This window comes from Telopea speciosissima, chromosome 6 (assembly GCF_018873765.1).
Source record: "Telopea speciosissima isolate NSW1024214 ecotype Mountain lineage chromosome 6, Tspe_v1, whole genome shotgun sequence".
In the NCBI taxonomy this organism is placed as follows: Eukaryota; Viridiplantae; Streptophyta; class Magnoliopsida; order Proteales; family Proteaceae; genus Telopea; species Telopea speciosissima.
Window position 1 is genome coordinate 26,353,694 of NC_057921.1, and position 72,089 is coordinate 26,425,782.

General features: G+C 41.5%; 1 protein-coding gene and 1 pseudogene across 1 annotated transcript; both read right to left on the reverse strand.

Annotated features, from left to right (window-relative positions):
* Window positions 1-30,606: 30,606 nt before the first annotated feature.
* LOC122665563 lies at window positions 30,607-35,184 on the reverse strand (annotated as a pseudogene).
* A 10,973-nt stretch (window positions 35,185-46,157) lies between these two features.
* On the reverse strand, window positions 46,158-48,017 carry LOC122663966 (pentatricopeptide repeat-containing protein At5g08305-like). The gene has a single exon (XM_043859637.1). The coding sequence runs from the start codon at window positions 47,977-47,979 to the stop codon at window positions 46,429-46,431; it is 1,551 nt and encodes a 516-aa protein (XP_043715572.1). The 5' UTR covers window positions 47,980-48,017; the 3' UTR covers window positions 46,158-46,428.
* Between the last annotated feature and the right edge of the window lie 24,072 nt (window positions 48,018-72,089).

The window sequence follows — 72,089 nt, forward strand, 5'->3', positions numbered from 1 at the left end:
CAAGGTTGCTCAAATCTAATTTAGATTGAAGGTGTTATGTTCCGGTCAAACCGTATTCGATACAATGTCCAAGAACAATATACATTATCAAACTTGGATCAAAACCACAAGTATTATTTTTAGTGTTCTCTATGTGAAACTAATGCATGGATTGAATTTAAAATGTCAAAAATAGGTAGCACAAAAAAAATCAGGGCAAAAAAACAACTTTTGGGCCTTGAAACCAAGGTTCGAGTTAGCCTGGAGAAACTTCCAGCTTTCGATCGAAATATGGTCAAAACCGAGACGAACTCGGTTTATGGCTGGTCGAAACCTAGTCAAAACCCTAGTTTTAGAACCTTGGGTACAATGCAGAGTTGCACTGTGACAACATCATAATAAGTCTAGATCGCTAAAGGGAGAACTATCTTTTTATAGAACTATATTCATTGCTTCAGTTGAATAAGCAGGGGCTCAGATTTGAATCCTAAGAGCATGAAATTCCCTATCTTTCTTACACTTTAAGGGAGGAAGAGAGAGGGAGATAGGGATGGGGTGGTGAGGATGGTGGTGATGGTGGTGGCAGTGGTGATGGTGGTGGTGGTGATGGGGCATACAGGGGAGTGTATGAAAATCATTGGGTTTCTCATGAAACCCTAAACCAATTCCATACAGTAAACTAGAACATGATGTAACAAAATAAAGAGAAAAGAACCGATGTGTACCTTTCACCATGTATGTTGACAAATGTTGAGAATAATTTTCATCCTTAATTATCTCTCTACAAGTGTAGAGTTATATAGGTACATGGAATGTCAAGAGTTAAAACTTGTGAGATCTTTAAGGATCCACTTAGAAATAGAAACTATCCTAGGTTATCTTGGTTAAGATAGAAAGTTACATTATATCACATGTGATGATAACAGATTAGGAAATGGTTAAGGTATATCACATGTGATCATAACAAATTAGGAAATGATTAAGATAGGAAACTATAATGCAATCCTCAAGATCCTGTAGAAATCTGATATGGTAGAATTGATATGTAATCCTTCAAGATTCCATCTTGGTGCATGGCCAGCCCATGCTTGGGAGAAAAGATATTATCTTGATTGATACACCCCCTCAAGATGGGGATTTGGGCGTGCAAATCCGTAGCTTGTCTCTAAGAAAGAATATCAGCAATCTGATCTTTGGTTGAAATGAATTGAATTTGGAGCTCGCGAGAGGCCACCTTGTCACGCACAAAGTGAAAATTGATCTCTACATGCTTTGTGTGCACATGAAAGATGGGATTGGCAGATAGATATGTAGCACCAATGTTGTTACACCATAGGATCGGAGGTGTCTGAATAAGAATCCCAAGTTCACCAAATAGAGAACGAAGCCAGGTCAGTTCAGCACAGGCATCAGCAATAACCTTATACTCAGACTCGGTGGAGGATCTTGCAACAGTTTTTTGCTTTTTGGAGGCCCACGAGATAAGATTGGGACCCATGTAGATTGCATAGCCTCTAGTAGATTTGTAATCAAGACTGTCGCCAGCTCAATCTGCATCCGAAAAGGCCTGAAGTTGAAGAGAGTCAGATTTGGAGAAAAAAAAACCAAAAGTGCAAGTGGCTTTTAGATAACAGAGAATCCGTTTGACCATAGACCAGTGATCTTCTATTGGTGCGTGCATAAATTGGCAGGCACGGTTGATTAAGTAAGCAACATCAGGTCCGGTGAGAATAATGTATTGCAAGGCACCAACATTAGGCACGGTTGACTGGTTTGCAATCAATCATGCCAACCCGTTGTAGGAGATCTGATATATATCTGGACTATGAGAGAAGAATCCCACTTGGCTTATATATGGCCTCAATCCCAAGAAAGAAACTTAGGGGGCCAAGATCCTTTATAGAAAATTCGATTGCTAGCTGTTGAAGAAGAGTAGTAATGTGAGACCCTTGATTGCCTGTCACTAAAATATCATCAACATAGACTAGAACATAAGTAGTAATCAAGTCCCAAGCAAAAATAAATAATGATGGGTCGGTTTGGGAGGACCAAAAACCAGAGCGAACCAGAAACTCAGAGAGACAGTGGAACCAGGCCCGTGGGACCTGCTTGAGGCCATAGAGGAACTTGTGAAGCCGACAAACATGATTTGGATACTGTGGGTCAGTGAAACCCTGTAGTTGGGCCATATAAACCTCTTCATTAGGGATGCCATGGAGAAAGGCATTATGGACATCTTGTCTGATGGACCAACCATTTGAGATTGCCAGGGATAGTACTGTCCTGATTGTGGTTGGTTTAATGACTGGGTTGAAGGTTTCATTATGGTCCATGCCTTGTTGTTGAAGAAAACCTTTAGCAACAAGTCAAGCTTTGTACCGCTCTATAGAACCATCTGCCTTTCTCTTAATTCTGTACACCCATTTACAGCCAACAATGTTCATAGCATCATTGTGGGGAATACGGGACCAAGTCCCATTGTACAACAGGGCATTAAACTCATCGGCCATGGCAGAACGCCAAAGGACATTCTTATTTGCCTGAGAGAAGCAAGTGGGTTCATCGGGAAGTTGGGTGGGTAGGGAGGTTGGCTGAATGGTGTGGGCTTGGGGAAGGGATTTAGGATCAGCATAAATGGCGGTAATGGATTTGGTGCGAAGTGGTGGGAATGGTGGAGATGGTGGGGACGGCAAGGCCGAATGGGTGGCCGAAGCCGTGGGTAAGGGCAGTGGGGTTACCACAAGAGGTTGTGGTTGGGGCGTGGTTGGATCGACCAGGATTGGTGGAGGTAGCAGGTTTGGAGGTGGTAAAGGGGTTGGGAGCGCCACATTGGATTGAGCCCATGGGGTTGGACATAATGGAGGAGAGGGGGTAGGGACGGTAACCTATTGGAAGGGAAAAATAGATTCGTCGAAACAAACATGTCTAGATATGTAAATACGGTGAGTTATGAGATCCATACACCGATAACCAATATGAGTTGGACTGTATCCCAAGAAAACACAAGGTGAGGACCGGGAATCGATTTTATGGGAATTATAAGGACGAAGCCAAGGGAAACATAAACACCCAAAAACCTTGAGAAAAGAGTAGTCAGGGACTTGTTGTGTCACTAATTGGTGTGGGGAAATATTCCCAATAACAGGAGGCGACATCCTATTGATGACAAAAACTACCGTTTTAAAGGCATAGTCCCAATAAAATGAAAGAACAAAACTATGGGATAAAAGGGTGATTCCAGTTTCAGCAATATGTCTATTTCGGTGTTCAACCATCCCTTGCTACTCACGAGTGTGAGGGTAGGAGATACAGTGTTGAATCCCAATGTTTGCAAAAAAAAGAGGACAAGGAACAAAATTCACCCCCCAGTCAGTTTGCATAGATTTTATTTGATGGAAAAATTATCGTTCAACTAAGGACTGAAAGCGCTTAAATACCAAAAACACATCAGATTTTAATTTTAGGGGATAATACCAGATGTACTTACTAAAATCATCCACAAAAATTACAAAGTACCGACTGCCTTCTAAAGAGGCAGTGGGGTGGGGACCCCAAACATCACTAAAAATAAGGTCTAAAGGAAACGGACTTCTAGAAGATGTTTCATGAAGGGAAAGACGATGCACTTTGCCCATTTGACAGGTAGGGCAAAGATGAGATGACTGTGGAAACTGGTGCTCATGAAGTATGAGGCGAAGAACTCGATCATGCGGATGTCCTAGACGACTGTGCCAATGATCATAAGAAGTTTGAGCAGCAAGGTTGGCACTTATTAATGGCAATGATGGCAAGGAATGGAGGCCATTCTTACTCAGTCCGGAAAGTAGTATTTGCTTGGACACCGGATCCTTCACAAAAAATTGAGAAGAGTGAAATTCGAAATAAACATTATTTTCAGAACAAAATTTTTGAACAGACAATAGAGAGTTGGTAAGAGATGAAACATGTAAGACATTGGATAAATAAAATGAAAGGGAAGGAGAAGGGAGGGATACAGTGTCGATATTAGAGATAGAGAGTCCCATACCATTTCCAACTTGCAACTGGTTGTTACCTGAATATGGATCATAAGTGAAGAATGCCTGGAGATCTAGAGTGGCATGGTGCATGTCACCTGTGTCAGGGATCCAATGGGTGGCGGTGGTGGATGGGTGGTGAGATGAGGTGTAGGAAGTGGAAGGATTATAGAGTGGTGGTGGGTAGGATTGTTGAGTATAGGGTTGGGGATGGGTAGTGAAATACGCGGTGGGAGAGTTGGGAGGGCAATTGAATGGTTGAGGTGGTGGGGTCGGTAAAAGTGGCAGTTTAGGGTTGTTGGTGTTACCCAATGCTTGTGGGGGTAATAGCAAGAGTCTGCCTGATGATTTGTTCGACCACAAACAATACAAGGATGATGAGCAAAGGCATTCGAACGGCCAAGCCCACGGCCCCTTATAGTGCCATGGCCAGGGTTGGATGAGCCAAAACCCCGACCTTGGGTGAAGTTGGCAAGAGGAGTGGCAGAAGTGGCTATGGTGGCACGACGCGATTGCATAAGAGATTCATGGCTCATCAAAAGGCCATAGAGTTCGGTGTAAGAGAGAGACTCCTTGCGTCCCAGCATAGTGGAGACCATTGGTTGAAAATCTTCACAGAGTGACTTGAATATATGTATGTTAAAATCCTTAGGCGGGAGAGGTTTCCTGGCAACAGCAAGTTTGTCGGCAAGAGATTTTGCACGATGTAGGAACTAAGTAACGCTCTCATCATGGTTGTGAACAATGTTTTGAAGCGCAACATTAAGAGAGAGAATGTTCGTAGTGTTAGGAGAGCTATAAGCAGCATGAATAGCATCCCAAATCTCTTTGCTGGTTTCACTACCAACAGCGATTGGAAGAGCATCTTTGAAGAGGGAAGCAATCAATAAACTCATGATAAATGCATCATGTTCACGCTAACAAGCATATTCAGTTGGATCTTGAGGGCGAGGTTTGTCGCCGATGACGTAGTCATAAAGGCAATTACCAATGAGATATGGTTGAATCTGGGTTTTCCAGTACACAAAATTCTTGGAAGACAGTTTGAGGGAAAGGAAGTAGTGAGCTCCACTAGGGAGGGATGGGATGGTAGAGGTGGATCCCATGGCTGTTTGTGTCTCACTTATAGTAGAGGAGGGAGGCCTTCACGTTGGAGAGAAGAAGGAAAAGAGAAAAAAAGGAATGATGATGCTCATTGGAGCTATGGGCTCTGAGATACCATTTTGAGAATAATTTTCTTCCTTAATTATCTCTCTACAAGTGTAGAGTCATAGGTAAATAGAATGTGAAGAGTTACAACTTGTGAAATCTTTAAGGATCCACTTAGAAATGGAAACTATCCTTGGTTATCTTTGTTAAGATAGAAAGTTACATTATATCACATGTGATGATAACAGATTAGGAAATGGTTACGGTATATCACATGTGATCATAACAAATTAGGAAATTGTTAAGATAGGAAACTGCAATGCAATCCTCAAGATCCTGTAGAAGACTGATATGGTAGATTTGATATGTAATCCTTCAAGATTCCATCTTGGTGCACGGTCAGCTCATGCTTGGGAGAAATGATATTATCTTGGTTGATAACGAAGAATAAACAAGAAAACCCTTATGTGTTGATGAAGAACACGAAGAACAATGCAAGTTCGCGTAGAAACTTGGACAACCACAATGGGAATCTTCTACAGTCTCCTAGACTCTCATCCACCTCTCTTTCTTGTGGAGAAAAGAGAAAAGATAATAGTGACTACAGGGACTCCTCATCATTAGTATATATAATACTCCCCAAACTCTAGCCCACTTTCATAATGGGCCGGTCTAACCCGTCTCAAGAATAAGTAGCAAACCACGTCAGCCTATGTATTTCTTGATTCCCATCAATGATTGATCCGATAATTAAACAAGCTCACAAGATACAAATCGTCATTGGGAAAATTCTAACTGGGAGAAGGGTGAAGAAGAGGTGAAAGTGTGAAGTTAGAAATATAATCAGTTAGAGATTTAACCAAACTCACAAGGAACCCCAAACGTCACTTTTAAAATTTGAGGCACCTTAGATGTACTTTTATCAAACATTGGGTACCTCAAATGTAATTTACCCTTTTTTATGAACAGAATTACTGAATTAATATATTATCACTTTCATCTTTATTTTAATATCTTGTCACACGGTACTACTTTGTTGGGACATCTTGATTAGAGCTCTTCTCTGTCTTTTTTGTGTGAATACCTATCTCTATTCCATCAGAGTTATCATACCTGAGAAAGCATTCATTTCAGCTTAGAGAGAAACCCCTCTCTCTTCTTTCTGTGGAGTGGGGTACCTGCTGAAGCATCTCAGGTTAGAGAGAAACCCTTCTTTCTTCTTCCTGTGGAGTACCCTTCTCTTTATTTCGTTGGAACACAAATGAATAGTTATATTGTCAAACGTGTTTCTGGTTTTTGTATTACTACATAATAAAAGAACACTGGAAACACTCCAGAGGAGTGTAATGCAGTCCTATTTCTACTCTTCTTTTGCATTTTGTTACGTTGTATTCAATTTTTCAAAATAAAATGGCAATGCCCATGAAACTATGGAGGATTTGTAGAGGTGATGGCCAATGTCTAAGCAGCTCAATAACTCTAATTCCTTCCTTTTCTCAATAAACAGTTGAAGAATGTTGGAACTTGGAATCATAGTTGGAAAATCAGGATTTTCCATTCGGTTTGCCACTCAAATGGTAGGAATTTTGCCTATTCAGCATTTTTTTTTTTTTGTGTGTAAATTGGGTGCTGTCAATACTCGAACCTAGACACCTACTTTGATAGCCTGAACCATTACCTAGGGGGGCAAGTTTGGCCCTGTCGATTCGAACCGCCCGAACAGGGTATGGGCTGAGATACCTGGTCCTGAGGGCAGGTCAGGGTTAGAAATTTCTGGCCATGAATCAAGGTCGTGTTGGGCTAGGGTTGAGGTCTCGGGCTGAGCCCGACCTGGCCCAAGCCCGTTCCTATATTATTGTGTAGGATTTTTAGCATTGTTTAGTAGATTTTATGCAGTTTCATGAATCTAAGATCAACAAGTGAATCTAGTGTGCTCTAGATGTTAATTTCTTTTACTTCTTAAGCTAAGCTTCTCTTAGTTTTTTTCTTTTTTTTTTTTTTTTTTGTTGGGGGGGGGGGGGGGGAGGGGGGGCGGTTGTTATGGTTTAATTTTATTATTTTCTTATATCTTGCATTTCTTGCAAGTCTAGTGTGATATGTAGCATAGTTTGCAACTAGTATGTTTAAATATCCATAATCATATTTGTTTCAATTCTATGATTTTCTATTCCATTTGGATATCTTATGTAACACAGAAATTATGTTTATTTGTCAATAATCTACATTTCTTGTCAATATTCCTATATTCTTTATTGAGAATATATAAGACAATCCATTATACATATGTAGTGCTTATTTCAAGATCAGAGAAATTTCCTATTATCCTTTACTATTTTATTAACTTTGAATTTTGAATACCAAATCAGGGTTTAGAGTGACCATTAAAATTCACATAACACATAACAATAGGGTCATGACTATATGTCTATAACCATTTGATAAGGCTCCTTCAATTGTCCAATATCTAAGGCCAGCAAAATTTATTTTACAACAATGTTAATTTGGCTGCACCTATTATCAGTATTGTTATTCACAGTTTTCAAATTTCTAGAAATTTTTACATTAACAGCGTTGTTATTTATTTTGATCCATTGTACTTATTCCATGACCTATTAAGATTATTCTTTAATTCCCTTAAGGGCATTTTTTTTTTGTTTCCTCCTTCTTAGTGTTGCTTCTTGTTCCTCAATGGCTTACATATTTATATTCCTTAATTTGTACAGTTGTCAATGATGGATGAAAACAAGACTAACTCAAATCCAACTCAGTCAAACTTAAATTCAAGTCAATCAGACTCTAAGAATTCTCAGCCAAGCTCTACTAGTGACATTGAGGTATCATCTAATCCCCTAATAGTAGGGTCATCTAGTGTTTGAAATCATTTCATAAAGATTAAACCTTCTGATGGTTCTAAAGCTATCAAATGTAAGTGTAAATATTGCCATAAAAAGTTACATGTGCTAGTAAAAATGGTACTAGCTCAGTGAAACGCTATTTGAACAAATGTTGGCAATATCCCTACGGTGATAAAGATAAGAAACAGAAACTCTAAGTTTTTTGGTTGAGGGGAATGATGGTAAGACCACCAATAATATTTCCTCTTGGAAGTTTGACCTAGAAGTTTGTCGAAAGGAGCTTTCTCGTATAGTTATCATGGATGAGTTACATTTCATATTTGTAGAGCGAGACGGGTTTAGAAGGTTTTGTAAGATTTTCATAAGGTGGGCTAGCATAGTCCCACTTTTGTTTTTAATAAAATCAGTTTAGTTGTGTTGATGGGAGCTGCCTTAATGGTATGAGTCCAATTACTATGTGTGGACCTAAAGTGTTGTTTCCTTAATGGGAAGGAAACCCTAGTTTCTATGCAGGGTTGGTCCCTGCCCTCACCACTATAAATAGTTGTTACTGATCCATTAAGTGACTAACTAATGAGAAAATCTAAAGTTGAGTGAAAGAGGGCAGACCAGACCAACACAGTCCGTGTGCGATAGGGATCGTCAAGAGTTCGGCTTCCACAACCATGGATCCAGGTATGCTAAGAACACCTCTGGATTTATTTTGTATGCTCATTGATCTCCATGAATGTTCTGCATGAGTTTTATTCTATCAGGTTTTGCAATGCTTTACAACCTAAATTCAATTCTTTGTCATGTATCACTGTGGCAAAGGATTGCTTAGCATTGTATCTAGATGAAAAAAAGGAGCTTAAAGACTTCTTCAAGAGAACAACTCAACGGGTATCCCTTACTACAAACATGTGGACTTCCATCCAAAATGTTGGTTATATGTGCCTCACGATATATTACATTGATCAAGATTGAAAGTTGCAAAAGAGGATTATTAATTTTTGTGTAGTCTCATCACCACACACTGGTGAAGTAATTAGAAATACTCTTGAGTTTTGTTTGATAAATTGGGGTTTGAAGAAGTTATGCACTATTACTATAAATAATGCACTTAACAATGATGTTGCAATTTGGAATATAAAGAGAAGGTTTAATAAGAAAAATGGTTTGTTATTGGATGGTGAGTTTTTTTCATATGAGGAGTTGTGCATATATTTTGAATTTGATTGCAAGGAAGGCCTTCAGTTTTGTGGGGATTCTATATCTAAGATTCGTTCGGCAGTAAGATATGTAAGGAGTTCACCAGCAAGATTACAACAATTCAAATCGTATTGTGAGCATGAACAAATTACATATAAGAAAGCTCTTTGTTTAGATGTCTCTACTCGTTAGAACTCTGTGTTTTTAATGTTACAAACGGCTTTGGAGTTTCAGAAGACTTTTGATTCCTTAGAAGATAGTGTAAGAAAAGGAAACCCAATGGAGAGAATATTCATATTCACTCAAGATTGGATTTTCCTAGCAATCCATGTCTTTCCTAATTTAGAGAAAGATTGCTTAGGAGATAATTGAGTCACTTATAGTAACTCAATATATCTATCCCATGTGAGCTTGCAATATGGGGATTTTATGAGAGAAATATAAATATTCATGAGATCACAAAATCACAAAAAAGACAAGGAAACCCAAAGTAAAATCGCAAAGCTCTCTCTCCCTCCTAGAAAAATCATCTTCTCCTTCTCTTGTTCTCTTGGTGTTTGATCCTAGAGGTGGTCCAAGCTATTGTGTTCTTGGAACTATGGAGGAGTAAGCTTGACCGTGGTGGGAACGCAAAGCTTGCGTGGTGCTTGGAACGATTGAGAAAGGGCTATCATCGGTTGGAGGTCTTGCACTTGTAAGGCTTAGGTAATAATCGATCACTGCTTCGTTCTATTTTGAATGACTTCTCCATCGATACTGTGATCCTATTTACGCTTCCGTTGCGATCGCACTAGCGATGCCTTCAGTGGCATCAGAGCCTCTTTATCGATGGGGTTGTTTTCAATTTTATTTGTTCATTATTTTATGATGCTCATAATTTTTATTTTGTTTATAAAAATAAAAAAAATAAAATTTTTTTTTTTGAAGTGAGATGCATGTGCGCATAGGGGCCGCGGGCTGGCTGCCTGCGCGCACCCCTAGCCGCATGCACCCCACCCCTTGGATTGCCCATACCCCCTGGCCGTGTGCACCCTACAGCCTACGGTATGCATGCAGGGCTGCCAGCCGCATGCGTGCGCAGGCAGCCTTGCCGCATGTGATGCTATTGTATGAATGTGCACTTGTTTTTCCCTTTTGTTTTGCTTCACTTTGTGTTGCAGGTTTTTATAAATTAAAAAAAAAAAAAAAAAATTTCTGGTTTCATTTATGAAAGGGATTTTCATTGGAGAAGATGGGCGGAGAGATTTTTCCCTTTACCCACCTTCCCCAATTTGACATAATGGCTTACTATAATTGTTAGTTTTATTTTAAGCATGTATGTGATGGCTTTGTGGGGTATGTATCATGACCATTATGACATAAGTTGTCATGGTAATGGCTATGTGATGTGCATGATCATAGTGACATTGGATTGTCAAGGTAATGATCATGTAATGCACATAACCATTATGACATAAGTTGTCATGGTAATGGTTGCATGATGGATGCATTGGATGCACTTGATCATAATGGCTTGAATTGTCATGGTAATGATGTTTTATGTGTTTTTGGACAATTTTCACATAAATGTTGGAATATTATTTTTTAGCATCATGTAAATAATGTGGACCATGGTTATGGGATGAATAAAATTACATGCATTAGATGTATGTGTGTGCTAGACATGGCATGGTTGTGATTTTATATGTAATTTCCTTTATTATACTCCAGGCAGTCCAATTTTGATGGACTGGTTTCCTGTTATGTAATTTTATTTATTTGGAAAGGGTTGTAATATTTTAGCTTAATTTGAAAATATTCATTGTAATCTCGTGGATCATGGATCTTGAGTCAAGGATCATGGATCATGGATTATGGATCATGGATCGTGGATCGCAGATCATGGATCATGGAACAGGGATCTTGCCGGTTCGTTGGAGACAAGAATGAAGGAAGGACTTGCTCACTTGAAGTGTCCTTAATTATTACAGTTTTAGAATTTTCCTGTAATAGATAGTTGCATATGCATTATCACACTATAATTGCCGTGAGTGGGAGTGACATATGAGGCTATGATTACTCTCATCCATTTTAAGTCAAAGTGAGTTTGTCTTGGTTATGAACTCACATTGATTAAAGATGCTGTCCCATAACCATTGGTATTTATGTGTTTATAGTTTTCCTTGGATGGATGTGCTATTTTGTTTATACATTGGATGTATGCTTGTGGTTTAATATGCGTTCCCGTTTTCCCTCATTATAATACAAGTGTGATATGGGAAGCCCTGGTTGGTGGGATTCTCATGGCCTCCCTTAGTTGGTGAGTGTAGAAATGTCATTGATCCACCCTTGTAGATGCCGATAGGATAATATTAGGATGAATTGGTGAAATTGTCTACACTCATCTCACATGTGATAGGTAGAGAATATGGTCAGTGGTATGTGTTCTATGATAATAGGCATTAACCCACAAACACCATAGTTCCCTCCAAAATTAAGGATAAACACTTGACTTGAGTGTGTGTCAGCCGATAGGAATGGGCATGACACTCAGGTGGCCAAATACATTGGAAGTCTAAGTGATGGGCAGAATAGTCCACCCAACCAAGATGTGAATGATGAACTCCGATAGGATAAGTCAGGAGCATGAGGGTTGGTCGTTTCCAATTCATGCCCTACAAGCTAGAGGGAAGCTTGGGGTGTGACTGACCATTGATTGTTCTTACCTCAGTTATTTCAATGGTTGTAGATCATGCTAATTAGTAATTTTTGTACATCATGTAGATTTTAAAAATGTCAACCCAAATGAACTATGCCGCCCTTATCAAAGACCATGTTTTGACCGGCCCTAACTATGTTGACTGGAGGAGGAACATCAAGTTACTCTTGTCTGCGGAAGGTCTAATGTCTGTCCTAGACGAAGATGAGCCTAAATTCCCTAATGAGGAAAACCCTGAATCGAAGCTTGCCTATGAGTTGTTTCGACAGAAAAACTCTAAGGCAAAACTCCTCGTGTTGAGTTCTCTGGAGAAGACCATCGCTGATTCGGTCAAGGATCTGCACTTGACTAAGGACAAGATGGAGGAGTTGAAGGAGATGTATGGGAGGGAAGAACGTTATGCCCATCATCAATTGGTGACACTCCTCCATGGCACGAAGATGACTCAAGGTACTCCTGTTATTGACCATGTCATGAAACTGAGGAACTTGTTCCTGGATCTGGAGAACCTTGGGACTTCATTCAAGCTGAATTATAAGACGGATGTCATCTTCCACTCATTGCCTCAGGACATCTATGGATCGTTTATTGTCAATTACAATATGAATAAACTTTCCGTGGAACTTCCTGAGCTGGGCAACATGTTGCAAGAGGTGGAAGCTGCATCCAAGAAGCAGAAAGTGGAGGTCTTAACTACAGAGGACAAGTCTTCTTCCTTAAAGCCCAAGGGCAAGAAGAAGAAGAAGAAGGCTAACAAGGGCAAAAACCCTAAGGTTGGCGATAAGGGAATTCAAAAGAACAAGAGTAAGGGGACTTGTTTCTATTGTAAAAAGGACGGACATTGGAAGAAGGAATGTCGTGCTTTCCTGGCTGCTTAGAAAAAGAAGCAGGAGAAACAGGAAGAAGGTATTTCTAAAACCTTGGTCCTTTATGAGTCTAATTTGTCAGAGGAACCTACTAACACATGGTTGGTGGACTCGGGGTCTACCGCCCATATTTGTAACTTGTTGCAGGGGTTCAAGCTAATAAGAAGACTGAGTAAGGATGAAGTTCGATTGCGAATAGGTACGGGTGCTGAGGCCGCTTCTGAGGCCGTTGGAGATTTTACTTTAGTTTTTTATTATAGTACTTTAGTTTTGAGAGATTGTTTTTATGTTCCTCATTTTAGGAGGAATATTATTTCTGTTAGTAGGCTTGTTATGGATGGTTATACTTTCCTCTTTGGTAATAAATTAACTATTCGATTGAATAATTCTTTTATTACTTCTGGCCTACTGGATAACGGGTTATATCTCTTAAAACCGGTACTAGAGGTGAATGAGATCTCCAATAATTCTTTAAAAAGAAAATCAGCCCAAGATAATTCTACATACCTTTGGCACTTGAGGTTAGGTCACATTGGAGTAGAAAGGATAAACAGGTTGGTGAAGGATGGGCTTTTGGAATCATTGAAGGTAGAACCTTACCCAACCTGTGAGTCGTGTCTACAAGAAAAAATGACCAAGAAACCCTTCTCTAACAAGGGAAGAAGAGCCGAAGCAGTGTTAGAATTGATATACTCAGATGTATGAGGACCCATCAATATTCAGGCGAGGTATGGTTACGAATACTTCGTGACCTTCACTGATGACTACTCTCGTTATGGATATATTTACTTGATGCACCGCAAGTCGGAAACCTTTGATAAATTTAAGTAATTCCGAGCGGAGGTTGAAAAATAGTTAGGAAATTGCATCAAGTGCCTTCGATTTGATCGAGGAGGAGAGTACTTATCAGATGAGTTCAGGGACTATCTGAAAGAAGCTGGGATCATAACCCAGTTGACAACCCCGGGAACACCTCAACAGAACAGAGTTTCAGAAAGGAGGAATCGAACCTTGTTAGACATGGTTCGGTCCATGTTGAGTTATTCAGAACTGCCATTGAGTTTTTGGGGTTTCGCACTAAAAACTGCCATCTATATACTGAACAGGGTACCAACAAAGTCTGTGACCAGAACATCTTTTGAGTTGTGGTATCGGCATAAGCCAAGTCTTCAACATCTCACGGTGTGGGGTTGCATAGCGCATGTAAATAAACAACAGACGGATAAGTTGGAATCCCTAGCAGATAGATGCTATTTCTTGGGATACCCTAAGACTACAATAAGCTACTACTTCTATGACCCTGTTAATCAGAAAGTCATAGTTAGTGAGCATGCGACTTTTCTTGAGGATGACACGATCTCACTGAGATCAGATCCAATGGTCATTAAAGAAATAACTGATGACCAAGTACCTTCAGCATCGACAGAGGTTCCAGTTGACGTACCCACAGTTGAGCAACAGCCTCAAGAGCCTAGGAGGAGTGAGAGGTCTATCAGGCCACCAACTCGTTTGAACCTTCTCACGGAGGAAGATCAAAAGGTGGAAGAATTCCACATGGTATCTGACTGTTCAGACACAGATCCTTATACTTACGCTGAGGCTCTTAAGGACGTTGACTCAATGAAATGGCAGGAAGCAATGCATAGTGAAATAGATTCCATGGATTCTAACCATGTCTGGACTCTTGAAGATCTGTCAGTTGGGGTAAAACCTATAGAGTGTAAATGGATCTACAAGAGGAAGAGAGGTGTGGATGGAAAGGTGGAATGTTTCAAGGTAAGGCTGGTGGCGAAGGGATACACCCAGAAAGAGGGTGTTGACTATAATGAAACCTTCTCACTTGTAGCGATGATTAAATCCATTCGGATTCTATTGGCGATTGCTGCATACCATGACTATGAGATCTGGCAGATGGATGTGCAGATCGCTTTCCTTAACGATTATCTTGATGAGGTCATATACATGAATCAGCCAGAGGGTTTTGTCTCTCCAGGAGAGGAAAACAAGGTATGCAGGCTATTGAGGTCTATTTATGGACTAAAACAAGCTTCCAGATCATGGAACATCCATTTTGATCAAACTATCAAGGATTTTGAGTTTGAACAAAACATCGATGAGCCATGTGTGTATAAGAAAGTCTGTGGGAGTGTCGTCTGTTTCCTAGTCCTATATGTGGATGATATATTGCTCATTGGGAATGATGTGGAGTTACTTTCATTTGTAAAGATGTGGTTGTCAAAAACATTCTCAATAAAGGATCTGGGTGAAGCCAGCTACATCCTAGGAATTAAGCTTGTGAGAGATCGCAAGAAGAGGTTGTTGGGATTATCACAATCCACCTACATTGACAAAGTGCTTGAGAGGTTCAACATGCAGGATTCGAAGAGAGGTAGTGTGCCCCTCAGACATGGAATCGGTTTATCCAAGTCACAAAGTCCTCAAACTCCTGCGAAAATTGAGACTATGAAGAGAGATCCTTATGCTTCGGTAGTAGGAAGTCTGATGTATGTCATGTTGTGTACCAGGCCAGATATTTATCATGCCGTAGGGATTGTGAGTCGATATCAATCCAATCTAGGACATGAACATTGGACAGCTGTCAAGGGGATCCTCAAGTACTTAAGGAGGACCAAAGATTACTTCCTTGTTTATGGTTGTGATCAGTTGTCAGTGGTTGGATATACAGATTCGGATTTCCAAACTGACAAGGATGACAGAAAGTCTACCTCTGGGATGGTTTTTATGATTGGTGGGGGTGCAGTAATTTGGAGGAGTGCCAAACAAAAGTCAACAGTCGACTCCATGACAGAAGCTGAGTACTTGGCAGGTAGTGAGGCAGCCAAGGAAGGTGTCTGGCTCAAGAAATTCTTGACAGACCTAGGGGTGGTGCCTGAGCTAGTGGAGCAACCCATACAATTATTATGTGACAACAGGGGAGCTATAGCACAAGCAAAGGAACCAAGAGCTCATCAGAGGAACAAGCATGTGGAGCGGAAATATCACTTGATCCGTGAGATTATTCTGCGTGGCGATATAGCCATAGCTAAGGTTGACACTGCAGATAACCTATCTGACCCCATGACCAAGGCGTTGCCTCCTAGTGTTTTTGAGAAACATGTTGGGAATATGGGGGTGAAGTCTATGGGTGACTGGCACTGATGTACAAAACTCTTTCTATTTGAATAATAAATTCTTGTTTTGATTAGCATGATCAGTTGTTGAGTTCAGTTATTATCCTTAGGTATTCATACCTAAAACTGTTCACCACTAGGGATGGAACTGGACATCCCATCCAGCATGGTGGTCACATTGTGTGTGCTTAGGGAGGTTATTTTTTAAGACACAAATGTGAGTGCACATTTGGTGTGTGCATTGGACTGGATCATTGAGAATTTCACATGTGGTGTACTGTCAGTATAAAGAAAAATGAGATTCTCTTAAGTAGTTCACGATTGGTTCCTTGACCTGAGGGGTCCTTATCGACGCATTCATATGTTGAGAGTTTTGGTGTACCAATGATTGATGTCTCTCTCTGACTATATATCGGTGCGCTGGATTCTCAATGTCTGACTGTATTCGAAAGAGATGCCCAACATGGAACCCACAGCCTATATATTGGGAATATGTTGAGGAGAGTATTCTATACAGGATTGGACCCAAATCCAAATCCGGATCCGGTGGCATCTTCAAAATGGCTTTTTTTTAAATGTTTTTAGTCATATATAAAACATTATCTATTTTCTTGAACATTTTGTTTGAAATGTTTTCTGTTGGTCCAATCAAGGTAATTGAATCTCTCGATCGGTGTCTCGGTTCATTGAGGATTGACAGTCTCGTACACATGCCTTATATTGAGCATGCAACATTGTTCTTGTGGGGGACTAATGCGTGTTTTAACTACTTACCTTGGGCGTAGGTTATTACATCTGCTTAGCATCTTCGATGGCCTTTTCTTAGAAGCTATGTGGTATCCCATTGCGATTCTACCCCTTTCCTTTCGGTTCCATTCATCTACGCGGTGACGATTGATCGTGATGTCCTTTTCATGGTCCTCTTGTAAGATTGGATCTTACAGTAGGATGGAGGAGATTGTTAGAAAAGGAAACCCAATGGAGAGAATATTCATATTCACTCAAGATTAGATTTTCCTAGCAATCCATGTCTTTCCTAATTTAGAGAAAGATTGCTTGGGAGATAATTGAGTCACTTATAGTAACTCAATATATCTATCCCATGTGAGCTTGCAATATGCAGATTTTGTAAGAGAAATATAAATATTCATGAGATCACAAAATCACAAAAAAGACAAGGAAACCCAAAGCAAAATCGCAGAGCTCTCTCTCCCTCCTAGAAAAATCGTCTTCTCCTTCTCTTGTTCTCTTGGTGTTTGATCCTAGAGGTGGTCCACGCTATTGTGTTCTTGGAACTATGGAGGAGTAAGCTTGACCGTGGTGGGAACGCAAAGCTTGTGTGGTGCGTGGAACGATTAAGAAAGGGCTATCATCGATTGGAGGTCTTGCACTTGTGAGGCTTAGGTAATAATCGATCCCTGCTTCGTTCTATTTTGAATGACTTCTCCATCGATACTGTGATCCTATTTACGCTTCTGTTGCGATCGCACTAGCGATGCCTTCAGATAGAGACATAAACTGTAGGTTAGATTGCAAGGAAGGTATTCCCACTAAGAAGATTGGGAGCAATCTAAATTTATATGAATGTTTCTAGAGTTTTTTTACAATGCCACAATAAAGTTGTCTAGGTCTCTTTATGTTACTAAAAATATATATTTTTAAGAGGTTTATGTGATTGAATCACTCCTAAACAACTAGTCAAGAAGTGAAGATGGTATGTTTCATGATATGTCATTGGTAAATTTAGAAAAATTTAATAAATTTTGGGACAACATGGATAAAATTAACATCCTTTTGATTGTTGCTTCTGTTCTTGATCCACGTTATAAGATGAGGAATGTGAAATTTTGTTATTCAAAAATATATATTGAATCTAAGGTTAATGTGAAGATTGAAAGGGTTAGGAATGTCATGGACCGCCTTTTAAAGTACTACTACCAGATCCATGAGTTGACTCATGATCCAATAAAAGTTGATTCAACTCGTACTTTTATTAGTGCTTTAACAATAAATTCTATTATATTTTTGCAAAGGGAATTTTGTCAAACATTAGAAGAAGAGGAGCGTTTTCAAGTTGGATCATTATTTGTTGGAAGTTTTTGAGAAGGATAATTCAGATACAGGTGATTTTGATATCTTGAATTGGTGGAAGGTCAATAGCTAAAGATTTTAAGTTTTAAGTAGGATAACTCGAGATGTTTTAAAAATTCCTGTCTCAACTGTTGCTTCAGAATCTGCTTTTAGTACTAGTGGTAGGATTCTTGACCAGTTTCGGAGCTTATTGACACCAAAGATTGTAGAGTCTTTGGTGTGTGCACAGAATTGGCTACGACAAACACCGATCTCTATTAATGTTGAACAGAGCTTAGAAGAACTTGAGAAGATTGAATCAGCTAACAAGTTTTTTAAGTAATATACATGTTGTGTTTCTCTTAGTTTGTTGTTTTGTATTTTTCTTTATTTTAATTTATATAAATCATGAATTGCATTAATTATATTTCAGGTATTGTTGGTGATTGTGATCAATTGATTTGATTTAAAGCATGCTGCCCTATTTGACATTTTCAAGTAAGCATGCTTCCCTCTTTTCTATTGCTTTCGACATCTTATTTATTTTTTGCTTTGTTGTATAATAGGACGATGGTTTGGGTTTTGAATGTTGATCAAGCATACATTTCTCTGTTGATACAGATTTGGTGCATGATACTTAATTGATGATTGTGTAAGGTGGCTAAGGCGTCTTCTTGAGGACATGAAACTTTTTTTTTATGAGAAACTTATCTCTATTTGACATAGTTGATTAGGTTTTGGAGTTGGATAATTAATTGTGCATGAACTATAGATATTTAAGTTTGTTTTGAATTTGGACATTACATGTGATTCCACTTATGGTCAGCTGTTTTGGACATCTATTGATGTGTTGGACCTCAATCACTTGAACATTTGGATGTCATGTTTCATAGTTATTCTAGAGTTTTTAAAAACTTGCTTCCTTGTATTTCTATTGGGTGCATTTGCCTTGATATTCTTCTAAGTTTTAATATTGCTTGTGCTAATCAACTATTGAATTTCCTTCTACTGAAATGGCTAGGGGAGGACTATATATTATTTGATTCGTTGTGCCTCTTTGGACATATATTGCTATGATTTAAAGAACAGGTGTTTCACATTTTTTCATAGGAATACAAAAATGACAAAAATCAGGGTCAATTTGGCCATGATTGACAAAAATCAGGGCCAACCTAGCCTAATTAGGGTCAATTAAGGCGGGCCAAGGTTGGGCTGAGCCCGACAGGGTTGGGCTTGGGTTGAGCTTTTTAGACCCTGAGTCAGGATCAAGGCGGGCCTGGGCTAAGCTAAAGGGTTCCAGGGTTTTAAAAAACCTGGCCCTGTTTCACCCCTACCCTTTACTGAGTCGAAACCATAAGCGAGCTAGGGAATCAACAAGGTTTCATTCAAAATTTTGGCGTCTCGCGAAGATTTCAGTCCAAAATCTTGTATCAGTTGAAATTGTTACCATCCCCTTGATATAAAAGCCTTAACTTGACAAGACTTGGTCAAAATTTTGAACAGTCTCATCTGGGTTTCGACTGTGAATGCAAAAAAAAAAACCCCCCAAATGCTGGTTTATTTTACCAAGTCTTACACAACCATGCTTGGAACAAATGGATTCTTAAAATATTAAGGGCTTTATTTGAATTATAGAAATTTCATTCCTATTGCCTATATAAGCTATTTTAATTTAATTATATGTGTTCTAATACTATAGATTGTGTGGAATTGGTCATATCAATGAGATCTTGGCCAAGTTGGTAGTGTATGATATATATATATATATATATTTGGCCAAATGGTCTCTATGCCGAGGGCGCAGGCTGTGCCCAAACACATGGGGGAGGGTGCCCTACCCCCTGCATACCCACGCCATGTGTCTGGGCGTAGCCTGCGCTGCGGCAAAGAGAACATCAGCACTATATATTTATAGCGTACACTACCAACCTAGTCCTCAATCAAACTATCATTTTGGATGTGAATTTTAAAAAACTAAGGGTTCCACCATGTTTATAGGGCCAAAAATAGGCAATCCTGCAAGTTTCATGACCTAATAAAGTCATATGACCGCTGAAACTAAGGGCCGAAGTTTGACATTAAAAATGCACCAACTTTGTCGAGATCTCACTGAGTTACCAAGGCAACTCGGATTTTTGGCTGACCGAAACCAGCTGAGATACCTAGACCTCGAACCTTGGTCAAGAGATTAAAGCATCCATTTTTGTATCCAGAGTCACTTTCCACCCGGGATGAGATAAAGCCTCGAGATAAGTTTGAGGAATTGAATTAGTAGATATGGACAAGGCAAGACTATGTAAAGATGGAGGGAAGTGAGATATGAAAACATAATTCCTAATATGATAACCAGTAATGAATTTCTGAGTGCAAGAACGAGTACCTTTATGGAGAATCAGTAGTAAATCAGACGGATCTTCAAGACTTCAACTAGAGAAGTAGACTGAGTGGTGGTTTGTGAGGCAGATAGAAGCATGGGCTTCTTATGCCGCTGATATACTTGCAACGGTGGAGGAGAAGGTGTAACCGAAACATCATCAAAGGGCACAAAAATTGGCAGCAGAGGTGTACTACGATTATTGGCTGCAAGAGGAGGGAGGCACAGGAGAACCAAAATATGGACTGCTTTCAAAGGAGGAAACAGTGGCACTAACAAACTGCCGATGGGAAACCGGATCACAGTCTGTTGTATTATTACTTTATAGAAGCACTTTTTGAGTCAAAGCACTTGTTTCAAAAAGCACTTTTTCAAGTGTGTCAAAGTTTCAAAATTGTGTTTTGTTTCATTCCCTCCTCTTTTGTTTCCCTCCTCTATTTTGTTTGAAATTGGTTGTACTCTCTTGTGTACAAGAGGCTAGAATTGAGCTCAAGAATAGTCCCACATTGGTTGTGGGAGAGTTACTTGAGGGATATATATATAGGATTGTTTCCTTAAGGTGTGAGCCCTTTGGAGAGGAAGTCACCCTACTCTCTAGTGTGTGGGGGGTCCTAGGGGTGCTTTTGAATCGTGCGCACGAGCATCGAGCCGAGCCGAGCCGAGCCGTGGTTAGGGTCGGGGTCGGGGTTGGGGTGTGGGTGTGGGTGTGGGCAAAACCTTATAGGAGTTTTGCACTTTTGAGTTTTAATGTTTTATTTAAAACTCGATTTGGTTCACCCGTGGTTCATCTATACGGTTGAACCATACTTGTCTATTCGTACATATATATAAATAGTTACACCCCCTCCCTATACGTGGAGGTATACATATGGTCACACCTCCCTTGTAAGAGTTACACCCCTGTACATATATCACCTGTATTCATACGGATGTATCCCTTCATGAAAGGGTACTCCAGCATTATATATACACCATGTCATGCCTGCATTTCAGATACACAACAGAAACGTATTATCTCTGTAACAGTCCGTTCCAGAGACAAATACTTACTGTATTTTTGTTTAAGTAATAAGAGGGTTGTATAGCCGTTTGGTATCCTTGGTACTCGTATTAGGTTCTGCAACCTATACGTTTAGGAGTTGTATTTATCTTGGAGGGTAAAGTGCAAGGTCAACCCCGTTGCAGAAGAGGGGGCATCTAAATCCTTAAGGAAAGTATCTTTCATATACGACTCAACTCGGTCGTCCGTGCTTCTTCCTTTCTGGTTCGTTTCACTCTGCAACTGTTGTGCGATAACAGGTATTTCTCTATTTCTATATACCTGATTTGTCTTACAGTATATGCCTAGTATAATAATCTTAAGGATTTAGATCTTATTTGGCTTATTTTCTATGTAAGACTATGGCTGGGAATAATACTGTGGATACTACTGCTACTGTGGACCTTCCACCTACTGCTGCCGCTACCCAAAGTACTGTTGCTACCATACAATCGACTATGGAGAAACTGAGAATAGTCTCAGAGTTTGATAAAATAGCACAGTTCACCGGGCAGAATTTTAAACGGTGGAAGCAGATGATGCTATTTGCATTAACGCAAATAGGGGTGGCGTTTGCATTGACTGATCCCAAGCCTCCGAACAGTGAGGATATTGATCTCGATATGAAGAGGGTTGCTTGGATCGAAGCAGACTTTCAATGCAAAAATAGGATTCTGAATGCTCTGTCGAATGAATTGTATAATGTTTACAATTCTTTTGATCATGCCTACATGATTTGGAATGCTTTGGTCAACAAATATACTCTGGAAGATGCTGGCTGAAAGAAGTATGTGGTGTTAAATTTTTTGAACTTCCAGATGACTGAAGGTGAAACCATCTCTTCTCAAGTAGACAGATTCCAGGTTATTGTTGGGAATTTGGCTAAAGAGAACATGATTTTACCGGATCTGTTTGTCACAAGTTCTTTAATTGATAAACTACCTGACTCTTGGAAGGATTTCAAAACTACTATGAAACACAAGAGGAAGGACTGGTCTTTTGATCAGGTGGTAGTTCGCATCAAAATAGAGGAACGGAACCGTATTAAAGACAAAGGTGAAAATCCCATTGGATAGATTCGATCCAATGCCAATCTGGTGGAAACAGAGAAGAAATCAAATCTCAAGAGGAAAGGCAATCCTATTTAGAAAAATTCAAACTCAAAGAGGAAGAAAGGAAATTGCTTCATATGCGGCAAGCCGGGTCACTTCAAGAAAGACTGCAGGAACAAGAAGAAGGTTTTGCCAGATAAGGCAATAGTCAATCTTGCGGAAGAGGAAGTCTTTGCAGCGATGATAACCGAAGTATTTTTGGTTGAAAAACCAAATGATTGGATAATAGACACAGGTGCTACGAGGCACATCTGTGGGGACCGAAACTCTTTTTTGAGTTATTCTATTTTAGATGATAAGGTCTATATGGGCAACTCTCAGTCAACCAAGGTTATCGGCAAAGGAAAATTTACTTTGAAGCTCTCTTCAGGAAAGACACTTGTTTTGGACAATGTGTTGCATGTGCCGAAAATAAGACGCAATCTTATTTCAGGGCCGCTTCTCAACAAGGCAGGAATGAAGTTACTTTTTGAGTCTGACAAGCTTGTAGTTCTGAAAAATGATGTATTTGTCCATCATTTTTGGGCAAGGGGTATCTTAGCAATGGTTTATTTGTACTAAGTGTTTCTGAGATAATAAAAGAAAAGCCTAGTGCTTCTTCTGCTTACTTTATTGATTATTATGATTTATGGCATGGTAGATTAGGTCACTGCAATGCATCTTATATTTCTTATATGCATAAGAAAGGCTTAATAGACAATCATATTAAACAACCATTGACAAAGTGCCCCACATGTGTGGAGGCAAAATTCACTAAAAGACCACATAGGTCAATGGAACGACAAAGTGGCCTTCTTGATTTGGTGCACAGTGATCTTTGTGACTATAAGTCACTTGAATCTAGAGGAGGTAAAAAATATGTTGTTACATTCATAGATGACCACTCTAGATTTACCATGGTTTACCTTCTTAAGTCCAAGGATGAAGCAAGTAATGCTTTTATATCCTATAAGGCAGAGGTGGAAAATCAATTAGGGAGGAAAGTGAAAAGGCTTAGAACTGATAGAGATACTGAATACTCTAATCTTTCTCAGTTTTGTGAGGACCATGGTATTATTCATGAGACCACCGCCCCTTATCAACCTGAGTCTAATGGGGTGGCAGAAAGGAAGAATCGAACATTGAAGAAAATGATGAATTCAATGCTCATAAGCTCAGGGTTACCCCTAGACATGTGGGGGGATGCCATGTTATCGGCATGTTACATTTTAAATAGAGTTCCGCACAAGAAAACTGGATTGTTATCCTTTGAATTATGGTATGGAAGAAAACCTACCATAAAGCATTTAAGGGTATGGGGTTGTCTAGCCAAAGTGGCTATACCAAAACCAAAGAAAAGGAAACTAGGACCAAAGACATGTAATTGTGTTTTTGTTGGATATGCAACTCACAGTACAGCATATCGATTTATGGTTTATTAAAACCATAGATGATGTGTTTGAAGAAAATGACATCATTGAGTCAAGGGATGCAGAATTCTTTGAGAATGTATTTTCTCTTAAGTCTAACCTATTAGAAAGTGAGGTTGATAGTAGTGTATCATCTTTTGGACATGAAGTGTCAAAGAATATTGAACCCATATCTAGTGATTCAAGTCAATTACGGAAAAGTAAAAGGCAAAAGAAAGCTACTTTTTCAAATGGTGATTGGGTTGCCTATCTTTTAGACAATGATCCTTTATCGTATAAAGAAGCGGTGACATCTTTAGATGCCGTGTTTTGGAAAGAGGCCATCAAAAGTGAACTAGATTCCATTCTAGCCAATCACACATGGATATTAGTTGACTTACCTAAAGGTTCCAAAGTGTTGGATACTAAGTGGATATTTTGAAAGAAATTAAAACCAGATGGATCACTAGATAAGTTTAAAGCCCGGTTAGTAGTAAAAGGTTTTAGACAAAAGAAGAATATAGATTACTTTGACACATTTGTTTCAGTAGCAAGAATAACTACTATACGAGTAATGATGGCTATTGCGTCTATGTATAATTTGGTTATACACCAAATGGACGTGAAAACAGCGTTTCTAAATGGCGACTTGGTAGAAGAAATATACATTAAGCAACCTGAAGGTTATGTTGTGCTTGGACAAGAACACAAGGTGTGTAAGTTGGTTAGATCACTTTATGGACTCAAACAAGCTCCAAAATAGTGGCATGAAAAACTTGATTCTGTACTTGTATCGAATGGTTTTCTCATAAATGATGTTGATAGATGCTTGTATAATAAGTTCTATAAAGGCAAAGGTGTGTTCATCGTACTTTATGTAGATGACATGTTGATAATGGGAACAAGTTTAGATATTGTAAAGCAAACTAAAGGTTTCTTAATGTCTAAGTTTGATACAAAGGACCTGGGGGAGGCTGATGTAATTCTTGGAATTAAGATCATCAGAAAAGAAAAAGAGATTATATTATCCCAATCCCATTATGTTGAAACCATACTAAAGAAGTATGGTTATAATGATTTATCATCAGTTAAAACACCTTTGGACATTAATTGTTTTTTTACAAAAGAATTTGGGGGAATCTGTCTCCCAAAAGAAATACTCACAAATCATTGGTTCAGTTACATATCTAATGAACTGCACTAGACCAGATATCGCTTTAGCAGTTGGAAAATTGAGTCAATACACTCATAATCCAAGTATAGAGCATTGGCATGCCATGACAAGATTATTGCGATATTTAAAGGGAACGATAGCCTATGGCCTTCACTACAGTGGAGAACCAGCCGTGTTAGAGGGCTATTGTGATGCTAACTGGATTTCAGATACTAAGGAAACATTAGCAACTAGTGGATATGTTTTCACACTAGGAGGTGGAGCGATTTCGTGGAAATCGATAAAGCAATCCTGTGGTACAGGATCCACCATGGAAGCTGAGTTTATAGCTTTGGAAAAGGCGGGAACTGAAGCAGAGTGACTCAGAACTTTGATGGCAGATATTCCATTATGGCCAAAACCATTGCCTTCGATGTCACTTCATTGTGATAATCAAGCGGCAATAGCTAAAGCTAAGAATAAAATATACAATGGAAAGAAGCGCCACATCCGCCTAAGACATAATTTTGTATGGCAGTATATTAATGAAGGAACAATAGCTATTGATTTTGTGAAATCTGAAAGCAACTTAGCTGATGTTTTCACAAAATCGTTGCCTACAAAAATAATTCATGATTCATCTAAGGGAATGAGCTTAAGGCCTGTGACATAGGTCATGTGATGGACACCCAACCTATGTGAAGAGGTAAATTCCTGAATTAGGTTCAAAGGGTACAAACGAAGTCACTAGATGATCTGTCTAGTACTACTACATTTTTTGTTCATTCTAGGTAGATAGAAAAAGTAGTACCACCACAAAGGAAAAAGGATGAGTCTTATAGACTCTTAATCTAGTCGGATCTCATATAAAGTGGGGGTGTGTTAACTGTGGTGCACACTATGGACTGACCTAAATAGATGTAGGAGGTGAGGCCGCCTACCGATGAGAATTTTAGAGACGAATTCTCTAAACATCTATGAGACCAGGATAAGGGATAAGGCCAGTTAAAAAATGTCTATCTTTATAAAAGGGATATCACAAACGGTTGACTAGTAGGATGTGGCTGGTGAACTAGTCGGCTACACCGATCAGGAAAGGTTCAAGAAGTCTGACTTCACCTGTACTCTGTGGCGTAGTTCATCAGACCTAGTGTAGGTTCAAGTCCTGAAGACACCTGCAACGATGTGTCCTACTATGTCTAATATACTTATCACTCGATATGTATCACTATTTTGAAACTTGTGGGGGGAATTGTTGTATTATTACTTTATAGAAGCACTTTTTGAGTCAAAGCACTTTTTCAAGTGTGTCAAAGTTTCAAAAGTGTGTTTTGTTTCATTCCCTCCTCTTTTGTTTCCCTCCTCTATTTTGTTTGAAATTGGTTGTACTCTCTTATGTGCAAGAGGCTAGAATTGAGCTCAAGAATATAATAGTCCCACATTGGTTGTGGGAGAGTTACTTGAGGGGTATATATATAGGATTGTTTCCTTAAGGTGTGAGCCCTTTGGAGAGGAAGTCACCCTACTCTCTAGTGTGTGGGGGGGTCCTTGGGGTGCTTTTGAATCGCGCACGCGTGCGTCGAGCCAAGCCGAGCCGAGCCGAGCCGGGCCGTGGTCAGGGTCGGGGTCGGGGTCGGGGTGTGGGTGTGGGTGTGGGTGTGGGCAAAACCTTATAGGAGTTTTGCACTTTTGAGTTTTAATGTTTTATTTAAAACTCGGTTTGGTTCACCCGTGGTTCATCTATACGGTTGAACCATACTTGTCTATTCGTACATATATATGAATAGTTACACCCCCTCCTTGTACGTGGAGGTATACATACGGTCACACCTCCCTTGTAAGAGTTACACCCCTGTACATATATCACCTGTATTCATACGGTCACACCTCCCTTGTAAGAGTTACACCCCTGTATGTATATCACCTGTATTCATACAGATGTATCCCTTCATGAAAGGGTACTCCAGCATTATATATACACCATGTCATGCCTGCATTTCAGATACACAACAGAAACGTATTATCTCTGCAACAGTCCGTTCCAGAGACAGATACTTACTGTATTTTCGTTTAAGTAATAAGAGGGCTGTATAGCCGTTTGGTATCCTTGGTACTCGTATTAGGTTCTGCAACCTATACGTTTAGGAGTTGTATTTATCTTGGAGGGTAAGGTGCAAGGTCAACCCCGTTGCAGAAGAGGGGGCATCTAAATCCTTAAGGAAAGTATCTTTCAGATACGACTCAACTCGGTCGTCCGTGCTTCTTCCTTTCTGGTTCGTTTCACTCTGCAACTGTTGTGCGATAACAAGTATTTCTCTGTTTCTGTATACCTGATTTGTCTTACAGTATATGCCTAGTATAACACAGTCTGTATATCCCTTATGTGTTTCAGATTAACAAAAAAACAAACATTTGGCCATCCTAGGAGCCAATTTATCGAGTTGAGAATGTAAAACATGAGCAAAGAAAATACAACCAAAAACCCAAGGTGATAAAGAAAACAAAGGTACATTAGGAAACATTCATATGGATCATAAGGGATCGAGCAATTTTCAATAAATGTCAATTCATCTGTCCAGCCACCCCATTTTGTTGAGGGTCATATGAACAACTAGTTTGTGAATTATATACCATAGTCAGAGCAAAAGGCCTTGCCCCCTATTATTGGTTGTTCTTCTTGTAGGGGGTGTAAGACTATATGGATTCCATCCTCTTCAGGGCTCTTCAGCACCAAAGCAGCTTGGAACCTTGTCCATTAGAATGGTACTGCTTCCCTTTGGCATAAACTTATATGGTTTAAACACCATATCCCTCGGCACAGCTTCATAGTTTGGCGAGCATTCTCCAACTGCTTCCCAACGTAGTCATTTCTCATCCACCGCCAAATTATTCTCTCTCCCTCATGCTGCCTCTGCTTGAATGCCACAGAAAGCATCAACCACCTCTTCTTTGCTTGCCCCCTCTCATCTTCCATCTAAAAAGGGCTAGTTAGCTAAGGAGTTGGCCTTGCACTAGACGGATTTTGCCTTTCCACGGAGAATGGATCTGGATAGACATGACTTTTTCCGGCTCTTCCATTTGTGACATTGTGGGAAAGCTCACCTTTGCCATGATCATCAACCAAATTTGGATGGAGTGCAACATCAGAAAATGGTCCTCTAGATCAAGACCCCTCCAGCTTATTTGGGATTCCATTTCTTTTGACATCAAAAGCAAGTTAAGCTTTGATCACCCTTTTTTGTCAAAACATCCTAAGGAACAGGCACATTGTTGTATCCTAGGGCATTTTCTCCTCCTCTTGAGATTTGGGTTTGTTTGGCTTGTTGTATTTTTTATTACTTCTCCTTCCCGATTTCTCGGGCCCCTTGTTCTTTCTCCTTTTGGTAATGAAATCTTTATTCATCCAAAAAAATATTAGTTTGGAACCTTGTCATTTAATTCATTCTGATTTATGGGGTCCTACGGGGTGTGTTTTTGTTACTGGATACCGATAGAGATCGAAGCTAGCCTTAAAGAGTTTCTTATTTAAACCTTTTCATTTAAATCATTTAACTCTGATCGCTTATGACCCCACCCGAATAATAGAGAGCTCAAATCTAAGATGCAGTGGCAATCTCGTGATATACCAGAATTTTCAAGGGGTTGCTAAGTTAGTAAAGAGGAGGATGATAGGGATTCATATTTATTGTTCAAGGACTAACTTGGAAGGGTATGTAAATCGTAGATGGATGCTATCAGCAACCATAGATTGAGAATGAATTTAATTTTGGTCGTTTATGGTACCTGGATTGTGTGACCCTCTCTCCTCCTTTCTTCCCCTTCTTCCATTCTTCTCTTATTTTTCCAATACTGCTGTTACTGTTCCTTTTCTCTTTCCTCTTATCAGTATTCTTTTTTTATTTTTCAGTTCTGTAGCTGATGATACTAGCAGCCCATTTTTGCGTATTGATCTCGTCAGATTTCCTTTATTTCACTTTGGGATTCGGGGTTTAGACCATTCATTTATATGAGATTCAATCCCTCAAGACCCAGATCCGAAAGCCTTCTTTTAACTTGAGTTTGCAGTCAAGTTTCGGACCTGAGAGGCTGAGACTACAGCCAGGTTCAGTTGCAGAAGTTTTCCATAGTCCCCATATTGGATTTTCTGGCCTGGTTATTGCTTGCATCTAGAAGGGATTTCAGTGATCGAGTTACGGATCTAATCTCCAAAGTTTAGCTTGGTTGGATGTTTATTGGTTGAGTTTCATCCATTAAAACTAACTGCGCGTTTGGTAACGATTTCGTTTTGAGAACGGTGTACTTCGACAAAATGATCTTTTTCTATTTCTTCATTGAAAGATCATCTTTTGGTAAACTTGTTCTAAAAAAATTGTTCTCGGGATTGTTTCTGAACCAAATGATATTTGATAAAACATGGTCTGGAACAGAAATTTATTACTATTGCAAGTATTTACATAAATGGGCTGTCACTACACAAATCAGTTTGCTCCGAACTACACAAAATAAAGCAAGTTGGGCTAACTTTTTGGTTGTGTCTGATTCCAGTCTCCAACTTGAATGGTAATGGCAAAAGGACCTGATCTTCTGCTTAATAATGTTCATGCCTAAAACTACTTCTTTTACTCTTGGGACCTATAGTTTACTTTGTTCACCTACATCCTCTGGAGTTTAGTCTCTTCTCATACGGAATCCCCCCTTTAATCCTGAAAACAGAGCTCAAAGAATTCAAAGTCAATATAAAAGTAAGAGTAGCTGCCAATTCTTAATTTTTTTTAAAAAAATCTACTATTTTAGTGTTTTGGTGTATTTGTAGTAAGGCCCACTATAAAATTCTTTGAGATGGAATCTTTCAATTATGTATGTCAATCTTAATGTGATAAGGACTACAGCAAAGAAACTTCAAGCTAATAGAAGATTGACATGTAGAGAAGGAAGTCTTGGAAAAATCCTGTCACCTCTCCTCAATTCTTGAAGACTACTGGCTGGTTCAAAGGGTTGTTTTGATCAAGTATTGTAACTGTTCAGAGTTCAGACACAATAGGGAGGCAAATGGTGCTCTGCCAAACATTTTCTTTTCCAAGTCAGAAACCATGGGAAGAGCTCCTGTGGGTATTAATTAAGTTGATTGACTAAATCTTTTGCTTATGCACTGTGTCGAAGTGTATGACAAAAACTTATGAGGAAATAGCTGAAAGTTCTCTGATATGATCAAACCATGGAATCGAGAATTCAACAGAAGAAGAAAGAAGTTGAATCAGTCGTAAAATTTAATTCTGAAACTGGGAATGAAAACAAGATTAGACTGGAAATAAGCACCAATTGAATCTTTCAACAACAGTAATGAATTAGAATAGAGACACAAAAGTATTGTTAAAAGGGGGTGAAAGTTTTATCCTGTTTCCTCATGCACATATGGATCTTACAAGAAACTCATTACACCAAAACCTAACTTCTGTTTATGAAACCTGCAAAATTTTCACAGCATATCTCTATCTGTTTTTTTTTTTTTTCTTTCTCACAGAAAGGGTAGTTCAGTCTGTCGTTTAATACACTTATTTTCATCTTTTTGAGTCTAAACTCCCATCTTTTTCAGTCTAAACTCCCCCAGAGCAGTATTTATCTGTAAAATTCATGGTGGATTTGTCTATACATCGTCTTCACCGCATTTCTGAAGATGACCTTTCCAACTATAACTCTCTGATTTGCCATCTTCATCATCTTCTATGCTTTAACCACTTGTGGTGGAGATACCTCCAGCAGTACCAGACAACTGAAGGGGACCCTGTGGAGACCCAGACTGAGATGTACAGGGCTTTGAGGTGGCCCCATACTGATCTTGGGGCATCCATAGTTCACCTAATACAACCACTGTTTGATTCCCTTGGGTTGTGGCTGGAGCTGTACGGGTGTGAAGTCTGTATTTCTGAAACAAAACAAGACAATTTTCATCTTCATCATCCATTAAACAGATTAGCAGGAAAAGTAAAATGAAATCAAAGTAAAACTTCAAAACCCACCCAAATGACTCTTCACTTCATCATTGATCATTGGTGAGACCATCTACCTTCATCAGCTCTCTTATTTGCTTGGCTGTGGCAGCTGCATAGAAACATGATCAAAGATCAAATACAGATGAATTGAGACATTAAAAGAGACATTGATTTTCGAATAATAAATGATGCAGGACGACTTGAGATGGAGCTCCAATTGACTCGAGGGGGAAACATTGATGCTGGCAAAATATGGTGGACCCCCCCCCCCCCCCTAATGAGGACATCAGCCCAGTTGATCTGGATTTTCTAGTTCTTTTGGTTCAATAAACCAGCCCCAATGTGAGCAACCATTCAGCCAGCCAGATTATTGTTACTGTTCATGTGAACAGTACCTTGGGATCCAATATTGACAGCGGGCTTTGAAGAGACTCTGCCAATAGTTGTTAGGATATTAGATATTAGTTTCTATTTACTTGTTTTCTTAGGCAACAAGTTATTTCCTCTGTTTGGATTATTGTTAAGCAGATTCTAGTTTCCTTTTTGGTTTCTTTTATTCGTTAGACAAAAGATTGAGTTTGTTAGTTAGTTCCCAGTTTGCTTCTTTCTTGGTTAACAAGTTATGGAGATAAATTAGAAGTCTTATTTCAGTTAGAATTTTCCTATTTTAGAATTTCCTTTTGTAATCAGTGTAAGGCTATTTAGATAGCCTCCGTCAATTGTAAAGAGGATGGAATGAAAGATTGAATAGAGTTTATGAGTTGTGCGTGTGCATTCCCCCTCCCCCTCCTTCTACTTCTTCTCAAGGTTTCTCCTCTTCTTCCCTGTGCTTCTTCTTCTTCTTCTTCTTATCACGGTTTCTTTGCTTCCCCCCCCCCCCCCTGAAATTCTGATTTCTTCCAAGATTCTCTCTTCTTCCCCCCCCCCCCCTCCCCCTCCCCCTCCCCCTCTGATTTCTTCTCAGATTTCCCCTCCTATTCTGTCCCCCATTAATAAATTTCCTTTTAAAAAGAATAAATCTATATTCTGGATCTTGCAAAAGAAAAGGAGAAAAAAAAGGGAAATGATTCTATTTTTTTTTTTTCATAATTTCCAATAAATTTAGTATTCTCTTATCTTATAGCTTGTGAGCCCCCAAGCTGTTGCAGGGTATTAACGAAACGCCTGTGTAACTCCGGGGACCAGCATCTCCTTTGCTTCCTCGAAGCCTGTTGCTCTGGCGCAGAGTCAAACCCTAGTCAGGCCCTCTGTACCCAGACCCAGTCCTTGACCACGAGAGCTTCTTCCTCCTTCCGCTTCACCTCCTCCTGAAACCAGAACACCCACTATGTCACCACCACAGAAGCCCTCTTTTCCTTTCCTCTTCCTTCAGACCCAATCGACTGTTCTTCCTGACCCATCTTGTTTCTTCTCTCTAAACCTCCTCTCATCGCCTCTTCCCATAAATTCATTCTTCCAGAACTTCGTTCTCAATAACTAGCATAAAAGCCACAGATCTCAAAAGCAAAGTGAAAATCGAGAGCGCAGGAAATATGGCTTCTACACAAATTTCAGGTAAGGGTTTGTGAGAGAGAAGATACAGACTTGCAGTGATGAAGATCACATAGGGACAAGAGGAGAGGCAATGTGCTTCAATGGATTATCGGCCAGTCGCAAGAGCCAATAGGCACTCGGTTTCAGTCGTGAGCAGAAGAGGGGAGGTAGATTTCATCGGGTTTTTAGGGACCACAAAACCTGAATTTGGTCTTGGGAGTGAGAAACATGGTTACCATGTTTTTTCAAACCGATCTTTAGACGGGCTTTTGCCTCCGATTCGTTCTTGGGAGTGAAAACGAGAATCAGATTTGCCAAACATTTTATTCCATTTTTCTGGTCTCAAATGGAATAAAGAACGGGAAAATCGTTCTCTAGCTCGTTACCAAACGCGCCCGAAGAGTTATTAGCGCTGGGTTCTGGTCTCAAGAAGGAAGAAGAAGGCTTGTTGTATTCAATTCTTTTCTTTGGTAGTTTCCATCGATACCCCTCACATCTTCCTTTATTCTACTTTGTCCACATTTTACATACCCATCCAAGGTAGTCCCTGAACAATAAATATGAATCCGTATCATATCCTGTCCTCTTTACTTGCCTAATAACCCCTTGAAAATTCTGGTATATCGTGAGATTGCCACTGCATCTTAGATTTGAGCTATCTATTATTCAGGTGGTTATATCAGGTGGGTCCATAACCATAAGCGATCCGAGTTGGGTTTTGGAACCCTGAATCCACATCAACCCATCAAACTGAAAGCAAAAGGAAATTTTAGATTCCTTCAGATGATGGGAGAAGATGCACCCCAAGGAATGCCACCGACAGTAGCCTGGGAAACACTCAAGGCACAATAAGAAATTCCCACAGAGGGAAATATGCTAAGAATTCTTCTAATAATATTAGAAGGTCATCAAGGTTTTACTCCTCTACATGTAGGGGAAAAAATCCTGAACCTTCTATAAGCCTAAACAAAAAACACTAAATTTGTCTTTTGAATTACTAGCAATATTATTTGGTGGATCAATTCATCTGTTCCATCTCTCTCCAAGAAATAAATTGCTATTAACATAAGTCCTAAGATCCAAGAAGAAATGAACAGAGTAATTCTTAATTACAAAGCAAAATGAAATAAGATATGAACTACATGCTAGAATTTAGGAGAGAAAAAAAAACAGTAATTTCAAATCTTTTACACCCTAAAAAACAGTACTTGAATCACGAACCTGAAGAGAAAGAAATTAGGGTACCTCTTTGAGATATCACAGAAGCAATATCCTTTAGTTTTTTCACACTTTCCGAAGTTCCAATGCAACCTTTTAGCCTTGGATGTGGGTGGAACACCAAAGAGAGAAGAGAAAGATAGATCAGCCACCAAGAAACGAAGATAGACACACTATTGGAAAGAGAGAGGAGGTCGGCTATGTGGATCCAAGTAGAGACAAAGTATTAAAAATATAGAAGTAAAGGGAAGTGGCAAACAACATCAACGCTCTAGGGCATGAACCCTTTTATCTACGCACCGCTTCTTAACTGCCCAACATTCTGCTCTAGGCATCGAAAAAGGGGTGTCAAACAACAACAGCATATCAACAACTAAATGGGGCCGACCACATGGATCTTAGCTCTCCAATCAGCTCTATTTGAAGTCATACCAGGAACAAGGCCTAAGCTAAGCATGTCCTTTTTCACCACCTCTCCTATGGTTATCTTAGGTCTGCCCCTGGCTCTTTTGGCTCCCTCAATCTGAATCAGGTCACTTTTGTCGTTGTAAGTAATAAAGGAAAGAAGAAGGGAGAGAGTTGTAACTTGGGAGTCACAACCTTGTGTTGAGACTCCCACTTCATTCAATATATAATAAGATATAACCCTATTAAGGGCATAAAAGGAAATAAGTCATAAATAATAAAATTACGGTTCACATGAACAGTGTTGTGAACCTCTTCATCGATAACTTCTAACACTCCCCTCAAGCTGAAGCATAGATTTTAATCATGCCCAACTTGTTACAAATATAATCAATTCTACCATTCCCAAGAGACTTAGTAAAAACATCTACAAGTTGTTCTCCTATGCGAACATGACTTGTAGAAATAACTCCTTTCTGTAGCTTTTCCCAAACAAAGTAGCAAGCGACCTCAATATGTTTCACTCTCTCATGGCACACTAGATTCGATGCAATATGGATAGCATCTTGGTTATCACACTATAACTACATAGGAGACACACTTTCAAACCCAAGTTCAGACAGCAACTGCTTCACCTACATCAATTCACAGGTGACATGTGCCATGGCTCGATACTCGGCCTCTACACTAGATCTAGCCACAACAGTTTGTTTCTTGCTCTTCCAAGACACAAGGTTCCCTCCAACAAAGTACAATAACCAGTAGTCGATCGCCTATCAACAGGAAACCCAACCCAATCAGCATCACAAAAACCTTCAATACGTCCATGTCCATGATCAGAATATACTAAACCACGCCCTAGAGCCTTCTTGAGATAACTCAAAATGCAAACAATAGCACCGAGAGGCTCTAGAGGCACAGGTTTAGGATTTCTTCGTGGGGCCCAAGTTATGGCGATTCCCCCACCTCGGGAGGATTGCCCCCCTGAACCTTACCTTGCTGGTGCTTCGCCAGCATCCTTTGCTTCGGTGGTTTCACGTTCGCTAGCTTTGCCACCGATGGTGGTGGAGATCAAGAGATCGTCAACTTTGTTTGGGGAGCCTACAATGTTTTTCTCCAAGGAGGAGGTGGAGAGGTCAGAGCGCCCCTTCTCGTCGACCTTGATTGCTAAGTGCAGCCATGGCAGACCTTCTTTATTTGCAATCAAGGAGTTTTTACTGAAATTGTGTTTTCTTCAAGGGGAAGTTGTCGTTTCGACCCTGGATCCAAGGCCTGTTCTTCTGCGGTTTGCTAATCAGGCGGACTTCGTTAAGGTCTGGGTGAAGGAACAACACTATGTCCAAGGGTTCCTTCTGCGATTCATGAAATGGACTTCAGGTTTTGTCCCTGGCTGGGAATCGCCCTTTCCACCAATCTGGGTTTCCCTACCAGGGTTACCTGTTAACTTTTTCTAGGAGAATTATTTGGTGTCCATTGTTGGTGCAACAACAGTTAACTATACATGCGTTGTGGCGGCTCATGTGTGCGTTGAGGTGGATTTGCTGGCAGTGCTTCCTCAGAAAGTTTGGGTTGGGTGTGGTGCAGAGGGTTTTCATCAGAAGATAGTCTACGAACGGCTGCCCCATTACTGTGATTTATGCTCAAAGCTGGGGCATTCCAAGGACTGTTGCTTAAAAGCATTGAAAGGGAAGCAAGTTGCTGCTCAAGCTGGTTCAGGCGAGAAGGTGGTCACTCCTTCTGTTGATATTGAACTGACGGAGGAGGTTGTGGCTACAGATGTTGACAGGACTTCGGAAGGAGTTTTTATCCCACGCGGCAAGGGCTCTTCGAGAGCAGGTGCAGCGGTGCATAGTGGCGTTGCAATGCAGGGAGGGGTTGTGGCTGGTCATGGCTCGATTGGAAGGGGAGGACGATGGAGGCCTGCAGCCCCAAGGGCTTCTGCGACTCAAGGGGCTTTGGAGGCTGCTAGGAAGGGGTCAGGTTCTGCCGCAGGGGGAAATCTTGGCAGTAGTGGTCACGGGGTTGTGGTCTTCTCGGCGGGAGGGGGTCTCATTGTGTGGTTGCAGAGGCTGCTGTGGCGGTGCCCAGTGATGCCGTGGAGGATAGGGAGCTGCGTGGCAGGGAAGCAAGTGTTGTGATCCCTCATGTTCCCTCGAGGGCGAGCGATGGTGATTTGGAGGCGACAGTCGTGGTTGCACCTTCGCCTGTACGCCTGGAGGCAATCTGTGAGGCAGAGACTGAGGGGGTAGATGACGGTGTTTTGGTGATGTCAGGCTCACAGTCTGTGGAGGGCTCCTCAACGCCTTTTTTTGGGGATAAGCAGCGAAGTCAACGCACCAGAGACGACTTGCAGGCGACTACAGGGGATGATGTTCCTTTGAACCGAGTCGAGTTATTGGAAAGCTTCAAGGCATTTAATGCCACTCTCAGGGAGAGACTATGCAGAACCTTCGAGAAGGTGGGCGAAGAAGGTGGCAGGAGGAGGACGGTGGAGCTTCGCAGGGCAAAATGCAAATCTCCACGGTCAACTGTCTTTACTGCAGCTCAAGTGTACAAAAGGAAAAAATTAAAGCGAGTTTGGCAGGTGAAGGGGGGTGCTTAACGACGCATTACGAGGTCCATGGGACCGGCGGATACTGTTCTCCCCGGTTCCAAATTATTTGTTTATTTTGGAATGCCCGGGGTGTGGGGAACAAGCCTACATCTACGCGGTTGAAAGCGTTGGTTAAGCAGCATGGAGCGGATTTAGTTGCTATAGCGGAGCCTAAAGCACAGCTCTCTAAGGCGCAAGTTGTTTTGAAGAGGAATGGTCTGGATTTGGTGTATACTACCAATAGGCTTTGGGTTTTCTGGAGGAGTATGTTGCAGGTAACTGTGGTGGAGGAGGGTGGTCAGTTTGTTACACTGGAATGCCTTGCAACCAACGCGCAAAGCTTCCACATCACTTTTGTCCATAGACTTTGTACGGCTGTTGATCGCAGGGAGTTGTGGGAGGCCCTCGATCGGTTCTCTCGGTCTACCTCTCTCCCTTGGGTGGTAGGTGGTGATTTCAACGCTATTTTGGCTCCCTTGGAAAAAGCTAGTGGCAGGCATGCGTGCTCTTTGTCTATGGATGACTTTGGTGGTTTTGTTAGTAGCGTTGGTCTCGTGGATGCGGGGTATGCTGGAAATTGTTACACCTGGTCAAATAATCAAGCTGGGGCAGGGAGGGTTTTGGCCAAGCTGGACCGTTTTCTTCTGAACCCGGCCTGGTTGGCGGCTTTTCCTAGGTGTGAGGTTACCCACCTCAGTAGAACCTGCTCTGATCATGCAACTTTGTGTTTCTCTGTTACAGACCCCAATACTCGGCATGTTTCAGCTTTCAAGTTTCAACAGATGTGGACTTTGCATCCGGGGTTTCATGACTTTATCAAGGCCCAGTGGGAGCTGTCTGTCTTTGGTCCTTCGCTATATGTCTTGTTTACGAAACTCAAGCAGCTACCAGGTGCACTCTGTACATAGAATAGGGAGGTATTTGGCAATATTCACCAGAATGTCAGGGATGCTGAGGATGTGGTTAGCAGGGCGGAGATGGTGGCTCGTGGATTATTGACCATGAGGGAGTATTGTCAGCAGTAGTGAGTCACTTCTCGGATATTTTTGCCGCTCAGGGATGTTTGGTGGATGAGGGGCTGCTGGCCCATATTCCTCAAGTGGTGACGGAGGAGGATAATACTTCTTTGTTGATTCCTCCCTCTTTGGAGGAGGTGAAGGGAGTTGTTTTTGCCTTGTCAAGTGACAGTGCTCCGGGTCTGGATGGTTTCTCTGGGCATTTTTTCACGGCTTGCTGGGAGGTTATTGGAAGGGATGTCTGGGCAGCAATAAAGGATTTTTTTTAAGAGGACAGTCTTCCAAGGAGCTTTACGTCCGCCAATCTTATGCTCACTCCCAAGAAGGACAGCCCTGAGGTAATGTCTGATTTCCGACCCATAAGCCTCTGTAATTTCTCTTATAAAATTATTGCCAAGATTTTTGTTTCTAGGTTGGTTGGTCTTCTCCCTCACTTGGTAGCGGAGGAGCAGGGAGCTTTTGTCCAGGGCAGGTGCATCCATGATAACATCTCCATTGTCCAGGAGATCGCCCAGGAGTTGAACAGGAAGGCCCGGGGAGGAAATGTAATTCTCAAATTGGACATGGCAAAGGCATATGATCGTCTGGAGTGGAATTTCCTATGCTTAGTGCTCTCCAAATTTGGTTTTGCTGATGCTTGGATTGGTTTAATCAAGAAGACTATAGAAAATTGCTAGTTTTCGATAGTAATGAGGGACATTGCTTCAGGTTTCTTCAAGTCTTCGAGGGGAGTGAGACAAGGGGATCCCTTATCTCCTGCTCTATTCATTTTGGCGGAAGAGGTTCTTAGTAGGGGCTAAAAAAACTGTTTGCTGAGGGGCGAGCATCTTATTTTCGGCTTCCAAGAGGGTGTCCTGGAATCTCCCATTGCCTATTCGCAGATGATACTATTATCTTTACCAGGGGTTTGAAGACATCGTTGAAGCAAATCTTGGGCCTTATTAGCAGGTATGAAAGCTTTTCGGGGCAGCTGGTAAATAAGCAAAAGAGCTGCTTTGTATTGGGAAAGAAGGCTTCGGTGGCTAAAGCTCGCATGGTGGGGACCACCACTGGGTTTGTAAGAAAGGAGTTACCTATAACTTATTTGGGTGCCCCTCTTTACACTGGAAGGCTTAAAGTTTATTTCTTTGATGACCTAATTGGAAGAATAAGAAACAAAGTGGCAGGTTGGAAACGAAGGCTCTTGTCTGCTGGGGGACGTGTGACACTGTTAAAACACGTTCTTGCATATATTCCCATCCATGTTCTGGGCCTTCTGGCATCCTTGGAGCCTCCTAAGGCTGTTCTTAGGAGGATCTATGGCATTTTTGCTAACTTTTTGTGGGGGATCTCAGAGTGGGGAAAGCGACGGCACTGGGTGAGTTGCCACAAGGTTTGTAGACCCCTGGAGGAAGGGGGTTGGGGGTTAGGCTATTGGAGGACTTCGGGCTCTCACTAAGACTCAAAGGGTTGTGGAGGATTCTTGCTGGTACTTCGCTTTGAGGTTCCTTCTTCAAAGTTAAAGCCTTCAAGGGTCTTCATGTTGCTTTGCCAGGATCATGTGGGCTAAAGTCGAGATCATGGAGGAATGCCTTGGCTTATAAAGATTGCTTGCTTAAAAAATTGCGGTGGTTAGTTGGCACTGGGAACATTTTGTTCTGGCTGGATAACTAGGTGGGGATCGGTCCTTTGATTGATGTTGTGGACAACGGCCTTCAAGTTGACATGACGTTGCGCATTAAGGATGCTGTAAATGAGGATGGATCTTAGAGACAGGAATTGTTGAACCAAATTGACTCGACTGGGATCAAGCAAAGCATCCTGCACGGTAGCTTTGTCCTTTCTAATAAGGATGATGCATTGGTGTGGACTGGCTCTAGTGATGGTGCCATCACTGTTAAATCAATCTGGAATGAAGTCCGGAGCGGTTCGCCTGAGGTAGCCTATGCTAAATGGATCTGGAATCGGTCTCTGCCCACAAAGGTAGCTTTTTTTACTTGGCAGCTCATCAATGGGAAAATCCCAACAGATGACTCTTTAATGGCTGTAGGCATTCCTCTGGCTTCGAAGTGTAACTGTTGCGGGAGGCCTAAGAGGGAGACCACTGATCATTGCATCGTTGTTGGAGGCACTGCAACGAAGGTTTGGTGTTTCTTTTCACGTGTCTTTGACATTGATCTCCTGCCTTTACAAGACGTCAAAAGTCGTATTCTTCTTTGGCAAGGGTTGGCTAGTTGTAGCAGCCTAAGGGCTTACATTACTGGTCTTCTGTCTTCTTTAATTATTTGGGAGCTGTGGAAGGAGAGGAATAATAGAAGACATGGGGAATGTAGGCGGCCTGCAGGTGCTATAATTGATTGCTTAAAGCTATGGGTGAGAGGCCTTCTGTATCTCTCCAAGGTGGGGCAGCAACTTCCCATAGAGATGGCTTAATTCTGCAAGTTCTGGGCCTATCAGCTCTTCCGGCCCGGATGCAACGCCCTATTCCTGTTTATTGGTGCCCACCGTACGTCTCGGTGAAGCTTAATGTGGATGGTGCTTGTAGAGGTAACCCTGGGGTTGGTGGGGGAGGAGGGGTCATCAGGGACAGGAAGGGTGTTGCCTTGGCAGCCTTCTCTTTTCTCTATGGTGAGTGCACTAATTCATTGGCTGAATTGAGGGCTTTGAGAGATGGGTTGAAGTTGTGTCTTGAGTTGGGCCTTGCTGATGTTGTGGTTAATTCTGACTCTGCTTCCACTGTAAGAATGGTTAACCGTAAGAGGTGTACTCTCTGGAGGGGATGGTATTACTTTCAAGAAGTCTTGGCTTTAATTAATTCAACTCGGGCTATGGTTACCTTTGCTTATAAAGAGAGTAACAGGGCGGCGGATTGGATGGCCAACCTAGCCTGTGATACTGGTTCTTCCATCAGTTCCCACGTTGGCAACCAGCTGCCTGTAGATTTGCAGCGGATACTCCGGGAAGACAGGGCAGAATTGCCAGTTCTAAGGAAATAGGTTCTGTTTTACTTGTTTATTGGTTCTGTGGGTCGGGTTCAAGGTTGAGGTGAAAGTTCTGCTCCTATGGGTTGGGGTAAGGCGGTGTGTCCCCCCCCCCCTTTTGTTTTCTTTATTCATTGATTGGTTTTTAATAAAATTCAAGGGGCTGGCCCAGGTCCCAGGTAGTATTCAGGTTAAAAAAAAAAAAGGGCATAAAAGGAAATACATCATAAATAATAAAATTATTGTCCACGAGTTACTGTTCACGTGAACAGTGCCCGTGAATGCTGTTCAAGAGAACAGTGTCATGAACCCCTTAATTGATAACTTCTAACAATCATGAATCGGAGCTACTCCCAACCCAGCTCTAATATGGTCACTCCTTACTTTATCCTTCCTAGTTTTCCCACACATCCATCTCAACATCCTCATCTCTGAAACACCAAATTTATCTATATCACACTTCTTCACAGCCCAACATTCTGCACCGTACATCATAGCTGGTCTAATAACAGTCCTTGCTTGCTTGACGTTCCTTACATAAGCCTCATTCAAGTTGGCATGATCTACTACATGTAGCTCTGGAATGAGAGGATAAGCTATTCACTGTCCAGAAGCTATGACACTAGAACTTCTGCTTACATGCATCACACTTTCTGCTCTAATCAAAACCAAAAAATAGATAAATAGATAGATAACTAGAACTTCTGCTTAATTATATATGCTACATGCATCACACTTTCTGCTTTAATCAGAACCAACAAAATAGGTAAACAGATAGATAACTAGAAACCTCTGTGCTCATATTTGTATGACATGCATCATCCTTCCTGTTGTATTCAATACCAAATAAATAGATAAATATATAATAACTCAACTATTGTTTTTCATATAATGGTAAAATGATACATTTGGAACAAGGATTAATTGATACTGATGGAATTCAAAAATGCACATGAAATCTGATATCACAGAAAGCAGAGCCCAAAATAACTCATTAATCGGTTGAAATTCAAAAGGCAATCAATCTACACTGCAAATGCTAAGCCTCATCTTTTATCAGTAATAAACTCCATATGATAATCTCAAACATTGAAATAAGATTTTTCCTTTTTATTAAATCATGATCTTATTAAAGAAGAAAAAGGACATAAGGCAATGAGTTAAGCTCCACCAAGAACAACAAATAAGAAATCCCAAACCAAATAAAAAATAATAATAATAACAATAAACTATAGCTCACAATGGAATCATATCCTCAATCCATAATCTAGGGTAAACAACTCCTTGCTTTGTGAGATCATCCACAATGTCATTTTCCAACCTAGCCCTCCATTGTAATGAGGTATTCATCGAGGATGCGAGGTAACAAATACGTCTATTGAGATAAGACAGCCTCCAAAGCAAATGTAGCTATCTCTGGAACCATACAATCACTATAAGCTGAGTCCCCTATATAATAGAATGATGCATGCCAACTGATGCAGCAATCTGCAACCCAGTTCAAAGGGCCAGCAACTTGACCCTAATCAAGTTGTCTCCCAACCAGAACTGAGAAAGCACTCAAAACCACCTAGTATAAGACCTTGAGATAGGGTTTAGTAAGAGAGAACGCAGTGTTTTCTTGGGGCTATCACAGCATAAATGCAAGTATGTACCATTATTGTACTTGGATTATGCAACAGATGTTCAGATTAACTTTAAGTCAGAAGGCACTTGCTTTCCCATGCAACAACAACAACAACCATAACCTTATCCCAACTAAATGGGGTCGGCTACATGGATCCAATAGATGCTAAGACAGTAATGGAGGTAAGAGAGATAAGAAGAAGTAAAAAGGAAAATAAGTAAAGGTAGAAGTCGAAGCAATAGTCAAAGTAGCATCCTAGAAACATCCCCCTACAAGGGGTCGGCTACTGGGTCCTTGTCCTCCAAACAACCCTATCCGCAGTCATACTTGCTTTCCCATGATTAGAAGAAAATGCAAGAAAATGACAGAAATCTTCAGAGTAGTTAATGGTAGGGTTCTAGCTTTCATGTGATTCCGTTTCTAAGCTCTAGGTCTCCAATACAAAGAACAGGCACTGAGGCACCAGCAATACATAACTTGTTTGCTAAATGTTTGTAATTACAGAAAGCATGGGTGGGGCAAGAAATTGCCACAACAATGTTTAAACTATTATACTCTCCATCCCATATTTCAATGAGAAGTGTTGTTCAGAAACAAAGCAAGTTGGTGAGTTAGGAAAATGCCAAGACAAAAAACAAAAGAAACTTCAAGACATTGGAGTTAAGAGTTAAGGTTCCACCCAAGGGGGTAACTCTGTTGGCAAGGACCAACACCTCAAAATTAAGAGGTCATGAGTTCAACTCTCCTTGGGGCCTACCTATCAAGGGGCAAGGGGGGGGAGAAGTGAGGTTCCAGGAAAATCATCAGATTCCTGTTCCTAAACTATTAGTTATCAGAGTCCCATCGATGAGTCTGATAAGCATAGTGCCCAAGTCTAGATATTGGCAAAGAGGATGTTGTGTGTGCACTTGAAATGGTAACCCCTACACTATTGTTGAAAGCATATCCTTTCAACTCTAAAATATAAATATGTAGCTCAGTTGGCAAGGACCAACACACCACAATTAAGAGGTCATGAGTTCAACTTTCCTTGGTGCCTACCTATCAATAAAAACTTTTAGAGACGGGGACAGTAGACCACTGGAAACACTAGGAAGACTCCAGAATGTAATGGTAAAGAATGGTTGGGATAACCCCCATTTGGCCAATCCTTCCAGTGAAATCCTTTGCGATTGTTCCTGAAGAAAGAGCTTGCATGAGGTGTATCAAATTTTCCATGAAATTAATGAAACTGCAGAAAGACAAGGAAAAACAACTGATGGAAGAAACTAATTTCAATAACATTAGAGTTGTCTCCCATACTGGAAACTAGAGTGCTATTTCGTCCAAAATCCTTTTTGGCTAGCTCTCTATCGATGAATCAGTACTAAAGACAATAAGATTGCCTCAATGGTTGACTGAATTTTAGAGACACCTAAGGGTGGATATTTGGGGAATGTGCGCAGAATGTATAAAATGCAAATACATTTTTCTTTTGATTTTGTGGGAAGCTGTGGTTTGTTTATACTCATGCAGTATTCTTCCACCTTGCACATCCAGTAATCAGAAATATGATACTGCAAAATCTCCTGCTGCTCAAGAAAGTGAAGCAGAAAGGAGTACAGTGGAATAAACAGATAGATGGAGTGAAGAAAGGGAAAGAGAAAAATCTTTTGCTACTGCGCTGGGCTTCTTTTTTACCATAATAAGGTAGGTGATTAAATTTATTGCAGAAAGAGTTGCGTGGGAAACTAGTAGCTTGAGTTGAATGTTTAGATACCTTGACTCCTTGAGTTGGGGTATGATGACCATAGTTTTCTAATCGATTGTTTCTATGTCTGTTGTTTCATTATTGTTGGAATGTAGTGGACCTTGGTGCAACGGTAAGGTTGCTCCATTGTGACCAAGTGGTCACGGGTTCGAGTTTGGAAACAGTCTCTTTGCGAATACAAGGGTAAAGCTGCGTACATTATGTCCCTCCCCAAACACCTCAGTGGCAGGAGCCTCGTGCACTGGGTACGCCCATAGTTAGCAAAAACAGGGACGGAAAAAAAACGGAGTCTTACGGTATGGATTTTATACGGTAACAAATTGCAAACGAACGGTCAAATCAAACGGTCAAAAAAACAGAGAACGGTAAAAAAAGGGAAATCAGACGATATGGGTTTTAAACGTTTATATTTCAAAAAAAGGGCACTATTCTCATATAAATTGAGGAATTTTTATTTGAAAAACATACTTCTATTTTCGGTACCGTGCATTGACCTTGAGTTGAAGGTGATATCATGAAAAATGCAGCCCTTCAAGTCATCTTTATGTCGGTGAAAGAATCAGGACGATCAGAGTACGGGAGAGAGAGATATGGTCAGTTAAGTCCAAGGTCTTAAAAAATGCCAAAAAAAGGGGGAACGTGTTTTAAACACTTTTAAAACGGGAATTCTTGTCGTTTGCCTTTTTACCGTATGTTTGGGAAACATACGGCAAAACATGTTTAAAACAGTAAAAAATGGGAACGTGTTTAAAACGGAATTTTAAACGCGTTTTTTGCTAACAGTGGGCATGCCCTTTAGTGGCCTTTGTTCCAGGGACTTAGTTTTACTTTTTGGCTGGAAAAAAGGTGCTTCTTGTCAAGGCTTACTATGTTATTGTTCATAAATCTGCTATCATATGCACAAGGGGAAGAAACTGGACTCTGGATTAACAACAATATGCATCATCTAGAAGAAAATTGGTGTGTAATAGACCAAGGAGAATATTGATAGGAGTTTCCTTAGAACACTTAATATAGGCCTGATCTGACTGGTTAGTAAAGACAAAAAGAGTGAATACTTGAAAAAAAAGAAAGAGGAATATGATTTGGAATGATCAAGTACAATATAAGAATTAAGCATTTTTTCAGTTTGGATCAATTAGCTTTAACAAGGTCAAACCCATAGTTTACAAAAGACAATTAAGAGTACTAAAATCAGGAGGAAAACCTAAGGTAGAGCATGGAGGTTTTCAAAGGATAGACATGGATTTTAATGAGGTAAAAGGAGAAGGGGACATTAGGGATTGTGTTATTTCTATGGGGTTTTGATGGAGAAGTAGATGAAATCCCAGCTGTGGGTACGAAATGGCTTGGGCAGGAATAGAGAAAGGGCTAGGGCTTGTGCACTGGATTTAGGGCTTCAGATAATGGATCTATAAAATATTGATGGATCATATCAATTTAGATTTAAAGAAAAAAATCAATTGACATGGTGGAAAATTGAAGAGAACAAGAAATTTTGTAGGGTTTATACCAAATAGACCTGAGGAACAGAGAAATACTCCAATAATAAGGGAACGTTCACAAATTAGACATATCCTATCCGTTGCACAACTAGCAGCAATAGATAGAAGGTCATACTAAAACAATAAAAGATTGCTCATTGTAAATTGAAGTATTAATCTTTCGTGGACATAGCTTTCCAAGATGAGCAACCAAATTCACAGAAACAGAAGCACATGGAATTGATTGATGAATCAAATTGCCAAAAAGTCACCAATTAATATCAAAGTAACCAAATTAGTTATGGGATTGAAATGTTGAATAATAAAGCTTCTTAATGACTGAAGCACAAGGCAATACTTTGGGGGACAAGTTTCAGGCAGAATTGAGGGTCCCTGCCCCTCTCCATTTATGGATGCAAAACAATTGAATACCTCAATAAGGTGCCAGTTAGGGTTTCCTATGACTCTGAAACATACAGTAGTTAAACAGGCTACTATATTTACATCTTGATCTTGGGAACAACTTATAGTTAGTTCAGGGGGAAACAAGTCATATCAACTAGGATAACTAACAAACTGAAATTTGAAGATACTCCAATTGGATTAATGAACACAACATGGAACATTCACAGATAAATTCAAATGAAATAAGAACAAAAAGAAATGCAAACCAAGGGAGAGTACCTGCATGCAGGCCATGTCTCATTGAGGCTGGACTGATCAATGGCCCAGCCCGAGTGTAAGTCAGGCAGAAAATAAGACATCTTTCCATTCCTCTAATTCTAGCTCAGCACAGAAACCCCAAAAGTAGAAACTAGGAAACCATGCAACTCATCCATCTTCTACAGTTTTGTAATTATATTCCTGAGTTTGATTATCACCATCCAATTTCATCAGTTCAGCAATATTATTCAACACCAAATATATTTCTACTGATTGAGGATGTGCTTTATCATGAGCAATGAACTTATGCAGAGTCCTCCCAACCTCAACAAAGCTACATCCTGGGGACTTCTTAACGCCCCTCTTCTCCATGGCTTCTCTCAATGTTCTAGCATCATCCCACCGCCTAGCAACTGCATAGATATTTGACAAACCAACATATCGACCATCGTGATCCGGCTCCAATTCAATAAGCTTCCTTCCAACTTCTTCTGCAAGATCCAATCTTCCATGCATCCTACATCCGCTAAGTAAAGCACCCAAAGTGGAAGCATTTGGTTCCACAGACATTTTATCTAAAAACTTGAATGCCTTATCTAATCGACCTGCACGTCCAAGAACATCCACCATGCAAGCATAATGTTCACTCTTAGGTGTCATGCCACGAGTACTAAGTGAATTAAAGAAGTGCCAAGCTTCCTCCACTAACCCTCCATGAGCGCATGCACTCAATAAGCATAGATAAGTGATCTCGTCTGGGGAGATCCCCCAAGACTGCATCACTTTAAACAATTCCAACGATTCTATAACCAATCCGTGTGTAGCAAGTCCTCCAATCATTGCATTCCAAATTAAGACATCTGTTTGCTCCACTGGTACCCCATGGAAAACTGCCAGAGCCTCATCAATGGCACCACATTTTGCATACATGTCCACCAGGGAAGTCCGCAAAGCAAGACTCAAAGGCAATGCACTATCATTCACATAATGGTGCATCCTTCTCCCCTGTTCGAGGGCACCTAAATGGGCACAAGCACACAACACGCTTACCATGGTAACGTCATTGGCTTTTGGCCCTAGAAGATGCATTCTTTCAAAGAGACTTAAGGCCTCCCTATGGTCCCCACTCTTGACATACCCATCAATCAAAGAGCTCCAAGATACAACATCCCGCTCAGACATCAATTCAAAGGTTTCCCGGGCAGCAACCAAATCACCACACTTTGCATATCCATCAACCATGGCATTCCATGAGACCAAGTTCTTTTGTGGCATTTCATCAAACAACTGCCGGGCAGTAATTATTTCCCCACAGGAACCATACATATGAATCAAAGAATTCCGAACAAACCGATCAAACTCAAACCCAGTCTTAGCAATGCAATTATGCACTGCCACACCATGCTGCAATGATGACAAACGGGCCGATGCCTTTGCTAGAAAGGGGAAAGTTAGATGATCAGGTGAAACTCCTGCCCTCAACATTTCAATAAAAATGGAGACAGACCGATTTGGATTCTTGCTTCTTGAGTAACCCCTTATAATAGTATTCCAATTGAAGATGGTTGGATTGGAAAGCTGACGAAAGACCTGATTTGAGTAATGGATGTCACCAGAATCAGAGACCGCAGAGAAAGAAAGGACCCTCGACATGAAAGACTCACCTTCTGAGAGGCCAAAAGTGATGATTAAAGCATAGATTTGCTTCAATGCTAACATTGAATTGCATCGGTCCAGAAAAGAGATTAAACATAGGTTTAGTTTCACCATTTACCAACTAAGAAAAAATATAGTAATAGTACTGAAGCCACAGTTGCAAATTAGATAGATGAAGAAAAGAGGGATTTATCCGGGCAAGTCTACAAGCAATTTCATTTCCTTTTTGGATGTACGATTCCTTTCGTTTTAATATTCTAAGAAACAATGATAAGTCTCCCCCCTCCCCACAGCTTTGGCATATATCTACCGTCCGGTCCGTCCATATTGACATCAGTTATTACCGAGGATCGCAGCTCCAACCAGTCCAGTATGAAAGGCATCCACCTATAGGAGTTTTAATCAAACAGTGTGTTTTGCCCCCATATGATCTGGTGTTTTTAGATCACCTACTTACCCACCAATTATTAAACATTTTTTTTTTTTTAAATTTCTAGACATCCAAAAATCTGTTAAAATAACATGAGTAAGACCAATAAACGTTTTTCTGACCAATAAACCTTGATTTGACCAATAAGCCACAGTTGCAAATTATATAGTTTGGTTTTCGATTGGTTTCCGTTAGATACGATTTCTGTTTATTTTGGATTTTTAGTATTGAGTTACTATCAGTGTAGATCGGTTTGTTTTCAAGATTAGATCATAATGAAATCTTACATTCATAATCTATAGTGAAGAAAGATTTGATAAAAACGTTTTCAATAATCTTTTCAAGTCAAATAAGTAAACAATTAGGAATAAAGAAATTGATTTGATGTGTTCATATGATAATCGGAACAAGGGAAAGATAACTAATATTGAAATCAATGGATAAATAGAGTTTGTAGCGAAATCATTGTTTATCATTGTTTGGGAAAGAAAATTAATATTTAAATCAATGGATGAGAATATTTTTATTTTTTTTGTGTTAGAGTTTAGCTCACTAAGGACAAACCCATGAAGGGGCCAAGAGGGGGGGCCACGAAGGACCAACACTTATTCCAACAAAAACTTGCCTTGCTGCAGGCAATAGTGGAGGAGGGGTCTTGAATTCAAGACCAACATATCTCAGGAACCACTATGATTGGTGCTCTTAACCATCAATCCAAGATCAATGTCCCTAATAGATAAAAAGATAATTAATATTGAAATCACAAAATGAATCCTAATATCAAATCATTCATTTAAATGTTCAACTAATTCTGTATATTGACCAAGGAGATCAATGGAAGCATTCTTACATATCAATCTTCTTATTCATAATCTCATACTCATTGATTTATAACAACTCTCCTTACAACCAAAAATTTCTCACTAATATTGAAATCAATGGATAATCAATTCACCTATTCATAACCTCATACTCAATATTTTTTTTATCAGTTTCATTCGAATTGGTTTTCGGTTTGGATATCGGTCGGTTCGATGTGATTCGATTTTCAACTAGTCTCATCATACCCCCAGTCTAAAACCAATCCGATAAGGATCGGTTCGGTTCGGCCTGGATTTTTTCGATCGATTTTACAGGTTCAGGCTAGGTTTTGACACCCCTAATGGTTTGTGTGCATTGACATTCTTAGTTGGTCAAGTCTCTAATGAGCTTGACCTTCTTACACGTGGCAGCAAGTGGCAACCTTAATGGATATCATAAGACATTGTGTAAGCCCACCCCTTAACATGAAATGTTTCTATACTTCAGTGAGTCCATCTTCGCCATGCGGTGACAACACCATTGTTATCATCAAGAACACCTCAATAAATCCATGTGCAATAGCAAGTGCTATTTTTAATGGAGAACAAAACTTAAGAGCCTTGTGTATGTCTGTCTAGTTGGAGAACGTTAAGATATCAGCGGATCAAGAGCATCAAAAGGATACACATCAAGTTGACTTCACCAACTGGACATGTCTCTAGAACTTGGAATTTTTTTCGTAACATGCATCTGATTTTGTAGTCACAATTATGTTAGGTGATTCTCATCACTTAGGGCATTAGAGATTTTGCTAAACCAAAAAGACCTAAAACTGAAATAATTGGTCTACCATTCCTTGAACTTTTTAACAAATTGACTTCTAGCGGATAATGAACTTAAGGTAGTTTTTTTTTTTAAAAAAAAAACTTAAAATTTTTTTTCCCACAAACCAATACAAAAATCCTTTTACGATGCCCAAGATTGGCAATTGCTCGAAGTACTGATTAGATCAGTTCAACCGGCCTAAGCATCCAGTAAGCTAGAGAGGAACCGGATTGAGTATCAGTCCATCCGATTAAACCGGACAGAGTGTAGACACCTCATTTTGTCTTTCTCCCCGGAGTTTTCACGTAACGATGATGAGTACCCTCTAAGGCCTAGAGTCGATGTATCTGTGGATGTAGCATCAGTGTGCATTGCCTGGATCTATTCACTGATCGTCAATTCCCCTTGACATTGCCCTTACCAGAGCCTCCAAGCCCTCCAAGATCCCATGTAAAGGCTAGCTCTAACCCAGACCCCTTGAAACAAACATGGCCCAGCACAGAACCTGGCCTAAATAGCCCATTCCATGCCTGTCGACATCGAAACCCAGGTCGACACTCCAAGAATGAAGTAGGCATCGACAGCTCCTTAGGCAAATGAAAGAAGAAGATTACAAACCCTAACTACATATTGTAAAATCATAGCTGTCACACCCCGGCCCGATTAATAAGGGCATGGTGTGACCGGATGCCAACTGACACTCAAGTAATCCTCCAGGATCACATGTGCAGTACTCCTTTTCATAGTTCATCATAACACAGTAAATCAAACGCAACAAAAGGGAATAAAAAGTAATAGTAATAATAATAAATAAGGAGATCTAAGTGATAACTTGATATTTATATTGATTAAAACCTGTATTACATCTATACAGTTCTCACAAAAGTATTACAAGTCAAAAATATAAATAACTACTGTAGGCTACACAATACAAAAATAATGTTTAAACACAAAAAGAGAATAGCCTGCTCCGCCAAGCCAGATCACGTGAACGCGCACGCATCACATCCACAAGACACATCATGTACTTCAAACTGCTGCATCGTATGACCCTCATCAGTGTGGAAGTCCAAAGCAGCAACAGGTCCATCACCTAATTTCTCAAAACCAGCCATACTATCTGGAAAAGAGGGATCCACAGGAGTGAGCTCCACTGAGACCAACAAGGGAAAACATGCAAGCATGTGTAAATAGTCCATGATGCATGTCCTATACTAAGCATGAAACTAACAACAGATCTAGGTCTCATGAGGTATAAATGCTACTGTAGTAGGTATGGTATTCCTAGTCCCAAAAACGTAAATCAAACATCGATCACCCGAGAATACCACTCTACTACGATGAAGACCCGCCAGTTCCAAAATGAACACATCAAACCCCGGCAGACCCTCGATGCTAACCCTACTGTTTGCTCCCATTCTGGCATGTACTCTTCAAACCTGGGACAGTGAATGGAATTCCGGTATTTAGCCTTTAGACCTACCACGGATTATCCAACACCTCACCCTTGTTGGCAAGGATCGTAGCATAAGGTTTATGATAACCTAACCATATGCATTCTAACATGATGTCATATGTTACAGCAGTAAGAAGGAAGTAATTCAGTTCCATCAATATCTCATTCATAACAATCATAGAACATATTAATAATATATAAATGCAATATGAATTGCATTCTAAAATCATGCATATATCTAATGCAAAAGAAAAGACTATAAACTTGTATGAACCTTAACAACTATCATGGTGTATGAATAGATGTAGCAAGCATAAGAGCAAAGACAATAAGAAAACACTCCACAAATTAATCTAAAAATCTCCTTACCTAGAGTTAGAGAAACAGCCTAGCCAAAAGAGAGTTCCAACTCACACTTTAACCTTACCAACAGTGGATACACAGCCTAAATTATTAATACACAACATGAATTAGGTCATGTGATAAGCCTAAGTAAAAGCCCTAACCATTTGGGAACAAAATAGGGACAGCTGGGAGGACCGGATTCAGAATTGCCTTGAATCCGATCAACCGTAGGGCTCACCAGGCTGAATCCGATGGATGAAACAGTAGCAGATTTTTGAGTTTAAATCCATGGGTTATGCCTTGGATAGAACCCCAACACCCAAATTAGGTTAGGGAAGTCCTAGGGTACTGCCATGGGGCCATTGTGACCCAATTGCATGTATGATCCATGCCTTGGTTCCAAACCTAGAAGGAAAAGAAAGGAAATCCCTGAAATCCATATGTACATGGTAGGTCACTATGGGAAGAGGGCAATTGGGGCTTAAAGGGTTTAAGGTGCTGCCCAAGAGTGATGGATTAACCCAATTGGGTTAGGGTTTAGGGTTCTAATAGATCATTCTATCTAATTACAAAAAAATTGGGCTGATTGAGCCTTAAGCTCAAAGAAAATGAAAGAAGAGGGGAGGATAAGAGAAGATTTCAGAATTCTGGGAAGCTTACCTTATTCTTGGTGTGAAGGAATTGATAATCATCCACCAAGTTTCTCTCCTAAGCTCCCCAAACTCAAATTGACATGATTTTCACAAGCCCTAGGCATTCTTCCTCCTCTTCTCTTTTCTTTTCTCCTTAGGCAAATGCGGTTTTTGGTTTGGTTGGAATGATTCTCAAAACTAAGGAATGTTTATATAGGTGGGTAGTACTAAAGGCTGTTTGGTTTAGGTTTAGTAAAATCAGTTTTTAAAATGAGTTTCTCTAAACTAATTTAAAAAGCATTTAACTACTTAAAGTCTTATATTTAAGTTATGGTTTAGACATAACAGGCCATAAGTGTGGCCCCGGGCATGTTTGTACACAAGTAGTCCCGGACCACAAGGGATGTGGGTCCCATAAGGGTAAATTTACTTTTCAGCCCCCATAACATTGTTAAAAGATCAGTCCTATATATAATAACAAGTTCTTACTTAACCAAGCCTAGGAAATCGTGAGGTTCTGCATATGCTTAATCTAGCATGTTTAGCATATGAAGCTGATGTGCTGGGACCCAGTAGGATCTTCGAATTCAATAATGGCTAGCTGTGCTGGCTCCTCAGAATCCTCCATAGGCGAGTCAATGGATTGATCCGAATCCACCACCGATGTAGCCCACAACATAAAGGTAAGCATGGACACTGAACCACAACCTGCAATCACACAAGTTCAAAAAGTTCAATTTAAAGGTGGGTCTCACACTCCCCCAACCTTATAAAAAATTTCTTCCTCAAAATTTGACGTACCTAGTAAATTGAAAAGATAAGGATATCTTTCTCGCATCAAGTCTTCCCTCTCCCAAAATGCCTCACTAGAGGAGTGATTACTCCACTTGACTTTAATATACGAGATGGTACGACTCCGCAGGTTATGCTCCTTCCTATCAAGGATTTCTTCAGGTACCTCTTCATAGGTCAAATCAGCAACAAGTTCAACAGGCTACTGAGGCAAGAGGTGTGTTGAATTTGGTATATACTACCTCAACATAGACACATAGAAGACATCATGTATGCCTGCAAGTGATGAAGGTAGTGCTAGCTTATAGGCCACCGCCCCAACTCTGGCTAGGATCTCGAAGGGACCAATGTACTTTGGATTCAGCTTCCCTCTTTTACCAAAGTGTACAACTCCTTTGGTTGGAGATACCTTCAGGAAAGCCTTCTCTCCAACATTGAACTGTAGGTGCTGTCTTCTCTTATTAGCATAGCTTTTCTATCAAGACTGGACAGCCCTGATCATTTCTTTAATGAGATCAACCTTCTCACAAGTAGTTTGGATCAGCTCTGGGCCCAAACTGCATCGCTCACTAACTTCATCCCAATACAATGGGGTGCAACACGTTCTCCCATAAATTGCCTTGAAAGGAGTTATGTCAATGGATGCCTGGTAGCTATTATTGTAGGCAAACTCGACCAGAGAAAGATGTTCATCCCAGCTGCCACTCATCTCCTATGCACATGACCTAAGCATGTCTTTCAAGGTCTGAATTGTTCTTTTTGATTGTCCATCTGTTTCAGGGTAATGTGCTGAGCTATGGTTCAACTTGGTGCCTATTGCACTTTGCAGACTCTTCCAAAATCTTTATGTAAATCTGAAGTCCCTGTCTTATACACTATTCACTGGCACCCCATGCAACCGGACAATGTTGTCAACATATAACTTAGTCAGCCTATCCATAGAATAAGTGATTTTCATGGGAATGAAATGGGCTATTTTTGTCAGTCTGTCAACAACCACCCAGATGGTATCCATACCCTTCTTAATGCGGGGGAGACCTGTTGTGAAAACCGTAATAAATTTAAACTTTGGAACTTGTGTGATTTCAGGTTCCAGTTCTGAGGTCATGGTTGCTTCGATGCTATAGGCTGCATCAGTCGAGGATGTGGATCAATCACTCGACACACCTATGGAGGATTCCAAGGATTCTTCCCAACTTGCCCTTCTGGAGTCAGAGGACACTGATGGAACCATGCACTTAAGCTACCTGTTTCTGATTTGCTGCTTGGATAGCATGCAGAACCTCTCCATCAATTAAACTCATTATAAGTATGATTTATTTGTATTTTATAGTGTATCATACTGACCGATTAGAGTTAATGGGGGTAGTTTAGTAATTTATCCCTATGGGACCCACATCCCCAGTGGGGAATCTTATTTCTAGTAGTTACCCGTACTTGGATTACCCCTAATGCCATATAACATCATTATATTATTAGAATAAGCTAAATAGTAACTAACTCTACTTAAAAACAGATTTTAGAATTTAATTACAAAAACATATTTTTAATTATTAAAACGAACACTACTTAACTAATTCACTATATATAATAACAACCCATTTATACTATTCACAATTCATAAAAAACTTAAGAGAGGAAATCGATTTAGCCTTAGGAGAAGGAGAAAGAGAAGAAGAAGAGGACATTGGAAGACTTCATCTTAGGGCTTTGATTCCATATCTGATCTTGGAGCTTTTAAGCCTTCTTTGGAGTCCTTGCTGCCCAAGATTAAGTTGCCATCACTTCATCTTGTTGTTACATTCAGGTAGGTCATAAAAACCTACTGTATCCAACTTCATCTTTTCCATTCTCCATCTCTAATTGTGATTATAAAGAAATCTGCCATTAAACCTTAGCTTATATAGATTTAATTGACCAATGACCCATCTGTGACCTCTTAAATTGAACCTATTTATGGTTCAGACATGGAATTAAACTACTAATTTTATACTGTTCATCAAATTGCAGCTGAACCCATTTAAATTATTGAACCCTAAATTGGAAATTGGGGTTAATTTCTTAAAACCCCCAAATGAATTGTAATTTTTATAATTAAACCACAATTTCATGTTGACCCACCTTAGATTAGTGTTAAAACCTGAAATTGATGGCCTGCATGTGAAGATCCATGCACCAGGGCCAAAAACCCCAATTCTGGCCAAGCAGCCGGATGGAGTTGCAGGCCTAGGGGCGGTCATTCGGCTCCCTGAAAGTCTGCATCTGGCTACCTATTTTAGTGCATTTGTAACCTAGACCCTATAGGGCTTGACCTTGGACCATCTTAGAACCTAATTTTTGTGAATTGTCTGATATACAGGGCTGTATACCCTGTTTATTATCTGTCTTGCTTGGATCTCTGGAGGGTTATTGACTTAGGCTAGTCTGCAATACTAGGTAAGGGAATTTGATTTAATTTCAGTGTGTTTATTGTCTTAATTTCTTCTTATTCAATATGCCATGCCATGCATCATTGATACTATTCAAATCATGTAGTTTGCTAGCTTTAAATTCTTTGCATTAGACTACATGTGAATTAGGTTGCATTGGCATACTGCATTGCATTGATATTACTTGATACGGTACAATTGATGTTAAGTATGCACTGTTACTTTACAATTGAACTGTACATACATATGCCATCATGACTAGACTGCATTGGGTTAGGATGCTTCATTACCCAGTATTACGTCCCTTACCAAAAGGGGAAGAGGTGTTGGATAACCTGTGGTAGGTCCGAAGGGATGATTTCGGAATGCTATTTACTGTCCCATGTTAGCGTGTGTATTTTGCTATGGGAACAAACAGTAGGGTTGGTCACTGGGGGTCTGTTAGCGTCAGATGTATGATGCCTGAGTTGCCGGGTCTCCACCGTAGTAGAATGCTTTCACTCGGGTGACCGACGTCTGGTTATATGTTTCCGGGATCGAGGCTAGTATTCTATTACAGTAGTACTTATACCTCATACGACCTACTATCCATGTTAGGAGCATGCTTACTTAGGATATTCATCATAGACTATTGTGATATGTTTGCATGCATTTCCTTACTGGGCTCAGTGGAGCTCACCCCTGTGTACACCTTATTTTTTAGATGATACTACTATTACTAGTGCTTCTGTGGGAGTCTCCTCTACACAGGACTCTCCTTCAGCTTATGGAGTTGATGCTCCTCTGGCGGTGGAGCACGGTGCTTCGTGCTCATGCAATGACTGCGCATTCTCCTAAGTGACTGCTAGATCAGGCTTCTTCCCCTCTTTTTGTTATACACTTTTGTATAGTTTATTGTGAATAAGTCTTTTGTTTAACTCTTTTGCTTATGGATGAAACACTATAACACAGTTCTTCTATATATATATATATCACAGTTCAGCTTTAGTCTTCTTTTATTACTGCCTTATCTATGTATTTAATTACTTCTGCTGCATTTAATTCTATATTTGTGGATATGATTGCGAATAGAGTACAACACTTGCGATCCCGGTGGGTTGGTTGGATGTGAGACACATCCAGTTACACTTGACCCTTATAAATCGGGTTGGGGTGTGATATTTAAGTGGTATCAGAGCAATCATGCTCTATTTCTATTCGCAGTCAAGTTTATGATACTGTAGCTCTTAGACTCATTGATCTGAAGGTGAGTCCAGTCTAGGGTTAAATAAAAACTTTAACTAAAAGATAACAAGTAAAAAGAAACTTGATTGTGAGACTTGTGTAAGATAAAAACATATGTATATATATATATTTCGAGTTGTCAATTACAAAATCTCAGCAACTAAGGCTGAACAAGTTACAACTTTTCTTCAGACTGGAGGACATACTCCTTATAAGATAAGAAAAGAAAAGAAAGTACAAGATTCTACAAGCATAACTGAAAGTTAAAACTAAGCCTATGAACATAAGAACTCTACTGCTGTGGTGGTGGTGGTGGTCCCTGACCAGGGAAGAAGGATCTCCACTGACCCAACTCAATCTCCACTGCCTGGACACGGTTGCTAACCTGAGTGAAGTCCCTCCTCATGCCCTCAAACCCCTATGCCATAGATCTCTCTAAGCCCTCAAATCGGCTAAAGAGCTGTCCCCAGGGAGTACTGTCTGTAGGAACAGCTGAGACAGTCGAGGAAGAAGCACCCACATGACCATATGATGTGTGCCGAGGAGGAGTAGGTGGATCCCTATGTGCCCCTGCATGCTCTCTCTCTGTAGCTATATCAGTGGTCTGTCCCATGTCAGTGCAGTCAGGATGACCAAGTTCTGGAGAGAAAGGTGGAAACTCTATGCTCATCTTTACCAAGGTAATCCGGTTAATGCTTACTGTCTTCCCGGTAGAAGTCTCCTCATTCCTTAGGTTCACCCCAAACCTAGGAAATATCTTGGTGAACAGCCTACCAAGCAATAGATTTCCATGTCCAGGGTTATCATGTAAGTATGCCATGGTGCACATGATGGCATATGGAAGGCAAATTTGATACCCTGTGTAGAGACAGTATGTGGCCAAAATCTGCATGGTGGATAACTCAGTGCGATGCCCACTCTTCTGGACCACATTATGTCTACAAATCCTAGATAACACCTTGGCTAAAGGAAGCAGATCCAACTCAGATTTCATCCGATCATAAAACCTCCCATCAGTAAGGACTGAGTATAACCATTCCTGCTCTTCGTTAGCCAGGAACTCAGTAGCATCAGCACTTGGAGTGCGGTATCTCCACTCCCCTTCATTGGATATCTCCAAAATATTGACTAGCTGGGCTGTGTTGAAGGAGATAGGCATGTCCTTCACATAAGAGCTGATGTAGAACTCATCTCCTTCGTACCTACAGGAGAGCTTGCTTAGAAACAGCCGGACCAACCTAGGGTAGCAGTGCCTCTCAGGCTCTAGCATGGGCAGCCACCCTAGTCTCTCAAACCTCTCTTGGACCTTAAATGCAACAAGGTCTACTAGGACAACATTTCTTTCCTCTTCTACTTTCCTCTCCATAAACCACACACTATACCTCTGTTCTTCCTCTACACTTCGGAAGAATCTTGGATTGAAGTCTGATGGGGCAGCAGTAGCTGTACCTCTCCCTCTACCACCTCTTTCCCTTCCCCCATGGCCTTAGGCTGCAACCATTTCTTAATATGCTGCAAGTTTTAGGCAATAAAAGTAGATGATATAGGATAGCAAGCCAACTTGAAGTAGAATCAATAAACTTGGTTAGTGTTAAGGTATTTAGCCTACTAATAAGTATATGTAAATCTTTAGGTAAAATCTTAGTGTTTATAGTATGATATTAAATGGCGTATATACAAAAAATTATAGGATTAGACTAAAAGAAACCCTAAAGTATGTTTTAGAACAAACAAAAAGGGGGGGTTTACAAATACATTGGTAAAAAGGCATAAGAATGCCAATATAGGTAGATTTAGGACTATAAAGAGGGAGAGAAAATGAAGAACAACGTAAAGTATATGAAATATTAGCAAAGTACAGCAAAGGGAAACAAAAGTAACATAAATACTTTAAAAACCTAAGAAAAAGAATGTGACTAAGTCTAAATTTGAGTAAGAAACAAAAGAACTAGAAATTTCATGAAACATAGTACTTACTTGAAGATTTGAGATGAGGATCTAAGGATTTAAGCTCTAAAATGGGTATAGGAACCCTAGAGAAAGCTTAAAAGAAGTTTGGAGAGAAGTTAGAAGAAAAAGAAACAAGTTTGGAGCTTTTAGGAGTGGGACCCGAATGGGTATTTATAACCCAGTTCAGCCAGGCGGACGACCGGCTCAGTCTGACCCTGAATTCAACCCTTGCATTCGGCTGGTAAAAATTCCTTAGGAGGCCACTGGTTCTACGGGCGGACGTCCGGCCCAATCTGACTATGAATCCGGCTGTTTTATGGCCTGCATCCAGCTGGCCCAAATAATTAGTAAAAATTTAAAATAAAATAAAATATATACGTATAATATAACTTAATGTGCATAATAACCATGTACAATAGGTATATAAAAGACTACTTAAAGTATGTGTGTGTATATATATATATATATATATATATATATATATAAAAGTATATATTTATGTTAAAAGGTTTATGTAATAATACTATTACTTGTATACTATATATATATATATATTAAAGACATAATGTAGTTATTACATTAATATTAATAATTATATTTATGTAAGTAAATAGTAAATACATGTAATTATACATATATTATATGAATAAATGTATATGTTTATAGTAAGTGTATATGTTATATATTATACGCTAAGTATTTCATAAATGTTATACATATGTTATTGCTTAGTATAAATGTATGGGTTAATTGTATGTTAATCATAGTGTAACATAGTATATATGTATAATATATTATATAATATTGTATTTTTTCTTTTTAGGTAACCAAACCATTGGCTTAACACGTGACAGCAATTTGAGATGAGTTATGTGTTGAGACCAATAGAGGAATACAGTTATAATCCCGAAAAACATCGATGAGTTAAATCGAAAGCTCAAGCTACTCACCAATGACCGGTTATATCTTCAGTCGATTCTGTGGAATGACGACAAATCTTTGATGACCAAGGATTTCTATATCATAGATCGAAGGGTGGAATACCTTCAATTTCACACCACTCGTATCGAATCTATCCTCCATAGATGGGTGGATAAACTTCAAGGTCTTCCTTGAATTTTGGCAAGTATGGTGAAGCATACTGTGTTATTCATTGCTATATTATTGATTGTGCACTCTCTTATATCAAACTGTTGCATGTACTGATAGTTTGATGTCTTGCTTTCTTATCTCAGCTGATCATTATGGATGGACAGTATCCTAATACTTATAGAAAGCATGGTGCACAAGGGCGTGCAAATCCAGTCTCTTCCTCCAACCCTGCCCATAATGATCCTCCAGCTGAGGGTGCACAGGCAAACCCTCCTAATATGCCCATGCATGATGTGGCTGGCCTTATGGACACCATCATGGAAAGGCAACAGCAGCAAATGATGACTACCATGGGTGAACAATACCAGACAGTCATAAGAAACCTACAGATTCCATAGGCAGCCCCTACTGTCCCTACCCCTCTTGCACAGCATAATGATCCTGAGGGTCACCTAATGGAAAGGTTTTTGAAGATACAAGCCCTCACTTTTGCTTGAATCAGTAGAGATACACTGTTGCCCGTTAAATGGGTTAAAGAAATGGAAAAAGCTTTTAAGTTTCTAGGATGTACTGATGAATAGAAACTGGTATGTGCTGGATACAAGCTCCAGTATGAGGCAGAGGCTTGGTGGGACACAACATGGCCTATCGTAGAGGCTGCCCACCCAGTCTTGTCTTGGGAAATTTTTAAAGAGGCCTTCTTTGGAAACTACTTTCCCACCAGTGTAAGGAAGAAGAAGGAGATCGAATTGGATGAATTGACATAAGAGCCAAAGTTTGTGTTGGAGTACCAATAGAAGTTTGAAGAGCTATTTTTCTTTACTCCCCCTCATCTTAATAATGATGAAGCAAAGTCACAGAAGTTTGAAGATGGTTTAAGGCCGCAGATTGCCTCTATTATGTCCCCTAGAGTGAACCAAGGGTATTCTGAGACCGCACAGATGGCTAAGAAGATTGAAGATAAGCAGAGGGATGCTTACCATGTGAGCCAAGCATCCGACAAGAGAGCAACGCCCTTCTTTGATAGAGGATTCAGCAAGTTCACCAAATCTTCTAGACCTAGTGCAGCTCCAGCTTTGCCACAGAGGAGCGAGTTTGAATCTTCAGTGTCTAGGTCTGTGTATGCTAACCCCAGTACCAAGGTAATAGATGCAGCAACTCCAATAAGCATTGCAGATTTTAAGTGCTACACTTGTAGTCAGATGGGGCATACATCCAGAACCTGCTACAACCGGAGGCCTGTTCTTCCCCCTCGCCAGTCAGTCAGTAAGCCTCAGTGCCGAGTATATTCTGTGACTGCAAGTGAGGCTGAGGCTAACCAGATAGTGGTTACTGGTATCATTCTAACCTATACTTAATTGTATTTTCATTGAATGATATCATGCATACATAATCATCAAGTCATAACATATAGGTACCATTCTCATCTGCTCTACACCTACATACACCTTGTTTGATACGGGAGCGACGCATTCCTTTGTGTCTCTGTCATTTGCTAAGAGGACAGGTGTATCACCTAAGTCTCTGAAAGAGGGTCTAGCAGTTAGCACACCTACTGGATCAAGGATAGATTTGAACACGACTTGAATGCCCATCTGATTCAACTCGATATGACTGACTTTGATGTCATATTGGAGATGGATTGGTTAGCAGCATACAAGGTTAATGTGATATGTGCTGAGAGAAAGATAGTATTCTAACCTAGAGGCGAGAAGGGATTCATCTTTGTGGGCGACAAGAACAAGAAACCCAGAAAGATGGTGATTTTTGCCTTAAAGATGAAGAAGATGTTGGACAAGGGATACCAAGGATACCTTATGTCAGTTATGGATACCAGGACACAGGTTAGGCCTATGTCAGAGATTCCTGCTGTAGGGGAGTTCCCTGATGTTTTCCCTGATGACTTGACAAGTCCACCTCCACCAAAGGAGAATAAGTTTGTGATTGATTTAATACCTAGAGCGGCACTGGTATCTAAAGCACCTTACAGAATGGTGCCAAGTGAATTGAAAGAATTACAGGCTCAACTTCAAGACTTGATGAAGAAAGGATTCATAAGACCGAGTATCTCACCTTGGGGTGCTCCAGTGTTGTTTGTGTAGAAGAAAGACGGCTTCATGCGGATGTACATTGATTACAGAGAGCTGAATAAGCTGACAATCAAGAATAAATTTCCTTTGCCAAGGATTGATGATCTATTCGATCAACTTCAAGGTACCCAAGTCTTTTCGAAGATTGATCTCAGATCAGGGTACCATCAGCTTCAAATTAAGGAAGCCGATGTTAGCAAGACAGCCTTCAGGACTCGATATAGATCCTATGAGTTCCTGGTAATGTCTTTTGGCCTTACTAATGCCCCAGCAGCCTTTATGGCCTTGATGAACAGAGTCTTCCCTGATGTCCTAGACAAGTTTGTGATAGTCTTCATTGATGACATCTTGGTTTACTCAAAGAATGAAGAAGAGCATGCTCAACACTTGAGGTTTGTTCTACAAAGGCTAAGAGAGAAACAACTCTATGCAAAATTCAATAAGTGTGAATTTTGGCTGCCTCAAGTTGGGTTTTTAGGCCGTGTAATTTTAGCCAGAGGGATTGAAGTAGACCCAGAGAAGGTTAAAGCTGTAGTGAATTGGGAGAGTCCCAAGACTGCGATAGAGATAAGGAGTTTTCTTGCGTTAGCTGGATACTGTAGGAGGTTCATAGAGAACTTCTCAAAGATAGCTATGCCCATGATACAGCTTACCAAAAAGGATGTCAAGTTTGAATGGAATGAAGACTGTGAAAATAGTTTTCAAGAATTGAAGAAAAGATTGGTGACAGCCCCAATTCTTGTCCTTCCTGAAGGAACTGAGGGGATGGTTGTGTATACAGATGCCTCCAAGACAGGCCTAGGATGTGTGTTGATGCAGAATGGGAAAGTTATTGCCTATGGTTCTAGACAGCTAAAGGACCATGAGAAGAACTACCCTACACATGACCTAGAATTGGCAGCAGTTGTCTTTGCATTGAAGATGTGGAGGCATTATCTGTATGGTGAAAAGACTGAGATCTTCACAGATCATAAGAGTTTGAAGTACTTCTTCACTCAGAAGGAGTTAAACATGAGGCAAAGAAGATGGCTCGAACTCATTAATGACTATGAGTTTGATATTTTCTACCATCCAGGGAAAGCTAATGTTGTGGCTGATGCACTTAGTAGGAAGTCCTCTGATTGGGCAACAGGCAGAATAGTAATTATTGCGTCAGAAATCCTGCTGGAGCGAGCTTTGCCTGCAAAACAAGAATTAGCAGAGAAAACCAGGTGTCGCCGGTGATCTCACTCCGATGCTTAAGTCAGATCTCTGAGCAGCAGTCAATTCAATGAGAATTCAGATAGTTTGGATGTCTGTTACCTCCCTTACTTAAGGTGGTTGAGAGGTAGAATCGTGGCTGAATAGGTAAGCTGGAATCTCGGAGTGGAGTGAGACCGTTGTGGAGTGAAACGTGGGGATAGTGTTTATCCGTTCCTTCCCAAGCGCCGGATTGGGTGTGACGTGGGTGAGAGTCTTAGACCATGTTGGTCTGTGCTAAACTTGGTATTGCTCATGCAAGTTATGGAGGTCGTTCCTCATATGCCTGGCTGTGGCCAAATTGTTGTCCTTTATAGGCGAGCGCATTGCGCCTTAGCGGTGTGGGTTAAGGTGCGACTTGCGGCCCAACTCAGTACGTGTTCATAACTTGGTCCTTTCTATGAGCTTAGAGAGCATCCCAGTTCGCACTTGTCAGGCTGTGCAACTTTGTCCTAGACTCACGACCTCGATGGCTCATTCTGGTCGCACCTGGTCCTTTGTCCCATCACGAGCCCCCCACTCCCCTGGATGCTGGCGTCCTAGGGAATTATTCAAATTCTTTGGCATCTGATCTCGTACGCGTAAGCCTGGCATATTGATGGCTGGGTGTGACTTGACGTTCTAACCATCGGTCAACATGTGGCCTAGGCCATTAAGACGCCTCGATCCGAGCCCTCGTCATTTTGGGTTTGGCGACGCTTGACGTTCCCCATTCGCGTGGCCGTAGGCATTATGAGGCCTGGGCTAAGCCCACCGTCGATTAATCCCCGTCGCACTAAGCCACCCCCGCTATGGGTCAGCCACGTGGCCTACACTTTTATTACATCTCGGGCAGGTCATACATCAGCTATTCTCGGCCCTACGATGGGCTTGCCTCCTGGCCATTGGATTCGAGGGCACTTCCTCTTCTCCTCTTCATCTATAAATTGGGGCTTCGTCCCTACTGTAACCTTTTATTGATCTTTGGCGAATTTGAATCTTCTGCACTTCTTGCCTTCCATTGCTGCTGTTTCCCACCACTGTATTTGTTCCGGTGATCACCATTTTCTTCGGCCACTCTCAAGCTCTTTTACTCAGACTCTTCCCTATGAGCTCATGCCACGCGTTCTGCTCGAGCCATGTCTTTCTTCATAGAACCTCTGCCACTTTGCTATCAGTAACTTCCTATCATCATGTCATCTTCTTCTTCTCAGGCCGAGTCCGATAGGGTCTCCAACAAGGTTGCTGGAATGAGTGGGGGTCTGACCCCGAAGCGAGTTCTAAGAGGACCTAAGAGGAGCGATCTACACTCTTTGGGTCCAAGAAGTTCGCTGCTCAAGCTGGCCGTTTGGCCCAGGCCTCTTCTGCCCAATCTAGTGGAGGGGTGCAAGCCTCTACCAAGGGTTTAGAGGAGAGTACCATCGAAGGCGACGGCGCCCAAGATGAGGACGAGGTGGGAGTTCAGGTAAAACCCACCAACGTGGCTGCTTTCGAGAGTACCACGACTGAGCACTCATTGGCTGCTCTCAGGGCCCAGCATGGATTCCCCCCAGAGGTGGAGACATGGGTATCCACCAGAGCCGAGAGGGTGAACACCCCATGGCCTGGTACCGTATGCTTGTATGAGGTCGCGTTCCAGTGCGGCCTCCGCTTCCCTGTCCACCAGTTTATTTTGGACGTGTTGCGTCACTATACGATCTCCCCTGGTCAGTTAGGGGCGAGTTCCTGGAAGCAGCTTTTTGGTTTTTATCTGTTCTTCGCCCTGCTTGGCCGTAAGGCCTCCTGGGCGGTTTTCCTTTATTTTTTCCACTTGAAGAAGACCACCGATGAGTGGTTCTATGTGGCTCTGCATGGCACGAAGGAGCCACAGAAGCCCAAAGAGTTTATAAGCCATATGCCCCAATCCACAAAGAAGTGGAAAGATCGTTTCTTCTTCGCGCGCATCAAGGGCAACCCCTTCAAAGCGGAGTGGGAGTGGGTGCGGCTGAAGTACGTGAACAAGGTCCCAATGCTGAGCTCATACGACCAGCGGTCTCTGGAGCTTATCGCGCAGGGTGCGGCCTTTGACGTGCGCGCTCTAACAGATGAGGCTCTGTTGGTTAGGCACGGGCTGAGCTCAGCACGAGGTGAGTTTTTTTCCTGTAAACTTATTTTTCCTTTTGCTATAGGATCGCGAGCTGTTATTGACTTATCTCCATTTTCTTTTCAATGGACTACGAGCCCGACTTGGATGAGTTCCGCGAGGAGGCGGAAGTGGAGAGGCAAAAGGTCTTGCAGACGCACTCCAAGAAGCAGACCCGCTCCTCCCTGCCAGGCGTCACCATCAGGGGTCCCTTGACCTCCACCATCGGTCACGAGAAGCAGGAGCTCCCCTCAAAGGGCAAGGGGAAGGTGAAGAAGGACAAGGACGAGGTGGAGAAATCCACCAAGGCTTTGCCACCAAAGGTCCTCGAGAAGAGGACGCAAGATGAAGTGGTGGACCTCGACCCGCCTTTGAAGAAGGCTACACTGGGGGCAGGGTCCTCAGAGAGGGCTCCCCAGGACACGAAGAAAGCCATCCAGGATCCTGCAAAGGGGGGTACTGCCAAGGCCGAGAAAAGTTTGCCCCCTCCAAAGGGGAAAAAGCGCCTCCAGTTCCAGTGGGAGGTCTATAAGGGCGAGTCAGCCTTCGACTTCCCTCAGGTCGCCAAAGAGCTGATGGATTACGGTCCACCTCAGGACGTGGCAGCTGTCCTTGCCCAGTAGGACGAGGAGCTCATGGACTCGTTCGCGATGGACTTTGCCAGGGTGAGCCTCAAACTTGGCTCTCTTCATTATTTTCTTTATTGGCCATCTCTTGACGTCGCCTTGTTCCTTGTAGGTTACCTGCGGATTGAGTGAACTCCGACGGAGGGTGGCGAGCCTGGCTGCAACCTGCGAGGAGGAGAAGAGGAAGAGGAAGGTCGCATAGGATCGAGTGATAAATACCATAACCCACATCTCCTCGCTGGAAACTACAGCTCAGGATTATCAGAGACGGTCACGTCTCTCACTGAACGGGTGGAGCAGCTGGAGAAGCAACTGGCGCAGTAGGAGAGAGAAACTGAGCTGGAGAAGAGAAGGACCAACTCCATCCAGGAGGACCTGGTCAACTTCGAAGAGCGACAGCCCTAGGTGATCGAGGAGGCCGTTAAGAAAGCTCTGGAGGCCTTCAAGGTTTTGGAGGAGCTGAGGGATCGCATGAAAGAGGTGAGCCACGAGGGTTACAGGGGCGGTGTGAATGACACAGTGAAGCACGTCCTCAAGAAGACTCCGGGCTATGACTTCTCGGGCTTTAAATACTACATCCCCACTATTCCTGCGACTCCCGTGGTGCCAGAAGCCTTTGAAGGCCCTATGGTCGAGGGTGATCTCCCTACCCTAGTGCCTCCTCCTGCAACTATTACGACCACCGCTGACGAGACCACTCCTTCTGATCCTCCGCCAGTGGACCAAACTTCCAACGATCCTCCTACAGCGGACCGAACTTCCGACGATCCTCCTCCAGCGGACTCAACCTCGGCCCTTGCGGCCTCTGCCTCAGATCCACTAGCCAAGAATTGAAGATTTTGTAGTTCTTTTTTTTTTTTCTCCTTTTTTGGTATTGTGTAAATATTTAACCCGTCATCAATGAAAGATATTTTTCTTAAGTATAGGAGCACGTTCTTTCTTCTCCGTCCTTGCCTTTCTTTAGATCGCCTGCTCTCAAAATTGGACTCCCGTGCCGACCTCCGAGGTCAAGCTTTCAGGCTAGCCCTATGGACTGGGCTTTCCTTCAACTTTTGAAGTCGGCTTCCCGTGTCTACTGTTTGTGACGTTTACTTTTCCACGTGACGTAAGTATCATCATGACTTTGGGTCTTTCCCCGAGATTTCCTATGGATTTCCCACGCAAGCATTTATTGTCTTTCCTTTTTTACTGACATGCAATTTACCTTTGCCATTAATGGAACTTGCGTTGAAGTTGAACTACCGCTCTGGTAATGGCGCCATTTAGGTTTCTTGGAGAGGCCAAGAGCCAATGGGACATGGGCACATGGCCCTAGGCATAATGGCGTTGGCACGAAAATCGGATCATCATCCTTGTAACTGTGCCTTCTCCAGTTTTCAGGGAGGTGCGAGGCCAATAAGGTTAGGGCACGTGGTCTTGGACGACACTCCCCCGTTCACGTGGTTCTTGATCTCGAGCCGTCGCTTGACTCTTTAAATAGGGGCTATGCCCTTTGCTCCATGTACCTTGTACAGATCTATAGGTTCCTTATCTTTGTCGTTGCGTTGCTTTCCTCTTGGAGGTTCATGCCTTCTCTACCACTCACGATGCCGGTGCCTTTTCAGATACAGGGGTTGCAAATTCTTGGAGGCCTATTCTTCTTGTTGGTGCTTCTTTCGGCTTCAATCTTCAATCGACTGTGACCCTTACAGCTTCAATCCTCAATCGACATGCAGCAACTTTTGGGTGACTAGCTGTGAGGGTTCCTCTCTGTGTAGCGTCCCATTGCCAACTCTTAGGAGTGGGAACATTACATCAGAGAGGTGGAGAATCTTTAGGAGGCGGCCACGTCCCGATCCAACTGTTAAAGGATTCGGATGGTGATGATGTGGAACCATCTGTGCGCTGGAGAACCCAAGCTAGTAATATGCTCGTGCTCTTTGAGCTCTTCATTCCTAGCAGAGGTAGAGGAGTAGAAACAGGGCTATTTTGGTGCTTTAGCCCTCTGATAGTGAATTCCATTTGGCAAAGCAGTCTGCTCTTGATTCTCGTGGCCGCTTCTGGAACAGGTGGTATCGCACTATGAATGCCGAGCTCAGTATCATTCTATTATTGCTACTCCTATTTCACACTTTGCGACCCCTGGTGCTTGTGCTTCATCAGCCTTCTTCTGTTTGGGCGCACCAAGATAGCCTTCCTCTAACTTGTGTTGCTGGTGGGCTTTAGTGGGCTTTAGTTTGCCACATTTTCTCCCATGGTGACAGGGAACCTTGATCATGAATCGATCTTTGTAACTCTTCTTGGATATCGTAATCTCCTCATGTACTTGTACTTTATGCTTTAAAATATTAATAAACGAATCTCTTTCTTTTTCACTTGAGTTCTTCTTTAAGTCGCGATCTTGCTGCCTTCGTTACTTTAATGTTGACCTTGAAGGTCAGTTTTTTGGTGCTGACCATGGAGGTCAGACTTTAGTGCTGACCTTAGAGATCAGTCTTTCATGCTGACCTTAGAGGTCAGTCTTTAGTGCTGACCATGGAGGTCAGTCTTTCACGCTTGCTCAACGAGCTAGACTTTTGTGCTGACCTGTAGAGGTCAGTTTCTCGTGCTAGCTCAATTAGCTAGACTTTAGGAACGGCCATTTTAGGTCAACGTGAAACTGTGAGTACAACTGTAGACAAAACTGTGACCACGAACTGATATTTTATTGATTCACGAGCAACTTTTACAATGACTTCAATAACTTTACTGATAAATTTTTTTCAGATTCTCTGAATTCCAGGGTCGTGGTATCTTGTTGCTCCCCAGGGTCTTCAAGTGATAAGTGCCTGGCCTGATCTGCTTGGAGACCACATATGGTGCTTCCCAATTTGCGTCTAGCTTACCTTGGTGTTGAGGTTGGGAGGCACTTACTTTGCGCAGTACTAGGTCACTAGCCCTGAATGTCCTCTCCTTGACCTTAGAATTGTAGTAGCGGGCCATTCTCTATTGATAGGCCACGTTTCTCATCAATGCGTCCTCTCTAAGTTCATCAAGGAAGTCCAGGTTGGCCCTTAGCCCATCCTAGTACGTCCTTTCATTGAAATTGAGGCTCCTGAGTGAACCTGTTACTACCTCAACTGGTGCCAGAGCTTCAATCCCATAGGCTAGCCGAAATGGGCTCTCCCCCGTGGGCATTCGAATTGTGGTTCGATACGACCATAAAATGTTGGGGAGCTCATCTACCCACCTTGCCTTTGCCTTGGATAACCTTCTTTTTATCCCTGCCAGTAGGGTGCGATTGGTGACTTCTGCTTGGCCGTTTGCTTGTGGATAGGCAACTGAGGTTGTTCAGAGCTCTATGTCATACTGGGCACAGAACGCCCTGAACTGCGGGTTATTGAACTGCATTCCATTGTCTGTCACAAGTATCTTCAGTAGCCCAAACCGATAGATGACCTTATCCCTAAAGAATTTTTCTATTTGTTGTCGGGTGATCTTTGCTATTGGCTCTGCTTCTACCTACTTGGTGAAGTAATCCACTGCGACCACTAAGTACTTCCTTCCCCCTGAAGCCGGGGTGAAGTTACCTAGGATGTCCATTCCCCACATCGCAAATGGGATAGGGCTGAGTATAAATGCCAGCTCTGTGGCAGGTTGACATGGTATGGATGCAAACTTTTGGCACTGCTCCCACCTTCTCACATACTGGATCGCTTCCTTCTGCATATTTGGCCAGTAAAACCCCACCCTCAACACTTTATACGCCAGGTGTCGCCCCCCATGTGGTTGCCACATATGCCTCGGTGAACTTCGATTAGGGCATTTAGGGCATGTGTGGGAGTTAAGCACTTCAACAATGGGCCTGATACCGACTTCTTATACAGTTCTCTCTCCACCAGTGTGTATCGAGCTGCACGACCCCGAACATTATGCGCCTTAATCTTGTCTTCGGGTAGAACATCGTCCTTTATGTAGGTGACTATCATGTCCATCCAACTGGGCTCAACCTCGATCGGCGTGACCTCTAGGACTTGGTGGGAAGGCTCTGGCAACTGTTTAATATATACTGACCCGTCTAGCTGAGCCAGTGCTTCTGTTGACAGGTGTGAGAGCGCGTCTGCCTTTTCATTTTCATTCCTGGGCACCCTGCTCATCTCAAACGCGTCCAACGAGCTCACCAACTTCTTGGCGACCTCAAGGTAAGCTGCCATGTGGTCGTCCTTCGCTTTATAGTGGCCATTAACTTAGTTCACGACTAGTTGTGAGTCGGCTCATACTGTCAGTCTCTTGACTTGGATGGCTTTGGCCGTTCTCAGGCCTGCTATTAATGCCTCGTACTCCACTTCATTATTGGATGCTGGAAAGTTAAGGCATAGCGCAAACTGTATCTTGAAGCCCTCTGGGCTTGTTAGAATGAAACCAACCCCCCTGACCTCTGAATTGCTCAACCCATCCACGAACATGGGCCATGACGGCTTTGGGCTGGTCTCGACTTCCATCTGGTCCTCCTACTCCGGCGTGTTTTCATTCAGTGTACACTCGACCACGAAATCTGCCAGAGCTTGGCCCTTTATGGCCATCCTAGGTCTGTACTCTATCTGATACTCACTTAGTTCTACAGCCCATGCGATCAATCTTCCAGACACGTTTGGCTTGTGGAGCACTTTCTTTAGCGGTTGATTGGTCATGACCACCAGGGGATAGGCCTCCAAGTACAGCCTCAACTTGCGGGCTCCCTTCACCAGTGCGAACGTGAGCTTCTCGATCTGGGGGTAACGTGTCTCTGCATCTAGCAGCACATGGCTAACGTAGTACACCAATTTTTGTACCTCGTCTTCTTCTCTTACCAAGGTCGCGCTCACTGTTATGGGCGATGTGCCCAAGTACAACAGCAGTTCTTTCCCTGGTACTGGATGTGCCAATAGGGGTGGATTGGCGAGGTACGCCTTCAGATCTTCAAAGGCCTTCTGGCATTCCTCTATCCACACAAAGCCTTTGATGTCTTTCAGATTCTTCAAAGTCTTGAAGAATGGTATGCATTTGTTTCTGTATCGCGACACGAACAGTGCCAGTGCTGCCACTCTTCCATTCAGCCTTTGTACCTCGCGAACTGTCCTGGGCAGGCTCATCTGCTGGATGGCTTTGATCTTGGCTGGGTTGGCCTCAATTCCTCTTTAGGATACCATATATCCCAAGAATTTTCCAGAGCTAACGCAAAAGGCGCATTTGGCTGGATTTAGTTTCATCTGATGAGTTCGCAGTACCTAGAATGCCTCATCCAGGTCAGCCAGGTGGTCCTCTGCACGTATGCTCTTGACTAACATGTCATCTACATAGACCTCCATGTTTCTGCAAATCTGGGCTTTGAATAGCTTGTTTACCATCCTCTGGTAGGTCGCCCCTGCGTTCTTCAAGCCAAAAGGCATCACCAGGTAGCAGAAGTTTTCCTGGTTAGAGCGAAATGCTATATACCCCTCATCTCCTTCCTTCATCAGGATCTGGTTGTATCCTGAGTATGCATCCATGAAGCTTAGCCTCTCGTGCCCTGCTGTTCTATCTATCAGTAGGTCGATTCTTGGCAATGGATACTCGTTTTTAGGGCATGCTTTATTGAGGTCGTTGTAGTCTACACACATCCTCCATTTTTTGTTTAGGTTGGGGACCATCACCACGTTGGCAAGCCAGGTGGGAAACTGCTCTTCCCTGATGAAACCGGATGCCTTCAATTTCTCTACATCTTCCTTCATGGTGACCTGCCTCTCTAGAGCAAACGTCCTCCTTTTTTGTTGTATTGGCTTCCTTGCTGGGTCCACATGCAGGGTGTGCTCTACAACGTGGTGTGGTATGCCTACCGCTGACCAGGCAAACACGTCCTTGTTCCTTTAGAGGAACGAGGTGAGCTCCCTTGCTTCATCACTCTTCAATAGGGATCCGATCTTCACAGTTCTCGTGGGGTCCTGCTCGTCTAGCGGGACCTCAATGAGCTCTTCAACCAGCTCACCCCACTGATAACGATTGTCATTCTCGCGGTTATCCGCGACCTCTACAGCGTACATTGTTCCCCTACAGTTTCCTTTGATCTGCTTCAAGAAAGCAGCGTGGTATTCGCAGGCCTTCCTCTGCTCTGTCTAGCACTCCCCTATGCCATTCAGGGTGGAAAACTTGACTTTCAAATGTTTT

Coding starts and splice junctions, on each gene's coding strand:
- LOC122663966 (XM_043859637.1), bottom strand. CDS start 47,979: ATGTTAGCATTGAAGCAAATCTATGCTTTAATCATCACTTTTGGCCTC.